Here is a 72089-nt window from a genome sequence, read left to right as displayed (position 1 = left end):
ACAAACTACCTGGGATGGAAGACACATATAGAAGCCCTCATATATGGCCTTGCTCTTTATTGATTTATTGATGGAACTTTTCCAACACCAGCACCAATCATTGCAGCAGATGGTTCTCTCGCCCACACACAGACTAACACAAATGGTTTCGGATAGATCGAATTATATTTGTAGCCCTCGTTGGAAGCCTATCTCCACAAATTGTTGCACTTGTAACAAAGCTTCCTTATCTCAAGAAGCTTGGAAAACCTTAGTCGTGACATATGCATCCCCTTCACGAGGCCACATGAAACAACTCCAACACAGACTTAAACAACTCACCAAGACATCCGGTCAAACTATCACTGACTACATGTAGAGTATCGAAACTATAGTGGATGAACAAGCAATTATTGGCAAGACTCTTGACCAAGAAGATGTTATTAATGTTGTCCTTAATGGGTTAGAACAATCAACCTACAAAACCATACTAGATTCTATTCATGGAAGGGACTCTCCCATACCATTAAACAAGTTGCATGAAAAACTAATAAACCATGAACTAGCTCTTGCTCAACAGGTTACAACAACAGGAATTCATCAGCCTACAACAACCTTTTATGCAAACCATCAATCTGCCAGAAAACCTTGGTCATCTCTCCAATATAATACCACAACTGGTCTACTTCCCACTCCATCCAAACAAGCTCCTCAAGCTACTGGACAACGACTATTTTTGGGAAAATGCCAATGGTGTCATCAAAAAAGGTACTCACTGAGCAATTACTTAACCTTCAAGAAATTTTTCCTATTGTTTATGTCCCCTCTCCTAACCATAATTTGTAGGTTAAAAATGCACAGGCTCACATGATGACCCCACAACAAACATCTTCATCCAATACAACCAATTGGCTCTTTGATAGCGGTGCAATTTTTCATGCCACAAATGATCTCAACAACCTATCCATTCATGCACCATATGAAGGGACTGAAGAACTGGTTATCGGTGATGTTTCATGCTTAAAAATCTCTCATATTGGTCCATTGATCATTCAAACACCACATACACTACTTATTCTCAAACATGTTCTTTAATTTCCATCCCTCTCTCGAAACATTATCTCCATATCTAGATTACGTGTTGACAATAACTTTCTAATTGAGTTTTAATCGTTTGTTTTTGTCATCAAGGATTTGGTATCCAAAACTCCCCTCTTCAAGGGCACATCAACCAAGGGAATGTATGAGCTTCTTTCATTCATATCACCTTAATTCTTTTCCATACATTTCAATACTTCATCAACATGGAACCACCGATTGGGGTACCCTTGAAATAAAGTCCTCAAGCAATTGTCTTCTATTCTTTCTTTTAATTCTAGTTTTCCTGACAACTGTAATTTTTTCCAAATCAATAAAAGTCTTCATTTACCTTTTCATACATCATCTCTCACCTCTAATGCTCCACTTGATCTTATATTCTCTAATGTATGGTGCTCCCCTTTTGAATCTATTGATCATTATAAATACTATATCATTTTTGTTGATCATTTCACCAAATACATATGGCTTTATCCTATGAAAAAGAAATCTGATTCCTTTAACATCTTCATCCATTTTCAATTACTAGTTGAAAACTTCTTCAAAAATATAATCAAACAACTGTTTTCTGACAATGGTGGTGAATACTTAAAACTACAAACTCAGTTATCCTCTTATGGGATCACTCATCTTAATTCACCACCTCATACCATTGAACACAACGAATATGTTAAAATATGACACAAAAATATCGTTAAAACTGGTTTCTCTCTACTCTCACATGCTCATATCCCGGTCAATTTTTGGCCCTTTGCATTCACTACAACTACATACCTTAATAATAGACTTCCCACTTCCACATTACACAATCTATCCCCATTTTGTTGCCTCTTTAACAAGGATCCAAACTACTCCAAATTGAAAATCTTTGGGTGTTTATGTTACCCATGGCTTTGACCCTATTCCCCACATAAACTCCATCGCATATAAACCCCATGTATATTTATGGGTTACTCTCCAACTCAAAGTTCCTATTACACCTATGATCCCACTTCTTCCAAGCTATATTCCTCTCGCCATGTCGTCTTTGTTGAACATGAGTTCCCATTTCCAAAACTCACTTCCACTCCTGCATCCTCTCTGACAGTAAACTTAGACCATTGGCTCCCGTTCTCTATCTCGCTCGTAAATTCAAACACAACAGGCCCTTCATCTATAACCTCACTTTCAACTCCTTCCTATCCATACCCAGAAACTCCTTCACCCACCTCTTCTTCTGCCAAACACTCTTCCTATTCTTCCTCCTCATCATCCTCTACATCTACAACCAATACTATTAAAGACTCTCCTATCCTCCACTTATTAACACTCTTGATCTTCCACCAAAAATGACCACACGCCCGAACCCAAAATCCAAACCACGTTACTTTAATTCTGATTTCCAAATATATACATATACTCCTACATACCCTTTCTGAACAATCAACTATATCCCAAGCTCTTTAACATCCTTCATGGTGAAATTTCATTCAAGAGGAATTCAATGTACTTGGACGAAACCAAACATGGTCCCTCATTCCTTCATCTAATGCTCAAAACCTTGTCTGATGGAAATGGGTTTATAGAACTAAGTACAAGCCTGGTGGTTCCATTAACCGACTAAAATCCCGCCTTGTTGCCAAAGGGTTTCATTAACACCCATGCAATGACTACCGGAAAACCTTTAGTCACATTCTCAAGCTTTCCACTATTCTTCTTGTTCTCTCGTTAGTGATGTCTCACAATTGGTTTCTTAGAAAAATTGAAATCAACAATGATTTCTTACAAGGAAACCTTCACGAAGATTTTTACATGTTACAACCCTCTGGCTTTGTCAAATCATCACTTACAAATCATGTTTGTAAACTAAACAAATCTATCTATGGTCCATGCCAAGCATCTTGTGCTTGGTATGATGAACTAAAATCCTACCTTATCACTTTTGTTTTAAACCTACCATTTTTTATTCCTCTCTTTTTATTCTCAAAACCAACTTATTATACATTCTTGTCCTTGTCTATGTTGATGACATCATTTTTACCGGTCCATCCCCTACCCACGTCTTCAAATTCATAACTCATGTTGCAACGAAGTTTTCCTTAAAGGACCTTGGATCTTTATCCTACTTCTTAGGTGTTGAGGTTATCCCTCACTCCAATAGCATTCTTATCTCCCAACGGGAAGTATATACATAATATCCTCACCCAAGCCAACATGAGTGACTATAAACCGATCTCCACTCCGATAACCAACTATGCACCTCTCACATTAAAGGGTGGCACCCATAATCCTTCACCTAGTGATTATCGTACTTTAGTTGGGGCACTACACTATTTTTCACTTACAAGGTCAGACATCTCATTTACGGTGAAACGTTTATCCTAATTCATGCATGCCCCAACCTCACTTCACAGGACATCTTTGAAATGACTATTAAGGTATCTTCATGGTACCATATATCATGGAATTATTTTACGCTGCAGGTCTCCACTTATGCTTCATGAATTTACTGATGTCGACTGGGCTAGAGACAAAGACAATTACAAGAGCACCACTGGTTACATAGTCTACCTTGGTTCTAACCCCATTTCATGAAGCTTTAAAAGACAAAGCACTTAAGCAAGAAGCTCTACAGAGGCTGAATTTCGGGTTGTTGCCTCCACAACCACTAAGGTCCAATGGATTACCTCAATCTCATGAATGGATGTATGGGGTGTCCAAGGCCCCAACTTTATGACTTTATAAGCTCAAAATGATTAGAAATGACACTCAAAACGATTAAGAACAACCCAAGTCTCAAAAGTCCAATTTTGGGGCCAAAAACACAACATAACATGGTCCAAATCTAGATCTAGAAAAATAAGCATAATGGTGGACTTCAAGGATGATGGAATTTATGGATCTAAGAGCTTGAGCTTCTTCAAGATTTAATGGTGGACTTATTCTTCTTTGAAGAGCCCTAAAATCCCACAAAAATCACTCAAAGGTCTCAAACTTAGCTAAATGAGCTAGGGTTTCGAATATCAGCTTTGGGGTGAAAGGAGGTTGATAATGAAGGATACAAGGGGTCATAAGGTGTTTAAATTGGGTCAAAAACCCAAAATCAAGATACGTAGGAGCTACACCCTACATAGCTCTTTTATGTTTGGACGCAGACTCCGACTAGTATGTTAGGCGTATGTTGAGGTATGTCGAGCATACTCGTGAAAACTTCAAACCCTAATTTTGGGATTTTGAACCTAGTTAAACACCTTATGACACCTTGTAACCTCTTCATTCGCAGCCTCCTTTCACCCCAAAGCTGATATTCAAAACCCTAGCCCCCATTAGCAAATTTTGAGACATTTGAGTGATTTTTGTGGGTTTTTAGTGCTCTTAGAAGAAGAAGAAGAAGTCCAACATTGAAGCTTGATGAAGCTCAAGCTCTTATATTCAGAACTTTGATCATCCTTGCAAGCTTGTGGAGGTATAAAGTGTGTAACTTTATGCTTCTTTTTCTTGATCTAGATTTGGACCATGTTATGTTGTGTTTTTGGCCCCAAGATTTGGACTTTTGAGACTTGGTTTGTTATTAATCACTCATTTCTAATTATTTTGAGCTTATAAAGTCATAAAGTTGGGGGCTTGGACACCCCATTCATATATGCATGAGATCTTGGACAATAAAGTATACTTTGGACTTAGGGTTTGGATTTGTGCCTTATTGAACCATGCAAAGTCATCAAGTTGTCGACTTTATCATTTAAGACATCCCAAGAGCAAGATCTATGGTTTCGATGATTGGTCTTAAAGCATTAAGTGTTTGAAGTCATGTTTTGGACATTTGATGAGTACGCTGGGCGAACTCTCCTGGTACGCACGACGTAACGGGCTGAGGTCCTATCCCCTTTCAGATTAGATCCAATAAGTTGGGTATAGGCATCATGTACGCACAGTGTACTCACCTGAAGCCCATTTGAGACATTCTGCGCTTTGCCTTAGTTGGGCCTTGGGCTTATAGGGATTATGATTTTCACCTTTAGTTGTGGATTATTACCGTAAATAGTGATTAGGGTTGGTTTGACTGTGTTCAGTGTGAGGAGTTGTGGTAGCAGCAACCTAAGAGTTTGATTCGTGCATCCTCAGATAAAGGTGAGTTTTTGCACTGTACTTGTCGGTTGAAGGCACCGATCTCGGTCTACTACATTATGTTGTAGAATAGTAGTGATCTCTGTCACACTTATTGATATGTTTGTATGTGCTTGTTGTCTTTGTGACTCTTGCTAGTATGATTGTATGTGTAGTTATAGGGGTGAAACAGCCCTGTACAAATTGAAAGATATCGAAGGAGTCGAAAGGGGCTCAAAGAGTTAGAAGGGACTCAGTGAGTCGGAAGGGACTCAGGGGTGAAATAAACCATTTACATGTTTTAGTATGATATGTATGATTGATGTATGGTATGTGGTATTTAGGGAACTCACTAAGCTTTGTGCGTACAGTTTAATTTTATATTTCAGGTACTTCCAGTTTGAAAGGGAAGGGCTCGGCCCGAGCGCAAACATCCACCCACGTTTCTACAATTTTTATCATTTTGGGATTTGTATTATGATAACTATTTTTACATTGGCATACTTGATGGTTTGATTTGATGATTTAATGGATTTGGTTGATTTAAAAATGAAATTTTACTTACGATTTTTGGTATGTTACAAGTTGGTATCAAAGCCTTGGTTTGAGGGATTCGGACACACTCTCGGGTGTGTCTGAACTCAAACTGATGGTTTGGTAAATTTTCATGAAAGAAATGAATTCTAAATAGATTACTACTAGAAAGAAAGGGGTGTGATGCATACAACCGACCAAGCTCAAGTAAGTGTCCCCAAAATACACATACATGTTTATTGATTCAGTATATGAATATGAGAATAGAATGCTAGATTAGGGCTAAGGATCTGCTTAGAGTTTTGTAATAAGAGAGATGCCTTGTATGCTTACTGATATATATATATATATATATATATATATATATATATGTGTGTGTGTGTGTGTGTGTGTGTATATATATATATTAATATTTTAGCCTTTATTATTATTATTTGAACTAAAAGGTACTTATAGTGTTTAAATTTATAATTTATAGGTATATTGTTGCTAAAGCGAAAAAGAAACAAATGGAGCGAGAAATTGGGCTTAGAAACCAAAAAAAGAACAAGTTGGCTGAATGCAGCCCATTACGCCCAGCGTAGTGGGTCTTATGCCTTGCATAACGTAGAGATGAGGACTACGCCCAACGTAACTTGTTGGTATGCCCAACGTACTGGGTTTGTCTCCGAAATCCTAATCGTGGTGAGTTTCTTAGTAAGCCCTGCATACACCGACTTATGCCCAACGTACGTAATTCGGTTCCAAAGATTATAAAAAGTGATTTTCAGCCAACTAAAGGAGGGAAATCGAATACCTTGGATCATTAGTCGACAAGTACCTTATATTCTGCCGTTTTGAGGGTCTAGAAGGCGGCCGGAAGGCCATTAAGCTGACAGGAGCGAAGATCTAAAGGATTGGAGAGCGGATTCATGTCGGTAATCATATGGTTTGTTATTGTGACCATGTTAGCATTCCATTGTGATGCCATTATGATTTTACTGTCTGATTTAGGTGTAAAAACCTTTTACTTGTGTTTATGATTGAATGAACCTTTGAATTTATGGTTTATTTGCTATTTGCATTGATTATTCTTATTTAATTTATTCTGTCAAGTTTGATTGAAGATCCATATGTGTTAAAGATTGATATTTTGTTTCCTCTTGCTGAATTAATAAAGCTTAGATGATGTTCTAGATGTGTTAATTTGAATCATATTTTTCCAACGACCATTGGCGATTATGACTAGAGTTTTGACCAAAACCTAGGGTTAGGAGATAAAGTAATGAACTTTAATGTGTGTGCATGAGTAGAATGACTATTTTCTTCATGATTTAACTCCTATTACATTTAGGGTTAAATAAGATCAAATATTGCTTAATATGGACAGGATACTGATTTGCATGATTTTTTGTTCACCTGATAAATGAATTAATAGTTGTGTTGAAATCAAATGATTAGTTGTTGTGACCATGACACTAGTCATATTAAGAATCGGTGAATAATGAATAAATATCCATGGTATTAGTAGTTAACCATTAATTTGAGATGTAATTTATCTAGACCAAAGTACCTAAAGAAATTTGTCTTCTAGTCAGTCCATCCATATTTGATGTTAAGTGGTATTTAAAGTACTTAATAAAACATTTATTTATTAATTTAGTGTGCTTAGTGTAACTTATAATCAAAAAATCCAAATTAATTCACCACCATTCCCCTTGTATTCGACATCTGTTCTTACCACAACTATACTATTACACGATTAGGTTCACTGCCTAATGTGTGTGTTAGTCCGGCTGCGATAAATTCAGTTTTATAAATTTAAAACTTGAGCATTTAAAATATTTATACATAAAAATCACACATCACTTACTGTATGAGCCTCTAAAACTATATGCCAGTATGGATTACATATGATATGTTAGGACGGCCTGTTAGGCAGTGCTCTGGTTAGAACTTGATGCTCGAATGTTGCTTGCTTTGTGCTTTTAGGAACCACTGCTAATACTAGTTAACTATCAAGTGAATATGCTAGGTTACATGTTGCAGAAATTAGATGATTGTAGAAGGATAGGTTTAACTCTATTGTGCAGCTCTTGTTTGAGTCCAACCGTTGTAATGTGAGACCTTGTAGTCAAAGAATTATCTAGTGGTGTGTAACGTCCCAAAATTTAAGTCTAAAAATTCGATTTTATAATAATAAAACTATCATCCAAAATATTATCATAAAACCATAGTGAAATCAGAGTATGTCAAAATCATCCAAATACATCAGAGTTAATTAAAATGCGGAACAATATGGTTTGTGCGATGCGATTATCCCGAACTCTTCCCCTTCGTTCCAGAAGTACCTGAAACATAAACTGAAAACCGTAAGGAAGAAGCTTACTAAGTTCCCCAAAATACCACATACCATACATATCAAACATATAATGGGCCCTGCCCAGCATCGGGCCACGCCCGACATCGAGCCCCGCTCGGAACAGATTTGTCAATAAATAATGGGCCCCTCCCAGTATACATACAAACACATAAACGCATTCAAGAATCACATAGATAAATAACACACAATATAATCATCAAGCCCCACCCAATATACATATCAGAAATCATACATGCAGAGTCACACAGACAACTAGCATCCTAATCATAATAAACCATGGGCCGGCATTGGTGCCTTCAACCCACTGAATACAATGAGGAAACTCACCTCAGTCAGCTGTCAGTGAAACAGATGCCCGGGCTGCTGAACTGGAGAATCCCCGCGCAAACCAATCAATTAAAACTCCAATTAATAAATAGGCCATAAACCATAACCCGGAATCTAGTACATTTGTCTAATACTCAGGGTAAAAGACCATTTTACCCTTCCCTCACTTGGCCCTATAAGCAAGGCCCAACTCAAAGGCACTAAAAGCCCAATAGTGCCCTAATTCCTAAAGGACACCAACGTCCAAGTATGGCAAAAAAATCCAAAAGATATGCCGTGTAAAAAATGGGTCCAAGTCAAAAAGCCCATCACAGAAAAACTCACGGCCCATAGTCTTTAATTCCCAAAATAACCTGAAATAAGCCCCAGTCTCTGCTCTGGTGAGTACGCTCAGCGTACCCTCGGAGTATGCCCGACGTACACAAATCCCTCGCAGCATCGACACCTTCAATATGTACGCGCAACGTACATATACGTACGCCCCAGATGACCAACTTCTATTTTGAGGTCTTAATCGGTTAAGACGTAACGTCCAACTTAAGATCTAAGCTCCTTAAAATGTAGTAAGCCATAAAGTTGCTAACTTTATTCTTTTTCACGTCTTAATGGGACCTAAAACCCGATTTTATCCATCTAAACCCATAATATTAACATCAACTTAAGCATGATTCATCAAAACCCATCAAGATGTTATTTTTATGGTTCCTAATAACTCCATAATGGATAAAATTTCCAACCTTATCCATTAGAATGGTCCAACCAACCAAGACCTAGTCTTCAAGTCTCAAAGGGACCAAAAGTGCGTCTTTTCCAACTTAAGCCATTACGTCCAAGTCTCAAGCTTTTAGATACGAATTATTATGATGTTTCCAACTTTATCCATAACAAGGTCACAAACTTTCAAGATCTAAACTTTATGCACTTAAAGTGACCAAAAGCTCATAACACCCAAAACTAGCTAGATCTAACAATTTCATCATCATGATTCAAACTTTATAGTCTAGATCTACAAGCTCCAATGCAACCAACACTTCTTCAATGAGTTCCTTCTTCTCCAAGGTGCACCAAGAACAATCTAAAGAAATTAAAAACACCTTATTTTTTCTCACAAGGCTCAATCTAGGGTTAGGGTTTCAAGCGAGGGTGCTGGAGAGGTGGATGCTGAGAATGGAATGGGTTTGGGGAAGTTAAGGAGCTTAAATAAGGCTCAAACCACGAAAATAGGGTTTGGGAACTGATCGCATACACACTGCATACTCCTAGTATGCCCAACATACTAAGGATGCCCTAGTACGCCCAGCGTACTGCCCGTACGCCCTGCGCACGTGGCAAAACCCAAAAATCACCCTAACTTCAAACCGTTGTAACTTCTTCGTTCTAACTCCGTTTTCGACGTTCTTTATATCCATGGAATGGTGTTGAAGAGCTCTAAAATATTATCTAAATATCATGGATTAAAAAAATGCTCAAATAAAAATCCATATTTCATGCAAGAACCCGGCCTATGACTTTTCTCTTTATACCCTTCGACTAAAAACACAATTCAAGGGTATAATCTCTTAACTATCATTACCTCCTTCCATAAGGACTAAACTTTGCCTCCTTAAGGACCAAAGACTTACACAATCGACTTTCGGACCACGACCTAGAAATGGCATGAAACAGGATGTTACATGGTTGTGGAATGTAATTATATCCGTAAGGTAGTTAGCGAGTATTAGTGGGGGTTTCTTCTGTAGTTGGTGGAGGAGAGTGGCCGGAAGGGAATCCTAGGAGAACCTAGGAAGCATTTTAGCATTAGCAGATGCGTTGTTTAGGGAGTCACTTAGGGGAATCGGGACGAATCTTGAGGAAAGTATGGATATGTATGGATGGTAGTATTGGGCTCGTACTACTGAATGCACAAGATCCGTACTCGATTCAAGGGAGTCACGAGGATACTAAGTGATCCGCTCGGTGTGAGATTCTTCAAGTGTTTTCTAATGGTTTGTATTCTTTATTTTTAGTATGGTGGTCACTCGAGGTGGTTTGGGTCGTGGTGAGGGATCGGGTTTGGGATCTAGATCCGGGTCCTTGGATGATCAGATACAGGAGTTTATTTCATTTAAGATTGCTCGCATCATTCTAGAGTAGACTCATATGATCTTTGGTTCGGTCAAGGAGGTCATTATGGATTTGATGGATGAGCGTCTGGGCGCATTTTGTACTCAGATGTGGCATTAGTGGGTGCACGCTCTCTGACTTTCTAGGAGTTTCATGCATGTGGGGCTCCTAAGTTCTTCAAATTGAAGGACCCCATTACTATCAGGCATTGGTTGGTAAATAGAAAGAACGCCTTCCAAAGTAGATTTCTCCCTGAGGGGTCAAAGGTTACATTTGCATCCTCTCTTTTGAAAGACAGAGTTCACGATTGGTGGGAAGAGGTGGACTGTGCTTTGGGGGCGAGGCAGTTGAGACAATGTCTTGAGAATGACTTTGTTACGATATTCAAGGCTAAATTTGTCCTCGTGATTGAGGTTCAAGAGTTTGCGAGGGAGTTGCAGGACCTTCACTTGACTACCGAGACCCTGGCAGAGATCACCACCATGTTCCGTGAGAGCTCTGTTGGTTCTACAGTATATGGAAGACGAGGATGTGAAGAACGCTCAGTACCATGATATTCTAAAGGATGAGATTAGAGAGTCTGTGAGTAACAAAATTAATGTAACCGGGTTACCCGCTCCTGGAACCGGAACCGCCGGTTCCGGGACTGGTTCCAAACATTTAAGAACTTCCTAGATCGGTTCCGGTTCCGGTTCTAACTTTCTAGGAATCGCCGGTTCCGGTTTCGGTTCCGGTTCTCGCCAAATAAGGCGGGTACCCGCCTATGCTCATCCCTAGCGATGATTGATTTCGGGCACCAGTTAGTTTGGGTTCGAACACCAAGTGGGGGAGAATTAGTTATCCATGGAGACGGTGCCCAATGCAGACCATCTCTCTGTTCAACTATGAAAGCTAGGAGATATATGCCGTAGAGATGTTATGGTTTTGTGGCTTATGTGTTGAGCACAAGAGAGGAGAAGAAGAGGACGAATTATGATGTGCCTGTTTTTCAAGAGTATTTTGATGTGTTCTCGGAGGACTTGCCTGGAGTGCCTCCGGAGAGGCAGGTGGAGTTCCGTATAGAGCTGATCCGAGGTGCGACTCTGATAGCCAAGCCACCTTATCGGTTGACACCGCCGGAGATGCAGGAGTTGTCTACATAGCTGCAGGAGCTGTTAGACAAGGGATTTATTAGACTAAGTAGTTTACCCTATGGAGCATCGATATTGTTTGTGAAGAAGCAAGATGGCTCCCACAAGATGTGCATTGATTATCGGGAGCTGAACAAGCTAACAGTAAAGAACCGTTATCCGCTTCTGATGATTGATGATTTGTTCGATCAACTTCAGGGTGCATCTTGGTTCTCCAAGATTGATATACGTTTCGGCTATCATCATATGAGGGATTCGAAATGAGGATGTTTAGAAGATAGCCTTCAGGAGTGTTATGGTCATTACGAGTTTGTGGTGATGCCTTTTGGGCTCACCAATGCACCAACAACGCTCATGGATCTCATGAATTGGGTTTGCAGAACGATGCTGGATCGGTCAGCCATTGTATTCATTGATAATATCTTGCTCTATTACAAGACCAAGGAGCAGCATCAGGAGCATCTTCATAAGGTTTTGGATACTCTAAGGAGGGAGAGGTTGTATGCTAAATTCTCTAAGTATAAATTCTGGTTTCACGAGGTGCAGTTTCTGGGGCACCTTGTCAACCAGAAGGGTATATTGGTCAATCTAGCCAAGATCGAGGTCGTGATGCAGTGGGAGGTTCCGAGGTCTCCATCCGAGATTTAGATTTTCCTTGGTTTAGCTGGTTATTATTGGAGGTTTATCGATAATTTAACCAGGATTGAAGTTCTATTAACTAGGTGGATGAAGAAGTCTGCTACTTTCTGTTGTGGGCCTAAGCAGCAGTGACCTCACATCAAGACAGAGCCGTTGAGTGTTTCTGTTTGGAAATGGGGATATCATAATGGATTTTATCACAAAGCTACCACATACTGCATGAGGGGTGGATTCGATTTGGGTCATCATGGATCAATTGACCAAGAGTGTGCATTTTGTTCCTATTCAGAAGAGCATATCCACGAAGAAGTTAGCGGATGTCTATATCCAAGAGGTTGTAGCACGGAATGGGATTCCGATCTTGGTGGTTTCAGATCGTGATGTTCTATTCACTTCCATGTTTTGGAAGTGGATCCATTAGGAGTTGGGACTCGTCTGCACTTCAGCACATCTTTTCATCCATAGATTGATGGTTAGAGCAAGTGGACTATCCAGACCTTGGAGGACATGCTTCGAGCATGTGTATTGGGTTTTGGCAGTAGTTGTGATATGTATCTCCCAATTGTTGATTTTTCTTACAACAAAAACTACCATGCCAGTATTGATCGACCTCCTTTTGAGATGCTCTACGGGAGGAAGTTTCGGACCACGATTTCCTGGGGTGAGGTCGGTTACCGAGTTATGGGTAGCATGGAGGTGGTACTCCGGACTACCGAGTTGATCCAACAGGTGTGCAAGAGATTGTAGACCACACATAGCTGACAGAAGAGTTATGCTTATAGATGTCGGTCAGATTTGGAATTTAAAATTGGGGATATGGTACTCCTAAAGGTGTCACCTTGGAAAGGTGTCATCTGGTTCAGGAAGAAGGGAAAGATGGGCCCCAGTCCTTTCAAGGTTATTTCTTGGGCGGGAAGGTTTGCTTATCGTTTGGAGCTACCCGAAGAGCTTACTCAAATTTACAGCACTTTTCACGTCTCTCGGTTGTGGAAGTGTTTGGTAGATGATTCCGCAGTGGTTCCTTTAGAGGATATTTAGGTGGATGAGCGCTTCAATTACATAATGACACCAGTTGCGATCGTAGAAAAGAAGACGACGACTTTACGAAACAATGTTGTGGGTCTATTGAAGGTGAAATGGCAGCACCGGAAGGGTTCAGAATGGACATGGGAGCATGAGGAGGAGATGAGAGAGCACTACCCAGAGTTTTTTGTGGAGGCAGACTTTAAGGAAGAAAACTGATTCAAGTGAGGGAGAATTGTAACACTCGGTTCCCAGGCAAATTCCTTAAATTCTACCTATTTAATTATTTGGCATTTGTGATAATTATATTGGGCATAATCAAGGTATGTGTGGCGTACCTTGTCGATACTTGGACATAGTTTTTTCGCACTATTACTTTGGGCATACCTAGAGTACGCAAGGCGTACTCGAGTTAAGGGAAAATTCTAAATTTTAGGGTTTATACCTTATTTAAGCACCTTATAACCTCAAGGTCTCTTTTATCATCAACCTCCTTTGTCTTAAAGCAGTTCCCAAGAAACCCTAATCCCTTTTTTGAGAGTATTGAGTTTTTGGTGTGTTTTGGTGTGTTTTTGGTGTATCTTGAAGAGAAAAGAGCCCTTTGGAGAAGCACTTGTTGATTTGAAGCTTGTATATCCAGACCTTGCTCACCTTGATCATTCTTCTGGAGGTACTTGTGGGTCGTAGGCACCAATGATTTTGGGATTTGTACTTTGATAACTATTTTAACATTGGCATACTTTAATGGTTTGATTTGATGATTGGATGGATTTTGGTTGATTTAAAATAAAATTTTTACTTATGATTTTTGGGATGTTACAGTTTTTTCTGATTTTTCAATATTTCATTGATTATTATTATACGTCTGAAGATCACGACCTGGACACCCAACAACGAGTCGTGCTTCTAAAAAATGTCTATTTTTAGCGATGTACTTCATTTAAATGTGTATAGACTCGACCCGCTTCCAAACACGGGTTGTGTTTCTTACCAGAGCCCGTACTTACTAACCATGCCAACTATATAAATACCATATGTCTTCTCTGTCAAACCCTAGTGTTGCAGATGATTTTTATGGCGATTTTCTGAAGTTTTCTGGCGAATTTCAAGATCTAAAGATTGCAATTTGACCCATTCATCTAGTTTAGTAAGATTTATCATTTAGACCTTATTTTTATTGACTAGGACAAGTAATCATTAGGCTTGATTTTTTTCTAGTTTGATTAGTTTTGTGTTTAAATGAATATTTGATTTTGATTCAGTTTTCGTTCGCCACAATTGATAATAAATCATTCCTGTGTAACCGGTTGTTAGAATCTATAACCGCTTTAATTAAATGGTAATAAGTAACGAATATTACATTGGTTTTGTGCTAAGATTAAATTCTAATATGAAATTATCAAAAAAAAAATTACACTTTCGAGCATATGAGAAGTATTGAATTTTACTGGGAATTTTACGTAGTGATTAATGCTACTTTTCTTAATTAATTAAGAGTATGTTTGATTAACTTAGTAAAAAGTAAGGTTTAATTCAAAAGAATATTTTGGTTAAACAAATTTTGTAAAAGATGATTGTTAGGGCTTGTTAATGATTCTCAGAATGCACAATCGAAACAATCAAGTTTAAGGTTATTTGCATGATTAGGAAAGTCACCATGAAACTGAAATTCCTTTTAATCATCTGAATTTTCATAAGTTATTAGTTTCATTTTCATAAGTTTCTTTTAATATTAATTTTAATCATTAACCCCCTATTTAATTTACTGTCAAACTGGTGTGTGCCTTACGTAAAAGGGCATAGATTTTAGGACGTGTTCCTGTAGATTCGACATTGCTTTCTTGTACTACCCATTATTGCAATTGATCAATATTTTTATACTTATTTATTATTTTTAGGTGCTCACGACACGCTTTAACACATACATACATCATCTAGTGAGAGAATGAATAATAACTCACCTTGTTAGTTAGTGAAGACTAACTACCCTTTTTCTACCAAATCTTCAATTGATGCATCTTGATCCATCTTCTTTGCTCAATGACTATTCATATAACATATCAAGTTTCTTAAAAACTTATCTTAGCCTATTAAGAGCTTAATCCCTCTTTATGTCAAAATGACCTTTCATGGATCACAATTCTAAATTCTCAATTTATACTCCTAAATCTATTCCAACCAATGAATTAAGCATCCCATACTACCTAATTCATTACACTCTAATTTATCGCATCAATTCATTAGTTAATGTTTCAAACCTTAACTCTCAGTGGATTGATTTCACCATGGAAATCACTTCCAAAGCTTGTTAAAAGCTTCTAGAAACTCTCAATAACATCATATTAAATATATAGGTTAATCAATTCAACCATTTTAACCAAACTAACACATTCACCATTAAATCCCAAAACTTAATAAAACTAAGAAATCTTTACCTTAATGGATAAAGGATAATAATCCTTTTTAGGCTCCATCTCTAGATCATCTTGGCACCTTTTTGGCATCAAAATTGCCATATCTTAGCTTTGGTTCGAATCTAGTGAAATGGTTTCGAGAAAAGTGATTTAACAGATTAAATATATGTTCTAGTAGAGTCATCGTGCCATGGAAAACTTCTTACCATGTCGTGGTGACAGCAGTTCACAGATTCCAACTTTGGTTATTTTCCATTCTAACTTCAAACAATCATAACATCTTCGTTTCAAACCCGTTTTTAGTAATCTTTATATACAATCCAAGGTATTTACAAGAGCTATAAATTTATCTAACTACTTTTGGATTAATTCATATGGAACTTAATCCATTAATCCATGAGAAAAGCTTAAAACCACCAATATATTCCTGTAACGTCCCAAAATTTAAAACAAAAGAAAAATTTTGTTTTCATATTAATTAAAACATCAACCACACGTGTTCATCAAAGCAAAAGGGGAAATCATAATATATCCATAATCAAACAAAACACATCAGAGTCAAATAAGTGGAAATAATGGTGTGTGCAATGTAATCATCCCAAGCTCTTCCCCATCGATCCGGAAGTACCTAAAACATAAACTGAAAACTTTAAGCACGAAGCTTAGTGAGTTTCCCAAAATACCGCATACCGTACATATATGCCAACTCAAGGATGTGACGGGTCAATTTCACCCCCGGGTCTATTTCAACCCATATGCTAGCTCAAGGTTGTGTCGGGTCTATTTCACCGCCGTACCTATTTCAACTCATATGTCGGCACAAGGTTCTACCGGGTCTATTTCACCCCTGAGTCTATTTCACCCCACATACATATAGCAAACAGGCACACACGCATACAACATGAATCACAAAAACTACAAGCACATATAATCCCTAGTGTCCTACAGTATAGTGGCAAACTCATCTCAGTCTTTTGTCAATCAATAAATGCTCAGGATGATGAACCGGAGAATCCACACACTAATCAACCAAATAAAATACCAATTAATAATTGGGTCATAAACCATAACCGGGAATCTAGTTCATTTGTCCAACGCCCAGGGTAAAAGACCATGTTACCCTTTCCTCACTTAGCCTAATATCTGAGGCCCAAACTCAATGGCACTAAAAGCCTAATTGTGGCCCAATTTCCTAAAGGTTACTCAAGGCCCAATATAGGCCCAAATCCAAGAAGACACAAAGCCTAACAATGGCCCAAAGTCAGAAAGGCTAGTGACCCAACATGGCCTAAAACCCTAATAGTCCAAATATGGCCCAAATAGCAAAGCCCAAGACCAGGTCTAGTACGCTGCACATAACAGACGTACACCCGGCGTACTAGGACGTGTACCTGATCGGGGACTCGAACACATACGCCCAACGTACGCGCCCATTAAGCACCTTGTCCCTTAAGCACTTAACGCTTACAACCAGATGTCTAAACTTCAGATCCAAGCCTTAGGGAATGTCTTAATCCATAAAGGCATTGACTTAGAACCTCTACGTGACTCAAATGAACTCAAACACTAGATTTAGCACCCTACTTTCACCAAATGGACATAAAAACTTGCATGGTTGATCCTCAACCATCAAGATGCCAACTTTATGGACTAGGGACCTCAGAAACATCAAGAAAAACAACCCCTAACTTCTGGAGTGGAAGAATTCCCACTAGCTCTCGTTCATGGGACTAAAAGTGACCAAAACTCCATAAAGACTAGATCTAAGCATACAATGAGCAAGTTCCTAGCTTTACACCTCAGTGAAGCTGGAAATGATGAGTAGAATTTGGATCTATAAGCTCTCCCTTTGTCAAATCTCCTTCTTCAAAACTCTTCTTCCTCAAAGCTCACCAACACACACTAAAACACACACAAAGAGGGTCAAATCTTCTCTAGAGGGGTTATGGTTTCGAAATGAAGCTCAAAGGTAATGGAGGCTGAGAAATGATGGGACCATGGGTCATAATGTTGCTTAAATAGGGTTCGAATTTGTCCCCTGGATGTGTACGCCCAACGTATGGTGAGTACGTCCAGCGTACTCCCATTTTTTCAAAAATGGAAAAAATGCCCCCTAGGGACCAAATTTGAAAACTATTTACACACCAAGGGTCAAAAATGAAAATTACCTTGAATCGGATGTTACATTTCCATTTTCTAATGCATCTTCAAATATACATATCTTCTTCATCTTATTTTATCTTCGTTTTCCACAAATATTATATCCACACGAAGGGGGGGGGACGAGTTCTACAACTCCATTAAGTCACTCCAGACTGAATACTTATGGGTCTTAACCCATTAAGTCACAATATTGGCCAAAGAAGCATAAAACTCTCATTTTACCCTTTATGACCTAAATACACCATCTCTTACATTTCTTGGCTTGAGTTCACTTATCTCATCTTATAAAAGTGAATTAGACTCATCTTGTCCTTTTTGGTTAATATTTGACTAAAAGTCAAATCTCTCAAAATTTCAGGTTCTTACGTAGAGTTTGTACATATGTTTAGTCTATAATTTTTTAGTTTTTTGTTTTATATTCATTGATTAGAATACCCTAAATTCAGGATATCAAAGCTGAAAATTTTTAGTTCTTCAGCTTTTTCTGTATTCTGTGAAAATTTTAAAACATGCATATATAATTTGTGATGAGTTGGAAAACTCTTTGATCATTTAGATCTCAAACAGGTTAATCAGAATAATGCAAACAGAATAACAAACAAGATAATGAATCAAAATAAGCTAAATGATTCAATAGATTCACACCTCAGCAGAGCTCGATAAAGAACTTCCGTTGTAGAGGCTTTTAGGGTTACAATCGATTAAAAAGTATTCGCTATGAATGATCGACTCTGATGTGCACAAAAGTACTCACTAATTTTAATATTTATAACCTAACAAACTTAACTATCTATGCACTTATAGGTAGTGTACCTAGTCAGATTACAATATAGCTTGGGTAAGTCGGGTGTCGATCACAGGGAACGGTGTTCTAATTAATTTACTTACTATTAAATTAACCTAATTTATTAACAACTTTAATAAGGGTTTTTATCTGGTTTTACAAGATCAGATGAACTTAATTCAAATTCAATAAATAAACACACTCTTGTTTAGTTTTGAATCCACTTCTCCCTTATGGCTAGCTAATGATTACGGATTATTAAGTTGGTTTTTAGTTGTATTAGTAATTTAGTTCTATCTTACCAATAATTGACTAATTCATGTCAAATCATGTATGTTCACACATAATTAAACACATAACTAATTATGAATGTAAATATGCTATGTAAGATTTGTATAAACGCAATTATGGTCACAATACACGTTCTCTAGCACAGCTAAGCTTTATTTATTCTAATTGCTAACTAAGATTGGTCAATCCTAGCTCTAACAATTCAATGTTCACTAAATTATTAGGTAAACAAGTTCATGCAGTTTAATGGTCACTAAGCTACACAGAACATGCAATCAAGCAATTGGATAAATGAATAATAGCATGCTAGGTTATATGAATCAAACACAAGCAATTTTTACCAACTAAAATTAATCCATAAGCATATAGCTATTCATAAGTTCAAAGCTTCATCTAGCTAAACAAGAGTAGCTAGATTTAGCTGCTCATCATAGCAGATAAATCAACATAGCTAAAACTAATGAAAGACATGTTCTTATTTAACTACAAAATAAACCTTTACTTCTTTTGGTGTTGAAAACCCTCTTCCAGAACCTTTCTTTCGTTCTTATTCGTCTCCTGGAACTCTCTTTCTTCTGCCAAAATCTTCTCTTTTCGTAATAATCAGGAGGACTTATATAATCCTCAAAAACCCGCGCCACGTCGTGGCCAGATGTGCCACGTCGTGGGATTCAAGCAATCCGTATCCTTCAAGGAAATCCTCCGCGTCGCGATGTTTATCTTCTGGAACACCCGTGCCACGTCGTGGGCTTGATTGCCACGTCGTGAACTGAGTGTTTATCGTGAATTTATTCTTTCTTGCCTTCCAAGCCTCCCATGTTCCACATTTTGGCACTTTTGGTCCCTTTCTTCGAAAATCCTTTATATTGACTGAAAATAACAATTTAAAGTCATAAGTATCATTATTCTAAACAAAAATGTACTTAAATATTGCCTAAAAATAAGTATAAATATGGCAATATCAAAATACCCCACACTTAGGCTTTGCTTGCCCTCAAGCAAATTTAAACTTAATTCTTAATTACTAACACCACTCAGAACAATCCGACTCTAGTTCAGCCATTATGCCAAGACCTCAATGCATGCTTTTGTGTCTAAAATTTTCCTAAAGTACCCCCCATACTTTAAATACTCACAATCTTCATAAACACTCGCCCACTTTTTCCTAACAATGCTCATTTTATGCAACCCTCCGAATCCATCCGCAGAAAACCTCCTAACCTCAAGGTATTTTTATTTGAGCAACCTAAGCATACATAATCTAGAATTACAATTTTTTTCGATACCACTATGGAGCTTCTTTTGGAATTCTTCAATTCTTTGACATTTGATCTTTGATCTCCTTGAATTCACCACCTTTGTTGATTTGATTTCTGGTATCTTCAACTTTTTGAAATTTCTTGGAATTTTGATCTTCACTTTATTTGCTCCAAAATTCTTCAAACTTTTTTTTTCGTAATTCTTTTTTTAACATGTAACTCACTCTTTATTTTATTTTTTTCACTCAAAACCTACATGCTTAAGCAGAGGCGCTCAACCTCAACCTTTATTGGTTAATGATAATAATGTTCCTGGATACATTTCAGGTTTAGGCTGCTAAACATATTGCATCCCTCAAACCAAGCGGGGTTGTGTTTTTGTTCCATGATTTCACTAAAATAAGGGAAGCCACAAATGCACTATAACGTGTATTGGCTCAACTAAACATTTGAACTTTCATCGGATCATCCCACATAATACTAGCAATTATAGCTCAAATTATTATTACTAGATTCAATTATTGAAAATTTTCTAGCAATTTACTTTTTCTACCCCTACCCCACACTTATTTGATACAATGCCCTCATTGTATTCATAAAAAAAATAAAAATTAAAGAAAATGGAGAAAAAGGAACAGACTCCCCTGGGATAGTGGCGTGAGCATCTCCAAAAGTGTGGAAAACGTGCATCTTGAATATGGACTCCAAAAATAGAAACTTGGTGTAGAACTGGTTGAACATGTAAATAAACCTTGAACATGACTCGAAACTTCCATTCTTCAAAGTGGGTATTTGTAAGGAAAATTGTGACAATGATAAATTGGGTCACGTCGTGGCAGGTAACTGGCCACGTCGTGAGATGGGTTGAAAACGCGAACACCCAAATGCTGAATTTATTCCAACTGCAAGAGCGCCACGACGTGGCATAAGGATTCCCGGTCGTGGAAACTGGGCATCAGCAGAAAATGGCTTATTTTTTTTAGTGACTCTAGCAACTTTGACCAATGGCTAACTGGTTTCAGACGCTTCTATGCAAATATATTTCCCAACGATAACCTCTCTCCTAATATACCCCACACTTATCTTGAATTGTGGGTTCCGACTCACGACTGTAAGCTTCCTTGACTAGACAAACACGACTCGAAAGTTAACCTTTTATGCTCCTTAGAATTCCAATGCTAATCTGAAAAATAATTGACAACTCAAAAGAAATAAAAAGTAACATCATAGTTTAATAATGTTTTACATCACACACCAAATTCAACATAAAAAAAAACTACTCAAAAACAAAACAAAAAATAAAATCAATCATCATCTTGATCTTGTGCTCCACTTGGCCCGGCCCCATCATTTTGCAGACGCCATAGCTCCTCCCATGTCGGAAAATAAGGATACTGTGGTGGTATAGAAAGTGGTCAGGTCACACCCAAATGCAAATAAATACCCTCAGTAAGCTGGGTATGGTAAATGACATGCCCCTGTAGATTATCCAAATATGTTCCTACCCGACTCTGAAAAGGGTCGGTGGGCACTCCCTGCACATACTGTGAAGCAGCACGCTCTCGCTCGACTTCACCTCTAGCCCGTACATTCCGACGCCGCGGTCTGGCTGGTGGTTGCTGTCCCGGCTGCACCTCCTCCTGCTCGTCATCTATCGGCAGTATAACAAAACGACCCCCGATATTCACCACCGCTCGCATCACACCCAAGACTTGAATGGTCAAGTCTGTGTCCGGGAATCGAGTAAGATTCCTCACAAAGTCATGGGTCAAAATATGATATGACCTAGCCAGGCGAGTAACCAAATGCCCCCCAGTAATCGGGCTCCCAGGCCTAGAATTGGCCGCTTTCTTTCCCATAAACCTCGCCAACATATAAGGTAAATCACAGCAAACTCCCAGGGTAATAAGATTCCATAAATAAAACAGATTCTGAATGGGGACCTTATCACCATGATGCTTGTGATTTATTGAAAAAGTGATAAGACGGTGCAAAAATCGGAAAACAAGATTCCGAATTTGTGACTCACTTGAGTCACGAGTGTTGTACTCATGGTTAGAAATGCCCTGCCAGAACTATACATCCAAAGTACCCACAGAAAAATCCCACACGCATCCAAGCAAGAACGGAATGAAAAATGGAGATTGCGTCTCGACTTCCGTATAGAGCCCCATACGCCAAGCAAATTCCCGAAGACTACACTCTCGATATACACCACCCAAACGAAACACAAGTGCCCGGTTGTAGGTGAAATCAAGGGTACGTTCCTCGAAGCATACGGTTGAGAAAAACTCAACCGACAATTCCCGGTACACGGGTTCTTGAATGGCGAATAAATTCCTCCACCCATGACAAGTGAAAGAAAATTGGTCCCCTTCATAAGTCTTCGACCAATAGTGTGTCAACTCTGCAACCATTCCTACTCCACCAAGCCATCCCCAATCGATAATTGGAGCTATTGCAAACTCCCTATTATATAACCATCCAAGCCGATTCTCGTAGGTAGTTAGCAACGGCCGGGGAATGTTTTGAGGAAACTGGTACAAGGGATGTATGCTTGCTACGTCTATCAGGTTTTCCTCCTGTTGAACAGCTCGTCGTGGTCCCATTTCTGCAAACAAAAGCAAACCAAAGCAGCAAACAACTAACACATTAAACAATTTAAACCTGTTCACAGAAGTCACGACGTGGCCAGGCTGCGCCACGTCGTGGGTCGCGTCGGTCACAGATTCAAGATCGGACTATATGCATGCTGTTTCTACCAAAATCAATAGTTGGGGTTTGTTCCTATGACCATTTAAGGGATATTTTAATCTAAAATTAACCACTATATTCCACCAATTTTGTAAATCATATCAACCCTAATCATGAAAACTTGAAATTGGAAGAAATAACTACAAAATAATGAGTAAAACACATACCAATAGATTAATTGGCAAGATCTTGCAAGGAAATTGGAAGTAGAATAAAAAATTGGCTGTGGGGTGTCGATGTTCCCGTTCGTGCGGCAGTCTCCAAATGGGGAGTGACAATTATCGGTCAAAGGGTTTTAAGGAATTGGTTCCCCCCCCCCCCCCCCCCCTGATTTTTAAAGGCCACAACGTGGGGGTCTATGCCCACGTCGTGGACCTTAAGTCTGCTTCAGATTCACGTGTTTTTTATTTCGACCCACGACGTGGCTGGCTATGCCCACGTCGTGGAAACTGCCAAATGCACAATTTTAATAAACTCTAACATATTAACTAATTACTTTGCATATCATTCATTATTTAAAGGTCCCCACAACTTATTCTTTACTAATTACTAGTTATTAGATGATGAATTGATATTTTTCCTAAATAAAAGTTAAGAAAGAAAGAAAGAAAAGAGAAAAAAAATTTAAAAGGATAATGCAAACCAAACTCGGGTTGCCTCCCGAGAAGCGCTTCTTTTTCTTGGAGTCTTGAGCTGGACTCCGTGCCTCCTACGTTGAATCTTCGGAAGAGTCTACCACCCGGATCTTTTGTTCCTTGAATCGCCGCTTGTAAGCTTAAACTCTCCTTTTATACACCTTTTTTGAATTTTCCTTTTTAGCTTTTCCATCTTCTTCAAGCTTGCGATTTGTGCCCTTTGTTTGTTCCTTGCATTCCATAGCATTCTCCTCCTCTTTCCCCATCGGCTCTGTTACTCTTGAAGTGACTTCCTCTTCATCACTCGTCATTACCTCGTCCTCTTCACTCACCCAAGAAGGCGGGCTCTTGTAAGCTATGACTTCAATCACATACGAAACAGATGCCCTTGGTCTGGTCCTCTTGACTTGATGAACTGTCTTTATCTCTTCTTCCATAAGCTTTTCCAGTTCTTCTAGTTCATTCTCTTCATTAATTGTGAACACCTCTTCTTTATCTTCTTGAAAGTCACCTTTTATCCCAAAGACTTGTTGTTCATCTCCAACCCTCAAAGTGAGCTTGGACTCGCGGATATCAACTAGGGCTCCAGCGGTATTAAGCAATGGCCTGCCAAGGATTATTAGAATATCCGGATCTTCTTTCATGTCCAAGACTACAAAGTCTATTGGAAAAACAAATTTTCCAATTTTTACCAAAATATCCTCCACGATGCCGCAGGGTTGTGTCACCGAACGATTTGCCATGTGAATCTTCATTTTTGTAGCCTTTATCTTATGAATCTCCAATTTTTGATAAAACGAGAAAGGCATTAGATTAATGCTAGCCCCAGAATCGGCTAAAGCATTAACCTTCTTTTTGTTCCTAAACTCACATGGAAGAGTGAGGCGTCCAGGATCCCCCATCTTTTCTGGTGTTTCTCCCAACACGACTTTTGAAGTTTGTTCACTTAGAATCACTGTAGACTGCTTCTTTAATTGCCTTCGCGTATCTATCAAGTCTTGTAGTAATTTCTGGTTCTCGGGGGGCTTTGGATAAAGACTCGACAAAGGGGGTATTAATTGGGATCCCCTTCACATGCTTAACGAACTCCAAATGCTCCTTCTCCAGTTGACTGAGGGCAGCTCGGGTGGGAAATGGCAGAGGCGGATGATAAGTTGGACTGGGCTCAAAGGATTTTTGATCAGACTTGCGCCATGTCGTGGCCAGAGGAGTGCCACGTCGTAGCAAGCATGGTTCAGCACTTTCTCTATTTTCGATCCTTGATTTCTTAGGCTGCTGCGGTTCTTCTTCCAATGCCTCCAGGAACTCAGATATTACATCTTCTTCAGTATCGATAGCCATTACGTGAGATTGGGTCTTTACTTCAGGATTCTTTGGGGACAATTTTTCATGGACTAGAGTGGCTAGTTGACCAAATTATACTTCAAGGTTATGAATGGAGGCTTGTTGGTTCTTTATCAAAGTTTGTTGTTCCATGATGGCGGAATCAGTGGCTTCGTGTCTCTTTTCTGAAGCCTCCATAAACTTCATCAAAATGGTTTCTAGGTCGGGTTTCTTCTCGGCCGGTGACTACTCCTTTTGATAAAGACCTCGACTTGTCTGCCTATATTTCTCTTCTTTTTGCCTCTTATATTCTTCATACGGCAGCCATTCCTTCTTCCGTTTCCTCCAGTCCTCATCAAATTTATCCCCACTAGAGTAGCACACTTGAGCTCTTCTGTTCCCAAACTCATCTGTATTGCAGTCCTTGGTCAAGTGTGGACCACTGCATCTCTCTCACCCCACTCTTATCGCATGTATCGACTGGTCCATTTGTGTTATCCTGCGATCCATGTTATTCAGCATGGCCATGACAGCTGCAATTTCTTCAGTTTGGGCCCCTCCACCACCTTTGATTCCATCTTGCCTTGGGTTGTGGTATTCGCGAGAGCGTTTCGCGAATTCTTCAATTAGCTCCTTAACCTCCCTTGGATTTTTCTTTGTCAACGGTCCTTGAGAATCAAGGAGTTGTCTTGTCATCACATTGACCCCATCATAAAAGATTGACATCTCTTGCTGCACATTTAGGTCATGTTGAGGGCAATTTCTGAGCAAGCCCTTGTACCGCTCCCATGCTTCGTATAGTGACTCCCCTGGATGTTGCTCAAAGTTGGCTATTGCCTTCTTGAGTTTCGCTATCTTGGATGGCAGGCAAAACTGGTCCAGGAATTTCTCACGCATTTGAGCCCAAGTGGTGATTGTACCCGGTGGTAGTGCTTTCAACCACTCCTTAGCGGCTCCCTTGAAAGTGATGGGAAGCATCCTAAGCAAGAATGTGTTTCTGTTGACATTTGGGACATTGAAGTAATCCGCAATGTCATTGACTTCATCTAGATGCTTAAAAGCATCCTCATGATCTTTCCCGAAAAATGGGATGTCCTTCAGTGCGGTCAATATGTGTCCCTTCAGCTCGAATGTGGCAGTGGCAGGTATTGCGGGTTGGACTAAACTGGGACCCATATCTTCTCGGATCCGCTTCTTGTAAGCTCCCATGGACATCTCTTCAATCGCTGCCATCTCGTACCTTGGCTCGTTCTCGGGTTTGCTTGTGTGTTCTTCAAATTCTGGTTCGGTATCGCTTTCGGACTCGGTCTGGATGGGTGTATGATCCAAATGTTCAAGATTGCTCTTGTGCTTCGCTGATGAACTTGACTCTCCTGTCTTTTTTCCTGACTTCCTAGAAAAAGCTGACTTCAGTTCTTGTAAGGGCGTCTTTTTCTTGTGAAGTGCAGACTCGGGGTCTTCCAGTGGTGGCACCAAGTGTGTGTTTGAGCTTCCGGTCATGAACTCCTGCAACTTGCTAAACTAAAAACGTAAAACTGAACTAAAATAAGAAAACTAACTTCAAACTAAAAAAAATCTAATTTTTTAACTGTCCACGTCGTGGCCAGAGTGATGCCACGTCGTGGACTCTGAGAATAACAGAAAAAATTATTTTGCTGAAAAATTAACTTTTTGTGGGTTTTTTACTCCACAAGGATCGATCAATTTAATGCAAATAAATAAGCTAACAACTAAGCCGTTCCCCGGCAACGGTGCCAAAAACTTGATGTGCACAAAAGTACTCACTAATTTTAATATTTATAACCTAACAAACTTAACTATCTATGCACTTATAGGCAGTGTACCTAGTCAGATTACAGTATAGCTTGGGTAAGTCGGGTGTCGATCACAGGGAACGGTGTTCTAATTAATTTACTTACTATTAAATTAACCTAATTTATTAACAAATTAAATAAGGGTTTTTATCTGGTTTTACAAGATCAGATGAACTTAATTCAAATTCAATAAATAAAAACACTCTTGTTTAGTTTTGAATCCACTTCTCCCTTATGGCTAGCTAATGATTACGGATTATTAAGTTGGTTTTTAGTTGTATTAGTAATTTAGTTCTATCTTACCAATAATTGACTAATTCATGTCAAATCATGTATGTTCACACATAATTAAACACAGAACTAATTATGAATGTAAATATGCTATGTAAGATTTGTATAAACGCAATTATGGTCACAATACACGTTCTCTAGCACAGCTCAGCTTTATTTATTCTAATTGCTAACTAAGATTGGTCAATCCTAGCTCTAACAATTCAATGTTCACTAAATTATTAGGTAAACAAGTTCATGCAGTTTAATGGTCACTAAGCTACACAGAACATGCAATCAAGCAATTGGATAAACGAATAATAGCATGCTAGGTTATACGAATCAAACACAAGCAATTTTTACCAACTAAACTTAATCCATAAGCATATAGCTATTCATAAGTTCAAAGCTTCATCTAGCTAAACAAGAGTAGCTAGATTTAGCTGCTCATCATAGCAGATAAATCAACATAGCTAAAACTAATGAAATACATGTTCTTATTTAACTACAAAATAAACCTTTACTTCTTTTGGTGTTGAAAACCCTCTTCCAGAACCTTTCTTTCGTTCTTATTCGTCTCCTGGAACTCTTTTTCTTCTGCCAAAAGCTTCTCTTTTCGTAATAATCAGGAGGACTTATATAATCCTCAAAAACCCGCGCCACGTCGTGGCCAGATGTGCCACGTCGTGGGCTTCAAGCAATCCGTATCCTTCAAGGAAATCCTCCGTGTCGTGATGTTTATCTTCTGGAACACCCGTGCCACGTCGTGGGCTTGATTGCCACGCCATGAACTGAGTGTTTATCGTGAATTTATTCTTTTCTTGCCTTCCAAGCCTCCCATGTTCCACATTTTGGCACTTTTGGTCCCTTTCTTCAAAAATCCTTTATATTGACTGAAAATAACAATTTAAAGTCATAAGTATCATTATTCTAAACAAAAATGTACTTAAATATTGCCTAAAAATAAGTATAAATATGGCAATATCAGACTCAAAAGCTACGTACAAAGATGCATGCAAGCATCTATAAATACTAAACTCTAATAAATAAATCACGGATGGACAGGCCCAATCCGGATACAAAATTGGACTAAGGACCAAGCCCATGATGGAACACATAATGGACCCTACAATCTCCCCCTTTGCGTCAATTGGAGCGAGACTCTACTTTGGCTTGTTGGATCCTGCTGCAGTAACTTTCTTCGTGGTATCGAACAGACAAGGAATGATGGCAAGAATAGTTTGTCTGAAGCGAATATACCAGTGGATCATGTCATTAAAGTACTTCTTATCATCTTCAGAATTTTGCTTACACCGGTTGATGATCCCCAGAACATGCTCCAAACACGATGTGGTATAAAGATGCTTGTCAGCCAGGGCGAACAAACATTTTTTTCCTTCATTCCTGGTGAACATGACTGAGTTTCGCTTTGGATCGATCCTCCCCATCTGCATTTTATTCAAATCACTTGCAGAATCGACTGGGGTGATGGTGGGCTTCTTCCTGAATACGTTAGCGATTTCCTGATCCATCTTAACAACCTCCATGATGTAGCAAATCAACATCCTCTTGAAGTGATCTATGATCGGCCCATATTCAGCTTCATTGGTGAGGAGGATGTTATGTAGGATGATCCAATCGTGAGGATTCAGGTTAGGAAGATCAGCAAGAGAAATGGCATGTTCGGCTTTATCTGACCCCCTTAATATTTTGAACCTGACATTCGTGAAGTTACCCTCCCAAAAGGGTTTGAGGACCCGAACGTTGATGATCTTTTGTGCACTCCACGTCTGATACTGAGGCTGAGCGAACCTCAGATAGAAGTCAATAAGTTCCCTATCGACCTTCGGATGAGGATGAGGGACTTCAGCAATGTGCAGAAATACATGGAATATAAAAGCCTTTCGGGTCAGGAGCATGTCGAACTGAGAGTCAACAAAATTAACCCTGTACAAGGAGATCACTGGTTCAAGCCAGAGGATGCTGGGGGACTCGATAGCTTCTTTGATAAGCTTCTCAAGAGTCCATGGAGGGAATAGGGTTTTTCGACTTTCAAGGAGATCATGAGCCTCCTTCATCCTCCTTTCGTTTGCTTCGGCCTCTCTAGCGATCCGAGCACTCATGTCTGGATCTTATCCCTGGCCTGTTTCTTCAAGATATCAGCAATAGTTTCTTTGTCATCGTCGCCATCACTATCATCAAGAGCCTTTTTCCCTTTGTCTTGAGCACCCGAACCTGAAGCATGACCAGCCGTTGGTGGTTCGGTTGCTTTAGTTGAAGCTGATGTAGAAGTAGGAGGCGGTTGAGATTGATTATCGCCCTTTGAAGCTCCTTCTCCCCCTTGTTTTGGATGGACCACGTACTCAGGAAGCCCCTCAATTTTGCTGAGCAAAGCAAGGGCGGGAGCAACTTTCTCAGCAAGAGTTCGCCTCACTGAGTAGTTTAGGATTGGGTCGTGCGCTTCAATAATGTTTGAGAGGGCTCCGTGGACATACGAAACACAACTTGAAATAACAGCTCGCTCAGATCGAAGAGAATTAAGCTCCTTTTCAGATTGGGAAAGCTGAAGACTCTTGATCTTTAGGGCAGTTGTTTTGCGTGCAAGCGCATCCATCACCGATTTTTCTGTGGCAAGGTCTTCTTGGAGCTTGGTCAAGCGCTCCTCAACAGCTGCCTGGAAAGATTTGTTGTCAGCTTCAAGGGACTGACGAAGACTGGCAAAGTGATGCTTTTCTGTTTCAAAAGAAGTAGCCAGCTTCTCAACAATTGAATCAAACTTCGCTGCATTAGATTCAGTTGCCCCCTGTAAAGACTCCAAAAAGATGTTAGCATCATGAAATAGTTTTTCGACTTTTTCGGTCGCAGCAGCACAGGCCTTTGTGGATGCATCTATAGCAACAGTGGCAGAGTTGATAGAGGCTTCGTGTGCCTTGGTGAAAGTATCAGCCATCCCCTGAATGGCAGCTTCTGTGATATGGGACCGAGAGGAGGAGGAAGAAGCGACAAGACTATTAATTTTCTCGTGAAGTTCTTTGATGTTCTTTTTGGTAACAGGATCATCATTGTCATCATCGCTTTGAACCTGATAGGGACTGCAGTAAACAGAATCGAAGGTCATGTTTTCCCCTCCTAGAAAAGTCTCGGTTTTGGCTGAGTGATTGGGAGATGAAGGCGAAGGTGGAGATTCGGTTGTGGGAGTAGGTTCGGGTGTGGAAGTATGTTCGGTTGCAGGTGTGTGTTCGGGTGCTGAAGTAAGAGCCCCCTTATCAGATACGTTGGTTCGAACTCCAGTGGTTGTTGTTGTTGTAGCATCTGAGAAAATAGGAGGTGGTACAGGAATAGAGGTGGGTGGAATATGAGTGGTGGAAGTTATGGGGGAATGGAAATAGAGATAGTTATTGGGGGAGAAGAGACAAGTTTGGTTGTAACTGGTACCTCATGTGAAGGCGAACGAAGAGGAGTGTCGCCTCGAAACGACTCCTCTGAGTCTGAATTTTCATCCTCTGATTCACTGGAGGAAGAGGCAAGAATGAGTTTTCGTTTAGGCTGGGTTTTCCTCTTCTTCGGTGGAGGTGATTGGGTTGCCTTCGTTGGTTTTCTCTTTTTAGGAGAAGGGCCTTTTGCCCCTTTGACCACTTTCTTGTCTTTCCCTTTTCTGGTTTCTTGCCCTTGGGAGCAGGTTTCTCAGCATCATTGATGGACTGAAGCATCTCTGGAGTCAGCTCTCTGGGACCCGAAGGAAGAATCTCCTTGTAGGTCTTGATGATGCGGCTCTCCCCTGATACACAAGCATACACTGACTCGGGAATTGAGCCAACAAATAGAAACTTGGAAGGATCACTAACGATCATCTTTGTGGTGTGGAAGACGCCAATGGAGGAGAATAGAGAAGTGGCCACAATGGGAACATGATACTTGTCCATTGCCCATTTGGTTATGAGCGTCCAGGATCTGGCATAGGAGATTTCAGTGTGTCGAGAAGTAGAGGCGAGGCTTTGGATTAACTGCTGCCATAGAACTGAGCCATAGTCGAGGTTGATCCCATTGTACAACCCACAAAGAATCGTCAAGAACAGACGACTGGTGCACTCCTCTCTGATAAGCCTTTGAATAGTATCGTGAAAAAGCCATTCCACTGAGGAGGAAGACACGACTTCTTGAACTTCGTGACAGTGGTAAGGATTTCAGTGTAACCCATGTTGTAAAACATGGAGAATAATTGTCCCATAGAAATCGAATCAGGGTTAACCCTCGACTCATCAGGTTCAAACCCTAGAAGCGAGCAAAAGCGTTGTTTTGAGATGGAGGTTTTGGTATCAAGGATGTCGAAGTAGATACGATTCACAGACTTATCGTTGTGAGCTGTGGAGAAAATCTGGGATAGACACTTCATAGGCACAGTTTCGACCTTGGTCAGTGCGAGAACCAGTGGAGAGTATTTGAGACACTCCACTATGGGGTACATGAAGGCATCATAGGAAACTAGGGTGAGATCAATGACCAAGCTTTGCTGGGTTCTGATTGGTAGAATGTGGGAGGTTTCATGAACAGAGGAGGAATACGCCATTGTTGAGTGCTTCGAAGAAGAAGATGAACATTGGGAGAAAATCGTCGTTGTTTGCTCTCAGAAATTTGGGTGCAGTAAAGAGGTAAAACAACTAGGGTTTTACCCTTTATACCGTGTATATAGGTGAGAGAAAAATTCGCCTCCAAATCCTCTTGAAAAGCGAATCGGTTCCTGAGTTGATTGATGCGTGACAGTTGGCAACCCCGATGATTACGCATGAGAGAGAAAAACGTTTCCATTTCGCAAGCCTTCCCAACAAATACCTTTTTGAATTCTTGAAACCTTTAGTCTCCCGGCTGAGTCATCATCTTTTCTTTAAAATGAGCTGTCGTCGTTAAATAAAAACAAACACGTAGATAAACCACAGCATCCCCTTAGGAATATAGCATTAAAAACCGGAGCTAAAAAAATAGCTTGTAGTGAACCAAACCAGACTTTTGGAAAATCAAAAAGATTTTCGTGCATAGAGTGTCAAAGATGAGGAAATAAAGCAACATCTATGTGGGAATTTGTGATGTCAATATAGACATGAAACAGTGGATCCCGGGCACGAATCTCTTCCTTCAAAGTCAAGAGAGACTTTAAAGTGTCTGTGTGGATTCCCGTTGAATTACGATCAAGCACTTGTTAAGAAGTGTTAAAAGGCATCTTTTGATGAGGCTTAGAAGGTGGCTTTGCTTCAGTTCAGAATTCCAGATCTTGACATAAGATAGAAACCGAATGAAGTACTTGTGAGACCAATGTGGTCTGTTGAACAAGTAGGTTTGGACAATATTTAGTGACTTGTTGGAAATGTTTGGTGTGAAATCTCAAAAATAATTTAAAACTGGATTCGATGGGAAGAAATGTTATGGTGTTTAACAATTTCATAAGAATCACAAAAAATAGAGATTTCATGGTACAACCACTTGGGTGGTTTCGTTAATTTATGGGTGAAAGCTATAGCAAATTTAATTGTTCACCGTCAATGCATAGTGGGTATTGAATTTTGGGTTTCACTTAGCACGTAGTAACACGAGGCTAAGATCATAAATGCAGAGATTGTGTAACCATAAACATCAGTGGTTATATCTGAGGGTCTCAAGGGTTACATTTATGAGTTGAAATATGATGGAGAATAATGTATGAGGTGTTGTAAAGAAATCAAAGTACCTCTGCTATAAAAGGAATGACCAAGCAGAAAACTCTTAACTCATATGAGAAAGGAGTAAGGTAGCTCATGATTAGAATAAATTTAGCAGCCTACTTGGGAAGACAGGGTTTGTATATACCCAGTCAATAATGCTTTATTCAAAATCAGTTGAGGCTTTGGATAGCATGCAGCAACATGCTTCTAGGGACACTTAGCTAGTATAAAGTGAGAGAAAGATACCTGCCCCATCGATATTCCAGAGACTGTTAACATAAATAGAAGTAGAGACAAAAGAAAGACAATATTTTTGGAATTTTGATATTTTTGTAAAGAGAAAAACAAAATAATCCACAAAAATTTTTTTGAACCGAACCAAAAATGGACCGAACGCTCGGTTCATTTCGGTTTCTTAAAAAAAATTATTTTTGGATTTTTGGAAAACAATTGTAGAAAAGTATACAACCAAAGATAACACCTTTTTGAGATAAGCGAAAACAAGTGCAGTGGGACCGAACCCGAAATAGACTGAGAGTTCGGTTCATTTTGGTTCCCGTGTGAACCGAGCCCGAAATAGACCGAGCGTTCGGTTCATTTCGCTTCCAACTTTTAGTTTTGAGAAGGTGTTTTTGGATCTGACTCCGATTCCATCATACCTAGGCCTTGTAGGATTTTGTTGAAACTTGCTTCAGGAAGAGCTTTGGTGAAGATGTCGGTCAGTTGATCAGTGGTTCGAACAAAGTGAATTTCGACATTTCCATCTTCCACGTGATCCTTAATAAAGTGATACCTCAGTGCTATATGCTTGGTCTTGGAATGTTGCACTAGGTTATGACATATCCTAATTGCACTTTCTGAATCGCAATATAGTGGGATCTTTTTCATATTGAGTCCATAATCCCGGAGTTGGCTTTGGATCCAAATCACTTGTGATGTGCAGGAGGCGGCTGGAATGTACTCTACTTCGGCTGTAGACAGAGAAACACATGTTTGTTTCTTAGATTGCCAGCTAACCAACTTCCCGTCGAGGATTTGGTAGCCTCCTGTGGTGCTTTTTCGGTCTAGACCACATCCTCCTAAGTCTGCATCTGAGTAGGCTTGAACAAAGAAACCTGAGTTTGAGGGATGCCAGAGACCGAGAGAGGTGGTTCGCTTCAAATACCGGAATATATTCTTCACTGCCAGCATGTGTGGTTCACGAGGATTTGCTTGAAACCTGGCACAATAGCATACTGAAAACATTATATCGGGCCTGCTAGCTGTGAGGTACATCAGGGAACCAATCATTTGGCGATATAGCGTTATGTCGACTGCTGGTTTTTACAAAGATGGTGTGAGCTTGGTGCCGAACGCGATAGGGACTTTTACCTTTGAGTCTCCCATCAGGCCGAATTTTGCAAGGAGAGTCTTAGTGTATGCTTCCTGGTTGATAAAGATGCCTTCGGGTCCCTGTCTTATATTTAAACCAAGGAAAAAGTTAATCGGACCCATTGAGCTCATTTCAAATTTAGTCTCCATCAACTTCCTGAATTCAGCTGTTAGGCTAGGATTCGTGGAGCCGAAGATGATATCATCGACAAAGATTTAAACGATCATAAGGTGGTTACCTTCCTTTTTATGAAAGAAGGTTGGGTCAACCGAACCTTGTTTCAATTTAGACATCTTTAAAAACTTGGTTACTGTTTCATACAATGCCCTTGGTGCTTGTTTTAGACCATAAACTGCTTTATCCAAGATGTAGCAGTGATTTGGATGCTTTTCATTTACAAAACCAGGAGGTTGTTCCACGTACACGGTTTCATCAAGTTCCCCATTCAGAAACGCACACTTCACATCCATCTGGTAGACCTCGAAATTCTTGTGAGCAGCATAGGCAAGAAATATTCGAACAGATTCTAGCCTTGCAACCGGAGCGAATGTCTCTTCATAATCGATTCCTTCTTCTTGGCAATATCCTTTCACCACTAGTCGAGCCTTATTTCGGATCACATTTCCCTCCTTGTCCATTTTGTTTCTGAACACCCATTTGAGACCGACAACCGAGGCATCTTTTGGTGTTGGAATGAGTCTCCTGACCTTATTTCTTTCTAACTCATTGAGTTCGTGTTGCATTGTCTGAACCTAATCAGAATGATCGAGAGCAATATTAACGGTCTTCGGCTCTATTTTGGAGATGAATGAATTAAACTTGCAGAATTCTACTTTGGAGAATAGAGCAGTTTGCTTCGCCTTCAGTTGTAATCGAGTTAGAACCTTTTCTGATGCATCACCCACTATTTGAGATACAGGATGATCTCTGGTCCATTTGGTGAGAGGAGGATAATTTGGATCATAGGATGGATTCAATTCAGCATTTACCATTTCTTCCAATTCTGACTGAATATCATCATCATAGTGCATATCGGAATTCTCCCCCTCGACAGATGATGAATCATTTGGATGTGAACCAAAAAATCTTTCTTCGACTGGGCTTTCGGGCTGATCTGGACTTTTGGGGTTGTTCCGGACTTTCGGGTCTGGATGGGCTTTCGGTTCTGACAAAGATTGGATTCTTCCCCTTGCCATTAGTATTATCGTCAATTGAAACGGATGGACCCTCCCCCTAGAAATGTGAGTCTTGTCGATCAGAAGAGAATTGATTCTCCCCCTCGACCAAAGTATTGCTCTAAGGAGGTTCGTTTCGAACTGGTTCTTCTTCTCCCATTTGTTTGGCTGCGTCTTCGATAATCTTCTTAAGGTGATCCATCTTGTTGTCTGCTGCTGTGGCCTTAGAGTGAGTAGCCTTCTCAGGTTCATCAAATAAATCCATGAACAGGTCAAAGAAATTGACAATTGAGGCTGTGACTTGACCTGTCTGAGAGAAAATCTCTCCAATTGCTTCTTCGGTAGACTTCAACTTCTTGATGTAATTGTCATCGAACGTTACGTAATAGTTTTCTTCAATTCGTTTAGAACGCTTATTCAAAACCCGGTACGCCTTCGAAGTAAGAGAATATCCCAGAAAGATGCCTTCATCGGCTTTGACATCAAATTTGTTACGATGCTCTTTGGAGTTGAAAATGAAGCACCTTGAACCGAACACATGAAAGAACTTGACATTCGGCTTTCTGTTGTTGATAATCTCATAGGGGGTGAGGGAGAAACGCTTGTTGAGATAAGATTTGTTTTGAGTGAAACAGGCTGTAGCAATGGCGTCTGCCCAGAAATATAGAGGAAGGGAGGCAAAACTCAACATGGTTCGGGCCGCCTCACACAAGGATCGGTTTCACCTTTCGACAATTCCGTTCTGTTGAGGTGTATAAGGGGCTGAGAAATTGTGACTGGTGCCTTTTTCTGCTAAGAAATCTTCGAATTCTTTGTTCTTGAATTCCAATCCATTGTCGCTCCTGATGTTTCGAACGACTTTTCTCAGTTGCACTTCGATCTGCTTGATAAAGATCTTCAGCTTGGGAGTTGCCTTAGATTTGTGCTTTAGAAAGAATACCCAAGTAAATTGTGAGAAGTCATCAACAATAACAAGGATGTACTTGTTACCGCCAATGCTCTCGATTGATGATGGACCACATAAGTCGATGGGCTTTGGACAACAGACATATGGCTGGATTCCCTTTGATCGGTTTGAGATTCAGAGGGAACATTTCACCTTTTCGATCTGACTTGAGAATGACTTTGTTGGATTTCTTCTCTATTATCTCTGAACCTTCGTCATCGAACGATACTTTGAGACCTATACCTCCCACCAGTTGAGACAGACCGATGAGGTTATGCTGCAACCCCTCTACATAAGCTACCTTCCTGATTGTAAAGTCTCCATTGGTTATCATCCCATAACCCTTTATTGTTCCATAGGAATTGTTACCAAACTTGACGTTACCACCGTTTTGAAGGGACCGAAACTCCCTTAACTCTTCCTTCCTTCCTGTCATATGACGTGAGTAGCCACTGTCTATGTACCATCCTTCGTCGAACTGCTCGTCACTTATAACCTGCAAAAATTAAGCAGATTTAGTAACCCAAAGTTTCTTGGGTCCACGTGAGCCTTTTACAGAAACAGGAATAGTAAGAGAAACATCAACAAGATAAGTTCGTTTTATTAAGGTTGTTTCATCTTTCCTCTTAATAGTAAAAACTTTGATTTTATTGGAGTTAGATGCAGGTATTTTGGATTCAGGTTCGGGAGTTTGGATTTTAGCTTGCTTTCGGTTTTCATCTGCTGAGGAAATCTTACTTTTTCCTTTCAAATCCTTCTTCGAGTGTGAGCTTGGTGTAGGACGAGAATTAGGCTTAGAAGTAGGATGAGAGCGAGAAGAATTAAAGGAATAGAAATTAGAATGAGAATCTTTCCTGACTCGAGGTTTGAAATGAACCTTTCGGTTGTGATCATTTGAGGGACCAAACCTGGACCTTCGGTTGCTATTTGTTGATGGACCGAAACTGGCTTTTCGGTTGTTGTTTGCTAGACCGAAACTGTGTCTTCTGCTGTAAAAGCTTGATGGATTGAACTCTGGTCTTTGTCTATTGTTGTTTGGTGGACCGAAACCAGGCTTTCGGTTGTTGTTACTTTCGGGACCGAACTTATCTTTCTGGTTTTGTTCTTTCCGTGGCCCGAAAGTCTTCCTCTGATTCTTTTGATCCAATGGACCGAAGCTCCTTTTACTCTTGTTTTCTTCTCCTTTTGGCTTGGAGTTTCTATCAAAGTGAGTATAGTGAGGATTTTAGGAGCGCCAAAATCGCTTTCGCTCTGAGAGATTTTTCTTATATCTCAGATTTCTCTGCTGCTTTTGATTTTTCACCTGTTTCGGTTGCCTGTGAATATTTGCCTTTTGTTTCGGCTTCTGAACAACTGGTTCACTTTCCATGGAAGAGGTTTCGCTTGTTGAGGAGACGCATTCCATTGGAACCTCTTTTGTGCCACTAAAACTGGGCACGTCAAAATTGGTAGGTTTATTAAGTGGTTCTGCCACATATCTACCTTTGACTTTCCATGATGTTCGCTCCGATAAACCAACTGTTTCGTCTGCATTGTCTATCGGTGCAGACCAGAAAAACTCATCACAAACATCTGCATTATCTTCATTCACCAATGCAGAGAGTTCGGCTATCTGATGTTCGGTTACTCATGTGACCTTATAAACCTGATTGGGAGTGGTTCTTACCTTTTGGTAAACAACGGCCTTCTCTTTAAGGATTGGGGACTTATTTTTGGATAGACGAGCGAATTCCACAGAATTTTCAGAAATCAGGTTTTTGTGGTTTTCAGGTTCGCTCCTAATAAACTCGGAACAGTCAACCTCATCCTTTACATAGATTTCACTCATGTCATCGTCCTCATTAAGTTCAGATATTTTTCAACATCAATTTTATTTTCTGAACTTAATTTGGTACTCAATGAGTCAAATTTTTGTATAGTTTCGGCTCTGAGTTTCAACCTATCATTTTCATCCAAAAGATTCTTAAGCATGTCCTTATGGTCTTTGGACTTTATAAATGATTCAATTTTGTCCAGACCAAACATATAAGTGGGATTTACATCATCTGAAGATACAACACTTTCACAGTTGTATGCTTCAGCATCGATTTCATCCTCCTTTAGCTCAAGGAAGGGCAAAATCATGCGATGTATCTTCTGGCCTATTTCACAGTCTAAATGCAGTTGAGTAATGTTAGTATAAAGTCTTTTTGCAATCAAACAAAAAACATTTCTCTGTTTTAACAATTTAAGATTGTCTCTTTGCAAATAGATATTTTCATCCCTGGATTTAATCAGCTCCAACTCCTTCTGCTCAATCCACATTCTTCGCTCCTCACTCTTGGATGATACCCTGCTTATTTGGTCAGCTAGATTAGAATTCGTGACCCATGTTTGAGTTAAACAACTATCTAGATTTGAAATTCTTGAATTCAATTTATTTAATTCTTTTTCATATGATGTTTGTGGAATTTTAAAAGAAACAAAAATGGATTGTACCTTCTTGATCAGTTCATTTAGTTCACTGATCTGCACACTGAGAGGCTTCGCTGTGAAGCACACGTCCTCTCGCTCCTTAGCCACTTCGTTTCCACCATCAATGTTGTATCTCCTCATCTAGGATACATCTGTAACCATCAAACATCTTCCACCAGCATCGCCACTCTTCGCCACATAAGCCTTTCCATGAGTAGGCTTTCTCACTTCATCATCTTCTGAGTCGGTCGACCACACTTGTACACCACCGAACTCATCATCATCAACCGAATCCTGCACATCAAGAGCATTCATAGAGGGATTAGTAGTAGCTTTTTTCCTTTTAATCTCCTCCAGTCTTTTCATGAGATTTGCTTCTTCATCCTTCTCCTCATCTTTCTCTACCATTTTCTTCAACACGCAATCTTTTGCGTAGTGATTTTTCCCTCCACAGTAAAAACAACTGACACCAGAATCAGCATCACCCTTCGCTTATTTCTTTGGTTCTTCAACCTTCGGCTCCTCTTTCACTTTTTCAGAGCTATAGCTTCCCTGCCAATTTCGGTTCTTATTGGTAGGAAACTTCTTCTTGATGAACCTCCTGGGATTTGACACCATCATTGCATAATCTTCAGATGTCAGATCATAGTCTCCTAGATTCAGATCTTCTTCATCTTCTGCTGCACTCTTACCTTTCGACAGAAGGGCCAAAGATCCCAAGTTTGAAACCATGCTCTTTTCTTGTAGCACAATCTTTTCCTGGGATTTCAGAATCCCTACCAGTTTCGCCAAAGAATATGATTTGAACTGCTCAATCGCTTTAACCGTCGACACAATCGCCCTCCATTCGGGTCTTAGGCCATTTAAGAAAGTGACCTTCTGTTCGATGAGCTTTCTTTCTATGTCATGTTTGATCATCTTACTGAGAAGATGATTGAACCGATCAAATGTTTGTGTAACAACCTCCTCTGGCTTCTGCTTCAACTCTCCAAACTCATAGAGAAGTAGGGTTTGAATCGAGTGCTCCAGATCTTCATCTGTGGAATACAGCTCTCACAGTCGATCCCATATTTCTTTTGATGTACCACAAGAACTTACTAACCGATATGTGTCGGATTGAAGGGCGAATCGAATTAGTCTCAATGCCTTAATGTTGCATTGGAACTTCTCCTTTTCGTCCTGAGCGACGTCCTTCACATCTTTTAATAGATCATTATACTCCTTCTGAGTTTTAATGAATCTTGAAGTGCTTGAATGAGCGAAGGGGCCAGCTATGATAGCTTCCCATATCAGATTCCCGTTATCTTCCGATCCAATAACGTAATCTTCAAAATGGGGCATCCACACTTCATAGTCTTGAATCTTGGTTGTTGATCCGATGTTGTTAGAGATGTTGATGGGATTGGTTTGAGAATCGTCCATGCTTGATCGTTTAACCTGTTATAAGATCAGACTTTGTAATACGTAATATTAGGGCAAGATGAATAATTAATGAGATACGTAAATAATGGAGTGACGCCTCAATAAATATCCATGAATGCGGAATAAACCCTAATCACGTCTTTCACAGAAGAGATGTGTATGAATTACACAGTCTCCTGCTCTGATACCAATTGATGAGTTGGAAAACTCTTTGATCGTTCAGATCTCACACAGGTTAATCAGAATAATGCAAACAGAATAACAAACAAGAGAATGAATCAAAATAAGCTGAATGATTCAATAGATTCACGCCTCAGCAGAGCTCGATAAAGAACTTCCGATGTAGAGGCTTTTAGGGTTACAATCGATTAAAAAGTATCCGCTATGAATGATCGACTCAAAAGCTATGTACAAAGATGCATGCAACCATCTATAAATACTAAACCCTAATAAATAAATCATGGATGGACAGGCCCAATCTGGATAAAAAATTGGACTAAGGACCGAGCCCAAGACGCAACACATAATGGACCCTACAATTTGTTTTAGGTAGAATTGAAATGGGGTTTTTTTCTAACATGTAGTTTAGAGTTTGTACATCATTTTAGACTATAATTCTGTCATTTTTTGTGTAACATCCCAAGTTCGGAAACAAGAAGTTGGAGGGTGCTAAGTGTAAATTAAGGAAGCTACTCGAAGAGTAGGTATGCTACTCGTCGAGTCGGAGCGGGATTGATCGCGGGCTTAAGTGGCCAACTCGCCGAGTCAGCGGTGGACTCGACGAGTTGGTGCTAAAGAGAGAAAACTCTAATCTCTAGGGTTGCACCCTATTTAAAGGACTTTATGTCCTTCCCCCAGCCTCCTAATCCCCCTGAGAGTTCCAGAAAAACCCTAATTTCGTGTGAGGCTTCATTGTTGAGGAGATTGGGACTTGGAAGAGGAAATTGTTGGAAGGAGCTTGAGAAATTGGAAGCTAGCATCAATGGGTTTGTATAGATCTGGGATCTACATCATATTTGGGCACACCTCTGAGGTAAGGAGCCATTATCTTAAGTTATTTCCTTTGTGGTCCATCCTTGGTGGTTGTTTTGGGAGCTATTTAACTTGTTTTGAGACCTATCTCGGATTTAGAGTTAGATATGGGGTTGCTACTCCAGATCTAGACTCATGATGGCCTAGAATGTCATAAAGCTTCAGTATTTGAGTTGTTGGTGAATCCCCTTTGTCTAAAACCCAAGCCCTAGTATGTTTTGGGCATATATCTCCTTGGTTTCACATAAAGTTTGCAACTTTATGTAAGGGTTAGATTGTAGAAGGGTGGATCTATGGATTGGAGCCCCTGCATGGCTCGAAAAGCTTCTGAATGGATTGAGAACTGGAGAGACTCGACGAGTCACATGGGTGTACTCGACGAGTTGTATGAACATGTGCTTGGACTCGATGAGTTGGAAGAACAACTCGGCGAGTCTGTTGAAGATTGTCTTGGACTCGGCGAGTCTGGTCGCAGACCCCAACCTCTTTTGGTTAAAGCCTTGGATTAATTGAGTCGATCGGCGACTCAGTGAGTCGGTCAGGATGGGATTCAGAGATCGTTGGACTCGACAAGTCTTGGGGCGACTCGGCGAGTTGAGTCGTATTATGGGAGTTTCTGAGTATAGGAACTCGACGATTTGTCGGGGTGACTCGGCGAGTAGAATCAACCAGGAAGGTTGACTTTGACTGAGGACTTTGACTTTGACCAAGAGTTGACCAGTTTGACTTCCAAGGGCATTTTGGTAATTTTGGGGTATTTATGGAATTGGTTGTTTGGTAGTGTTCTGTGGTGAAGATCGTATCGGTGGTCGGAGCAGCTTGGTCTTATATTTCCAGTCGGCAATTGCAGGTGAGTTCTCCTCACTATATCGATAGGGTCTACAGCACCAAGTTTGACCCTTTATCGGATGGAAATTCGGGTATTGTTTGTTATGTTATTGCTTTGCTAGATATGCATCCTGGTATTTAGGATGGTGTTATGTTAGTGACCTGGTTAAGGTTGGTACCCGGTATATAGGGTAATGTTATGCTAGTGACTGGTTAGGTCGGAATCCTGGTTAGGATGTTGCAATGTTATTGATATGTTAGATTTCATCTTAGTTTAGCATGGTTGCTATGTTATTGATATGCTAGATACATCCTGGTTTAGGGTGGTTGTTATGTTACTGATATGCTAGATACATCCTGGTTTAGGATGGTTGTTATGTTACTGATATGCTATGTGATCTGTTAGATTGTTTGTCTGGTTAAGGATTTTTATGCGATTAACTGTTTATTGTGCATATGATTTTTTGACGGGGGTTGGGTTGAGGCGGGTCCTGCTTTGTGTTGTAGGCCAACATACCTAGGACATACCGAATATTCTGAAGGCCCAGCGAGCAGTCCGGATAGGCTAAAGGCCCCAAGAGGGCGGACCAAACGTGTCGAGGCTCAGAGAGTGGACCAGGCCGACTGAAGGTCCGGTATGGGCGGACCAGACATACTGTAGACTCAGAGAGTGGACCAGGTGGATTAAAGGCCCAGTACGGGCGGACCAATCACACTGTAGACCCGATGTGCATGGTTGTTCTATTTGCGATATGTTATGAGTATGTTTGTGTGTGGTTGGTATTTTGGGGGTAACTCATTAAGCTTTCAGGCTTACAGTTCAGTGTTTTGTTTCAGGTACTTCAGGAGAACATGGCAAGGCGAAGGCGTGATCATACCACTCCTCATGTTTTATGATTTATGTGATATGGTTCTGGGGAATACTCTGATGTTTAAACTATTTTGAAAACAAATATCTGAACTTAATGTTTTAGAACGAAATAAAATGTTTTAATTTGGCTCGAATTTTATGGATGTTACATTTTGTTTAATTTTCAATAACTTACAGTCCCTGAAGTCGGGATATCAAAGCTTTAAATTTCTAGTTTTTTATGTATTTGTTTTTGTACTCCGTATTCGACAAAAAAATTAAAACATGCGTATTTCATTCGTTTGAAGTCAGATTCACATAAGGTTTTTTCCAACATGTATTTTAGAGTTTGTACATGATTTTAGACTATAATTTTGTCATTTTTAGTTTCATATTCAACCCAAAAAATTCTGGTTTTCTTGGGTTTTCCAGTTCTAGATTCACTCTATCTGATTCCACCCTACCCACTTTGATTTTTCCGTGTTTTCTAGTTCTAAACTCACTTTACCCGGTATCGTGCCCGGAACTAGTTCTTATATCGGCCTGGTTTCTGATCCTATAAAATCCCATAAACCAGTTTTCTGGTTTTCTGGGTCTGGGTTTAAACCCACTTTCATCCCTAGTTCAGACAACATACTCTTCATTGATTCGGCCATGCTTACCGAATCTACATAGGTTTTTTGGTTTTATTTTTGACTTGTTGACGACGCATGATCACAAAACAAAGAGACAATATGAGAGATGGGAGAGAACATAATATAGATACAAGATAAGAGAGAAGAGGGACAAGATAAATGAAGTACATATGGAGGAGATGGCAATGAAAGTGTGGTGAGGCTTCGTTAACAAAAGTATAACAAAGGGGTATGGGTGAAAATAATGGATGCATGAAATTTGTATTAGGTTAAAAGATGTTTGCAATAACTAAAAGCTTCTTTTTTCAAAAAATGTGGTCAAGTAGACAATTTTATGTATGCAGTCTTCTAAAGAGCAAATGCTCTTTTTCAAAAATGTTTGCCCGACTACAAACGAAGTGGTCAAAAAGATCTTTAAAAAAACACCTATTTGTATGGTGCAACAAGTAGTATTCTATCATATCTACTCCTTTTATGTTTAAAACCTTAATTTCAAAAATAATTTTTCATTCTTAATATTTATTATTCCTATGAAAAGTTCATCATCATCTTCTTCAAGAAGAGTTTTATATTTTGACGTAAATCATTGCTTCATTATAGAAACATGTTTATGATTCATCTTTAATGTGTTGATCCTCACATGCTAAAGATCATTCATTTTTATCCCAATGAATCTAAGGTCTTTTCATCTTTATACATGATTCAAAATCCCATATATATAAATGTAATGATCATGATAAATACCTTGTAAAAATGCCAAATATATGTTTGAAGTCTTTACATATGTCTATGGTATGGATAAAAAATGCAACTAATCTAAGTAATGCAAGAATGAAAACATATCCAGGGAGAATGATGTGAGACACAAACGGCAGAATAGTTTGAGGATCTACTAGTTCTATAGTAATATAAATGTCTGTCAAAGGAAAGTTCAAAGGATAAAACCTATCTATCCTTTACATGGTTCAATTATTGGGTTTTATCCGGGTAGCTTGAAAATGTTTTGGTCAATTTGCATTCATGTGAGGAGTTGTTAGAAAAATGGGTAAGCGAAAATGAGGTTTTTCCATTTTTTTTAACACAAATTCATAACCCTATATATTATTAAAATGGATAATGATTGTACATTTGTGTTCTCCTCCACGACACTTTCGTTGTAGTATATTAAACATCCAAATCGAAATCCAGATGAATGAGAATTAAACATGAAATTAAAGTAGTTGAAAGAGTTTGATGAGAGGTTTAATGGGTTTTAAACCGTCCGACAGGTGGGAGAGTGGAAAGGAAACAAGTTTATTAGGCTTGTTTCTATCAAGGTAAATTTTGGGCTTACCTAGGTTTGGCGGTTTAGAATAATCGTTTCTAGCTATTCTATCATGTTAAACAAACTTCTAGTTATAGACTAATATGTTTAGAAATGTTGTGTTAAACACACATGTCTTATCAATGTGTTGTTTTGTTGTTCATTTGTGCAAATTATCTTCCTATACAACCAACATAGAAATATTGGTAAATGAAGAAATTTTGGAAAAACCAATGAAAAAAGACCACTCATTGTATTATCCTAAACTAAAATCAGGACAAAGTCAAAAGTGACTTTGACTATCCATTGTCTATATTTTTAATCCATAGACTAAAATCAGGACAAAGTCAAAAGTGACTTTGACTATCCATTGTCTATATTTTTAATCCATAGACTTATTTGTTAGCAAACAAACTCTATAGAGGTCATAGATAAAGGTTGACCCGTGTTTTTATTTTTTTGTATACAAATTAAAAAATTCAAGATTTCTCATGATGATGAATGAATCTTGAAATATCTTTCTAGAGTCTTATGTAAAACTTTCTTTATAAGTATAGGAGTAAATTATACAGCCCCAATCGTTTCAGGGTGTCTGTGTATTTGGCCTTTAATTTTTTTTTTTAACTCGAACGTTTCCTCATAACTTAATTTATTGCATATTTCATCCCTAATAATTTAACTCAACTCTCAGATACCAAGAAAAAAGTGGTTGACAAAAATACTTGAAAGGACAAAAATACCCCCACATGCAAGGCATGTGGGGCTTTCTAGCATGTGGGGCATGTGTAGCTTTCTAGCATAAAAATGACAGAATGTTAACACAAAGACCAAGCATGTAATGAAATTAGACCTTAAGGATCATACAAGTTAAAAATATGAGTTAGGTACTAGACATGCATATAGCACCAAACCACAAGGACTATTTGTGTCATTTACTCAAATATATAAAACAAACTTTTCTACTGAAATGTCCATTCATTCATCATTTGTATATATCTCATAAAAATGTCATTTAAAAATCTTGAGATGATAAACAAAACTTCACACTTTTAGCAAACTACAACAATATAAAAAAAATAGTAATAAGAATAATGTGTTCATAGTATCACAAACTCTCATTAGATTTCATGCACAAGGTAGCAAAAATCAATTCTTTTTGCTATGTAACCTGTAAACCAAAAACACTAATACAAACACACATATATCCAACATCTAAATGTTACAAATCAACTAGAGACTAATATCACATGGATCCTAGCATGCATCAAAATGCAAACTATAATTAGACTAAAATCAATACAAATGACTATTGAACATCAAGAAATGATCAAAAACATGGTAAATTTTCCATTGATTTCAAAAAATTAGATGTCGAATAGATGGCAGCTGCAGCTGCTTTTACAGCTAAATCCTTGTATGGGGTTGTCTCTGTTTTTCCAACTCTGTATTTCAACAAAAAAAAAAACAATATGAGATTCAATTCATTTTTCCAAAATTATAACATTTTCTTTTTCCAAAATTTCAACTTGAAGAATAAGCAATCACCTGCAGTCCTTTTCTGGATGAAATTGAAGAAGACCATGCTCACAATGCATCAACATTTCATTTACTTGGTTCAATGAACTCTCCTACAAATTATAATGTTCAAATACCGATTAAAATAATCAAGAAATTAGAAAAATAACATAAATTAAACTCAAGGAATCAGAAATAATAGTATACCAGATGTTTCTCTTCTTCACAAAGGGCATTATCCATCTGATCAAAAAGAGTACCCCATTTTGCTCTATGTAAATCAGCATTTCCCTTGTTGAAGTGAATATTTTCAGAATTTTTTACATCATAGCATTCATTTTCTTGATTATAACCCAACTCTCGTGATACCAAGAAAGGGAATTCTGTTTGAATTACAGCTCGAACTCTTTTCTTACTTCGCCTTAATGCTGTAAAAAAAACATTAATAAAGATTATTTGTGTGTATATATAATTATATATAGATTAACCAAAAATATGTTTTCAAGAACAAGAATGTTAGTTACCTGCAAGACGACCTTTAATGTCCTGAAGAAGAAGTTCTAACCATTGAGAAGCTACATTTGCAGCTGCAAAAAAGACAATGATACCCTTTATATGTCATGATAAGAATTGAACTGGGATCCCATTATCTTGAAAAGAAATTGCTTGAAATTAGGCAAAAATTATTTCTTTATGTGAGTAAATTAACTAGTGAATTACTAACATGGTTAACAAGATTCACTAAATTATAAGAAAGGAGACTAAGAACTTACCTTTAAAGGAAAGGGAATCAACTGTTGACATATTTCCAGACTCTTCATTGGACAAATGGCTCATATTCACTGATTCCATGTTTGCTGATGATGAGAGTTTCAAGGCAAGAGTATCATCTTCACAATTTACATTAGCATGGTGTCCTCTAAGTTCATCTGATTGACACCCATAAGAATCCTTCCATGTCTCATTTTCCAAACCCTTTTGCTTGCTTTCACCATGTTTGTTTTCAGTTCTTGCAGATCTCACAAGATTCTCAATTATAGAATGAACCTGTTTTCGGTTTCTTACATGGTTTATAATCCCAGGATTCAGTTCATTCAAAAGCCCACTTGGAGCAGCGACTTTAGCAAATCTGTCGACTTGTTCTTTCTTTGCGATTTCTATCTTTTTCTTGATCAATGACTCGTTCCCTTTTTTCCTCCCGCGTGATTTGGGGACAGGTGGCACAGGTACCCCCCCATGAGAAGATGATAGAAACCCGTTTTGTTTCATTTCTTTCCATACTCTCATGGAGTCTTGTTGTCCTCCCAGATTACAAGTGCTTCCACATTCAGATAAAGAATCTCGGGGTTTTACGTGTTTGTAATCGTTGTCGGGGTGAAAAAGATCGTTACTGATAGAACTAGAAACATCTTCGGTGTTGAGATCGAAACCAAAACCTTTTGGTTTTACACAATTAATCCCGGATTCAAATTGGGTTGTGTCTTCGATACATGATGGAGCTTCGTATTTGGTGCTGAAATCAGATGCTGAAGCGGTGTTGACTTTTGCTTTCCCTAATTGAGAAGAAATTTGGATTCAGATCAAGATTTGGACCGTAATTTTACCAAATTCTAGTTCAGATGTCATCAAATCTAGTCAAATTCTATCCAAAACCCACAAAAACCAACTCCTAGATTTGGAATTTTAAACTTTCAAGAACCATTTAATCGAATCAAACTCTTCGAATTGAAAATATCCAAATGATTTACCTTCGGAACGAAGAACAGACTCTAGGTCTCTAATTTTTGCTCTTTTAGGTCCGAGTTCTGGCAATGCTACAAATTCTTCACAACGCCTCTTCTGCACCCACCATCAGCAAACAAAATCAATCCCACAAATCGGATAAGATCAACAAGATTTATACCAAAATGGATTCAGTTAAGAACAAGTTCAGAAAGAATGTACAAAAACAAACCTTGGATTCAGATCCGGCTACAACACAACCATCCATCGCTAAGCAAATTGAATGAGGTGCTTAAAAAGATTTCATTTTTCATATAGATCTCTACCAGTTTCTGCAAAACTCAAATTCAAGATCGAAAAAATCAAGCTTTCATATGTAAAGAGGAGAGATTGATGGCGTCTAGGATTAGGGTTCAACGTTGAGAGGAAAGAGGCGCTAACTGGTAATTAATGTGGGTTTTGGAAGTAAAGAATTTGATTTGAATTTGCAGAAAAGCGCGCTGACAAGTGTTTCTCCCGTTTGCAGATTACTATACGATTTAAACGAGTAATTCCATTCACACGTGTTGCCTTTCATTTAGGGTCCTCTTAAAAATATTCAAATCACATCTATCCATAGTTACAACCACTTGAAATCTTCAATTTTAGACGTGTTTGGCAAAAGTAGTTGTTAGCCGGAAGTTGGTAGCGTGTTTTGTTACCTGATAGCGGGAAGCTGTAGTTTTTATTTGTCATATAAATGTTTGACAAAAATAGCTGAAAGCTTTTGAAATATATAAAATTACATAAAAGGACAATTGACTAAAAATAAAAAAATATATAAATATATTTTTAAGGGTAGTTATGGAAATTGATTTCAAAAACTCCGGAGCGTTTTGTTAAAAGCTACATGAAGTAGCTTTTAGAATCGGAGCGTTTTGTTAAAACTAAAAGTTAAACGCTCGTACTGTCAAACGAAGCTTTTTGCTTAAACTAGAGGAAAATATCTTATAAAGTTTTAATATTATCTAATTTTATACGATAATATATCATTTTTGTTGAAAAAAATAAGGATTTTTTCGCTAAATTTGGCAAGTATAAAATAATCAAAAAATTTTCTATTCAAAAAATAAAAGTTTGAATTAAATCGTAAATTGATCCAAAATATTGAGATTTTATCAAAGATGTCCCCAAAATATATATATATATATATATATATATATATATATATATATATATATATATATATATATATATATATATATATATATATATATATAACATTATGTATAAACAAAATATAAGCAAAATATTTAAACACATTTACTAATATGTTACAAATTCATTGGTTATGGGTCATATACATCATAAAGTATCAAAAAATAACTAGTGATTTAGTAACAAAGAATTGGACTTCACGAATCCAAAAATCACATTTGGAAAACTTCGCATACAGCTCCTCCTTCTTCAAGACTTCCAATACTTCTCGCAAGTGTCTGTCATGCTCTTCTTGGCTTTTTGAATAAATCAGAATGTCATCTATGAACACTATCACAGATTTATCAAGGAACGGGTTACAAACTCTGTTCATTAAATCCATGAATGCTGCTGGAGCATTGGTTAGTCCAAACGACATAACCAAAAACTCGTAGTGTCCATATCGTGTTCTGAATGCAGTCTTCTCGATATCTTGCTCTCTTATTTTTAGCTGATGATATCCTGACCTTAGATCGATCTTCGAGAAATAGCTCGAACCTTGCAATTGATCAAACAGGTCATCAATCCTTGGCAACGGATATCTATTCTTTATTGTTGCCTTATTCAGCTCTCGGTAATCAAGGCACATCCTCATGCTTCCATCTTTCTTCTTTACGAATAACACTGGAGCTCCTCATGGCGATGAACTAGGTCTAATGAAACCTTTGTCCAATAACTCCTGAAGTTGCATCATTAGCTCCTTCATCTCCGTCGGTGCTAGTCGGTAAGGTGCTTTTGCTATTGGCGTGGTTCCTGGTAACAAGTCAATACGGAATTCCACTTGTCGATCAGGCGGTAATCCAGGAAGATCTTCGGGAAATACTTCCGGATAATCACACACCACTGGAATACTCTGCATCACCTTCTTTTCCTTCTTAGCATCGATCACGAATGCTAAATATGATGTACATCCCTTGGTCAAACACTTCCTGGCTTTCATTAGAGAAATGATTCCAGAATTCACTCTACGTTTGTCCCCATACACCATAAACGAATCTTTCCCAGGCGGGTTTACTTTAACTAACTTCTTCTTGCATAAAATTTCGGCATCATTGGCGCTAAGCCAATCCATTCCCAGAACGATGTCGAAACCATTAAGTTCGATAGGCAATAATTCCTCGTGAAACTTATTCCCATTTAGGTCGATTAAAATGTTTTTCATACGATGGCTAACAGGTACAAACTTGCCACTAGCTACTTCGACTAATAAAGCATTATCTAGTCTATCAACAGGCAAAGCTAGCTTTCTACCAAACTCATGTGAAATAAAGGAGTAGTTGGCTCCAGAATCAAACAAAATTTGAGCAGGTAATTCGTTTACGAGAAAGGTACCTGAAGCGACATTAGCTTCATCTTTCGCAGCCTTGAGTGTCATCTGGAAAGCTCTCACCTTCGGCTTTGGTGGAATGTTGGGCTTAGCTGCCTCCTTCTTTTTCGGACAGTCTTTCAAAATGTGCCCCTCTTCATTGCAACCAAAACACATCTTTTTGTTGTTCGGACACTCATTGGCAAAATGCCCAATTTTTCCACACTTGTAGCAGGTTACATCCTCGCTACATTTCCCAAAGTGCTTTTTCTTACACTTATCACACCACTTTGTTTCGCCTCCTTTTCCTCCACCAAACTTTTTTCGAATCAGATTTCGAAAATTTGTTTTTCTTACCGGAACCAGATGTTCCCTCAAACTTTCTCTTCTCACCAACCTCAACCTTGTTGGTGGTTCTCCCCTTAATCATGTTCTCAACAGACTTGGTAGCCCAGATAGCTGCCTCTAGAGTATGTGCCTGACGTACTGGCACCTCGTACTCCCGTGGGAGTCCCTTCGCATACCGGTCCACCTTTGTCAACTCGTCTGGGACGATACGCAAGGCAAACTCCATCTTATCTGTAAAGTTATTGGTGTATTCATCAACTGACATGCTGCCTTTCGTCAATGCCAAAAACTTATTCTCCAACTCCAACAGATTTTGAGTCGAGCAGAACTTGCGCTTGAACTGCACCAAGAACTCTGCCCATGTCAATTGCAATGGCTCATTAGGGCTTAACGTCTTCCCTAGAGTGTTCCACCAACGAACGGCTCCACCTCGGAATTGATGCACTACATAGATAGTCTGCAACTTGCCTCTGCAGCCACAAGTCATGAAGGCTAACTCCATTTCGGAGATCCAATCCATAACTCCAATCGGATCCTCCTTTCCATTGAAGGTTGATGGTTTGTAAGTTAGAAAGTCCTTGTACTTGCATCCCATCCCATCATTCCTTCAATCATGGTTGTCTTGCCTAACTATCGGTGGGTTGGCTTGACCAATAGACCCACTGAAGTTTCCACCTTCCGAGTGCCCTTCATTTAATTCAGGCTCTTCCACACGAATTGACAGTTCTTCACGATTCTGTTGAAGCAACCGTCTAGTTTCATCAATCTGACGATCCAACATCGTCTAAATCATCATTTGCACACCAGCCATGGTTATTGGCTCAGGTGCTGCTGCTACAACAGGTATTTGTTCAATCACTGGTGGTTGATTCCTGTTTTCATCAGCATTTACAACTCCACTTCTTGTTCTCACCATTTTTGATCTATACACCGAATAAGGTGAAATTAGATCCTCATTCACGATAGATATTCAAATCATCCTTATCACTCCGAAACGTTTACATGCTAGTTCTAAATTCGTAGACGTACGTTTAGAATCCTACACACATAAGGCTTCTAGATCCGGTCGGCAACAGACCATAGATCCGAACAAATAATATCATATATGGCAACATATAACATTTAGCACATAAAAGCATTTTAGGCAACTTTCCTAAAATAAACTAGTGCTCGTGTCTAAAACATAACAGACACACATCTCAAAATTCCACTTAGCATTCTAAGTTTAAGTCTAGAAATCCTACAAATTCCTAGTTCGCTTAAACTAATGCTCTGATACCAACTGTGACATCCCCAAAATCTCGGCTAGAAAAGACCGATTTTCATTTATGCTTTTAAAATAATTTCAGAGTAAATCCTTTTGATTTGAAAGAGTTGCGGAATTTGTTCCCAAAAAACAAAACATGATAAAACAATATTTACCAAAGCATTTCATAAAAGAAATGTATTTTCATTATATAATCAAAACTCGGGGTGTCATGTTCCGATACAGACCAATAAGCATAAACGATAACATTACAAGTCATTCAACAAATATATACATATACAGACTTGTAAACAAAACAACTTGATGGTTCATCCATCTTATGCCCTTGCGCCACTTCCTGTAATACAAATAAAACTGAGTGGGTCAGGCTTGGGAGCCTGGTGAGCATATAGGGTTTTCAACCCACAATAAATAATTATATTTAATTTCCACCAAGCAACAATAACCCAATTACTCATTCTCGTTATTCTCACTTTATGTCCCTAAAATAACTAACACAAGGGACCTAGTCTAAGAATATTTCATCGGGGCGACAACACATGCTTCGGGGGTTCCTCAGCAATATAAGTCAAATAAGGCAACCATGAGGGGGATGGAATACAGCGAATGAACACCCAAGTTCATTAACACCTACAGGTTATGAGCCTGCTAGCGTTCCACTGGACTATCTAGAAAAGTCCGTGGTCGTCATCTAAATTACGCTAGATGACTGGATCAAAACAACATCGAGGCCTCTCATCTGTTTATTACACACCAACTATCTACCCATGTTCTACCCAACATATTAGTAGATAAACTATACATTTTTATACATAGTTTTAAAACATGTATGGCATGCTCAATCAATAACTTTTCCACATAACAGATGAGGCACACACACATAACACGTACTTCATAGAAAAATAATCAAATCTATAAGATAGAAGAAAGTGAATATACATTCACACATATAACAACAAAATATACACATAACACGTATTTTATATATAATACTTCATAATTATGCATTAGAAGAAAGTAACTACACACTCACACGTATAAACCACAATAGACTTAATACACTCAAACCATACTTGTATTATTATCGTGTTTATGAAAGGTAGTATACACTCACTTGATCAGAAGATGATCGGACAACACTACGACTTGCAGAAGTAGTAATCCTCAGCAGATCTGGAAGATCTCTACAAAAAATCGAACTTCTCGCGGGCAGAGCTTCGGCTCGGGAATTGCACTTCTCGGGATCTTCGAGATCTCGGGACTTGCTTCGGGGCTCGAGAATATTACCGGGGCTTTGGGGTACTTCTGGCACGCAAATCGAGGTAAAACGGGAGAGAGAAGAGAGAAAAGGAGCAATTGAGTCGGCTGCCTTCGCATCCTATTTATAGGAGGCGGGAGCCTCGGAGTACGCGGGGCGTACGACCTTACGCGGGGCGTACTGGTCCGAAATCGTCATTGCGTTCGTCATCCGAAGTCACTTGAGTGCGAGGCGGTGCATGCATCGGGGTACACTGGGCGTACGCGAGTACGCGGGGTGTACCTCGGATCAGATTGGTGACTCCTCTTCAGATAATGCCGACTTTTATAATTAAATTTAAATACAAATTATTTAATAAACTTCGGAAATTCATATCTTCTTCATACAAACTCCGTTTTCGACATTCTTTATATCCACGCGAAGGTGAGACTACGCTCTACAACTTTCGTTTAGACTCTGTTGGCTAATTTTAACTTTATTTTTATTATTTATTTTTAATAGGCCGGGACAGAAAAACTTCGTTATAAATTCATAACTTCTTCGTTTGACGTCCGTTCTCGCCTAACTTTTCATCGCTTCGATACCAACAACGAGACCTTCGATCCTCGTTTAGATTTCTTCGGCTAAAAACCGTTCGATCTCAAATCGAGTATTTCGGGCTGCATACCGCTAAGTCGAAACTTCGATAAATCATAACTTCCTCATACGAAGTCAGATTTGGGCGTTCTTTATATATTCGGAAACCTCGTTTCAACTACTACAACATTATCCAAAGATATCAAGTTTATTTTACACTTTAATTTTGACGCTTATTTTTATTCTTAATTAATCAAACCACATAATTAAGAAATTAAGCACAAAACACATAATACTCAAATAATACACTCTTATTATTTCAAAACGGGTTACAAAGGTTAACCTAGACTATTACATTGCTAAAAATGGCAAGCCCGGAAACACAGGCGTTACATCTTGTGTAACGGTCTATTTTTTTTTTAAATATAACATTAAAAAGCCAGTTGTTACCCTTTTAAAAATAAAATCAATGTTTTGAAAAAAACATTCAACCACATTGAAAAAAATATTTCTAAAAAGATTGTTGAAGCAAAAAATATCATAAGTTAACAAATTGTCATAATAATAACTTAAAATCTTCAAGAGAATGTTGCCTACAGTCACATCGGTCTCTTTCACTTATCAATACTTGACGATCCTGAAAAATGTTAAATAACAATGGGTAAGCATAACGCTTGAAGAGCATACATATTATTCTACAATTATATAAATCACTTACTTACACATAGCATAACATTTCACATAAAACATAAACATAAACATTCCTAGCACATAATGTTACTACCAACTCTACATCAATAGGCTAATTCCCCTGAAGGGTCTATCTCATACACTACCATATTGGGACTAATCACTTCCCCCGAAGGGTCTGTCATGATCATCCATACCTTAACCACTTCCCCCGAAGGGTCTATCATGGTCAAGAACATGTCCATGTCCACTCTACCATATTAGGGTATCCGTGGACAACATACACATACATCAAGTAATGCCTACATAATAAGAGAGTTAGTGCAACTCCCCTCTTTTGATAAATTGAACACTCTAATTGCAATAGTTAAATGAACTTTCTCCTTTTTGAACACCTACACAACAATTATAACAATTACTTAACTTGTAATTCATAACTATAGTTTAAAATACTTATCTTTGTATTACTTTAACTTTTCTTTGATTATAGTGTTCTGTTCGGGATTTGATTTCTTAACTTTAAAGTCATGATTAGGTTATAATAAAATTATATTCATATAGTTCCCTCTCTTACCTTTCTGGGAATATAAAGATTTCATTCTCGTGATTTTTGGTTGATTTTATATTAATTTTACAAGTTAGTCATTTTGAGTTGTTACTTTATGGACACACATGCAAAGGTGTTAAATTTACTCTAGGAGGTTTAAGACTTGAATCTTATGAAAAAATCATGGTATACTAGACATTATACCCTAACCAGGTTTCATGAATTGAAGTTTTGTATAATTAATTATGCACATCAAAGTTTGATGTAAAAACAAACTCGTGCCTTATTCCTGTCAGCTTTTATGAAAGAAAATGGAATTTTACATTTCCAACCCTTTACTTTCCCAAAATGACACTTCCTACCCCAAAAACAATTTTCTTGACAAATGACAGCTTTTATCATTGACACTTTAAGCCCCTTTTCTAGAAATGATTACGGATCCCTTCGTTATAGATTTATTAATTAATTAATTAATTATTATTATTATTGTTGTTGTTGTTATTATTATTATTATTATTATTATTATTTATTTTCTTTAATTATTATTTAATCACTTTAAAATTTACATAATGCCTACTATTTATATAATTCACTTATAAAACCTTAAAATTTATTTTCCATTTCCACAATAATCATAATATTTATTAATTAATATTTCTAGATAATTAATCGAAAAACGAGATGCTACATTTTCATCTTCCATCTTCAACCACCATTATCTTATGGCAACCAGTATCATCTTCTTCATCCTCATCCTCGTCGTCTAGATCACTTTGTTCAGGTTGAACCTCGGTCCTAATAATAAGTAAAATTTGTATTTATTAAACTTGATACTTATTAATATTATAATATATAATCACCCTTTTGTATAATTTACCTCTCTTCCTTTTATTAGTATTGGTTTCTTCATCCTCTTTAAAATATTTATGAACATCCATCCATGAAATATCTTCGTGGACACATACATCCTCCTTTTTCGGTAATCCATTCATCATCTTACTCCATGTCCAAAAAACATATTAGATCATAGGTCTCCCCTCTTTCTTTTCTCTTTTGAAGTCATGTATCAAGGTTGATGTTGTATTTCATAAACACCAATGTATTCAACCTTTGTTGCTCCAAAAGGTTCCTCTTCTTGGAGTGTATATGGTCAAAAATGCTCAAATTTTTCTCACATCTTGTTACACTACATGTGAGGCTCAATACGCGAATAACAAGATGTTCATAACTTGACCACCATTTAGCTACAATTTTATAGAACAAATAAGTAATAAGTAATAATGTAATAATTATATATTTTACCAGGTTATATTTTCCCCAAAATTTACCAGGTTGCATTCTCTTCCTTAGTAGCACGGATTCGAATATCTCAAACATCCTATTGAACTTTACAATTTGTTCATGAATTGTCACCATTGTTGGCCTATCATACATCCTTTAATGACGCCATACAATGCACATTTGACTTCTTTATCGGCATTAAAGTTCTCCTCGAAATGAAGACTAGTTTATAAAATAAAAAAAAAAGTAAGCGTTTAGTCGTAAATAATTAATGTTAATGAAATAATAAAAATATATACATAGGATTAAGATAATATCTCACGGAATGAAGTGGCATATGAAGTTGTATATTCCACTTAAGATTAATCTTCCCCTAATAGGTATATATATACCCCATTGTCGGTTTGACATCACTATCCATAAGTCTCAATACATTAAAAATAGGAACTACACAGCTCAAATAATATTTTATAGCCTTCCAAAAACTGACATCAACCAAAATAATACTTTCAATTAAATTCCTTTTATTTATAGAAGCGAAGGTGGATGCGGCCCAATCATTAGAAGCAATAATCGTTGAATATGATATTTTAACTATTGAAATCATTTTCAATTTAAGAAAAGAAGTAACAAATCATGTTAATCCGGCTCGTGTTAATTCTTGATCACCGGTGAACCTTCTAAACAAGGTTAAAAAACACAATGTCTATAATTATAAACGGTTACTTTTCGTGCTTTATCTAAGGTGTATTGTATTGCAACATCGATTGATGACAAAGTAATGCTCACATCGTGAAAACTGGATAGTTATAGATTTTTTTGATCATCGATTGATGATCTCATGCTGCTTTGGGTCCGATCAAAACCTCTATTAGGATGTTCTTAACCCCTCAATAGCCTTTTTAGGTGACCACAATGATAAGGACATGGGTGGGACAATTAAACACACCAAGACCAAGAATTTTACATTATTCATGGCCTCTCCTTGTGTGTGACTTGTAGGATAACAAAATGAGTTATAGGTAGATGTTCTTACCTTCTGGAAATCCAGATATGAACCACCAAGAATATGCTAAGGGAGAAGCTTTATGAATTCCCACCATCAGTCCACCAATTGCACCAAAGAGTTCACCTTTCTTCTTCACTTCAACACACCACCAAGGGCAAGAACCCTAAAACTCTTTCTCAAGAAAACGGAGGCTTATGATAGGGTTGTTGGTGGCAAATGAGAGGTTAATTATGGATTAGGGTTAAGTGTGGTATAAGAATGAGTCCATCTTTCATGTAGGCCCCTCAAAGTGTGTAAAAATGACCATATGACACATATACATAATCAAAGAATCATTTTCTACACTTTACCCCCCCCCCCCCCCCCCCCCCCCCCTTAAGTTAACTTTAATTAATAGAAAAGTAACTTAACATGAGAATGTAACGGAATTAACCTTAACAGCAAAGTGGGAGAAATTAGGGTTGTTACAATTGTTGTTATTGTTGTTATTCTTCTTCTTCTTATTATTAGAATATAATAATCTCTAAATATTATTAAAAGAGAACCTTTAATTCTAAACTGAAGAAATCACGACCATTGATTATATTTAAATCTTATATTTTTCACCATTGGATTATTTGATGACATCATTTTTGTCATCCCTTTTATTTTTGTTCACCATTTTTATAGAAAGTATATTAACTTTTAAATTAGTAATTGTATTAATGTGAATTAAATCTTGAGCTTCTTACAGATTGCGTATTTCCTACTATATGCCTATAAATGAGGAATTTACTAATTAAAACTTCTTCAATTAATAATCCGAAGATTAAGGTTTCCATGAATCTCCTTAATATACACACATTTATGCATAATGAATCAATTTCAAATGTCAGGTTGATATTTTAAATTTCAATTTGAGGTCGTTTACCGTTTGAGGAGAATGGCAACACACCAGATTTGAGAGGTCAAAAACATCCATCAATAGATGATTTCAGCAGCATATAAGAGATACTTGATACTGATGTTATTGATTTCTTCAATGATGTTTGAATTTTTTTTTTCAGTCATACTCGAGAATTTTATCTTATTATTACGACTTTCTGCTTCTTCTGCTTCTTCTATTTCTTTTTTCTTCTTCCTGCTGTCACATGTATTTCATCCATATGTATTACTTGAATGTATTCCAAAATATCACTTGCAATTTTGATGAATTGTTGTGCGACTTTAGTGTTGGAGAAGTGCTTGGATATAACGTTTCATCTCTTGCCCGCCAAGTGTTTGCTGAAAGGCTTGAATGAAATATTAAATATATACGGTGGGTATTAGTCATTTTGTTATTATTTATATTAGATATTAGTTAAAATAATTTATTGTTATGCCTATTTTATTTTTATTTCATTGAAGATATGGTTCAAACCTCTGTTGAGAAGGTAATATGACTATATCTTTTGTTATTTTTAATCAAATTTACCAAAGCATGTGTATTGATTAAAACCTGTTGCGAATGTAACATCACTCACATCAAATGGGTCATCTATAATTTTGCAATCAGGATCTTTCTGAATTTTTTAAATATGTGGATCATGCTTAGGAAACAATGGCATATGGATTTCTTCTTATAGGTCTTACATTTAAGTTTATATTTTTCCATCATTTGTATCAAATCAGTAAATATACTATTTACTGAGATCCTCTTAACTGTGTTCTTGGCAAGCTTAGGCAAGCTTGAATAATTACTCGAGCACGCTGATATTAAAGAACGTAATAACAAAAGAAGAAAAATAGTAGGTATACATGGATCTCCATAATATCAAATTCTTTTGCTTTGTATTTTCTTTGGTTGTTGATTTTTGTTTGATTGTATGTTGTTTAGATATTCCCTCTTTTTTCATCATTTCCTCTTTAAAATTTGTACCACCTTCCCTCAAATTGATATGCTTTGTTTCCAACTCAGTCTTCTGTGTTTCCTGTTGATCTTAATTCCAAATCCATATCGGTTTTGATGCTTAACAATAATATAATTGGGAATCATTGTATGTTGCTTTATATTTAAGGAATCAGAAGAATTGATGAAGTAGGTTTAAAAAGTCATACTGATAAAAATTCAGCATCATCCAAACAAGGTGCTTACATGCTACTTATTATCTTAAAAGCATCATATTCGTGAGTCACTTTATAAATAAATTTTAGGAGAGTTTTATTTCTCTTAATATACTTGATTTGCATGTTTTTTTACACTATCTGTGTGATTATTTGAAGCAGTTTTGAGATATGGGTCTTGTATTTTTTTTTTACATAAGAACATGTCATTGAGGTTCATGACCAATTTTGGGCAATTAGAACGCCCCCTTTAACTCTCCTTTTGCATGTTTATACCTTATTCAGGTTCTCTTATGGGTTCTTGTACTTTTCATAATCAATTCTATTTGCTTAATCATCCCAATGGGTGAAAATCTTTTAAATTATGAGGTAAGCTTCAAACTAACTAACACTTGAGAATTGGCTTATGTTTGATGACATTTACTTGTGTACTCTAGAAATAAAGTCAAATCGTCTTGCTAAATGAAAAAGAACATTATTACAATTATAATCTTGAGCTTTTAGTTCCTGAAACTTCCCTCTTTGAGCAACGGGTGATGATGCTCTCAAACCAAAATTATTTTAATTTTATTTTATAGACTTTGCTACAATTATTTCTATTTATATTGTTTTAGAATATTAACTTTTATACTTTTTTTTATGGTTTATCTTTTGAATTTTATAGCAAATATTCAAGTTATTTAATAACTAACATACAAACTTCTCAAAAAATTATAAATTCATGAATTTCTTGATGTTTATTTGGTGTTTTTTGATTGATTTACAAATATATTAAGTGGATTGGTTATGTTGTTTCTCCCATATGCTTGGAATCTCTCCATTGTGGTGTATTACTTGCTTGTAATTCTAGATGTATCTTTTCTTAACGTAAAATTTAAAGAATCTCATATCGCATAGTCGTCATTGTTTTGGGTTTGAACAAGGTGTTTGGTGATGCAAAATCTTCTATTTTTTTGTTGGACGATGAAGTAATGCTGGTTTTTTCTTATACAGGTTTTTTCTTATTTAAGCATTGTACTTTGAAAATATAATGTTATAATGCAAGAAATTATGTATGCTATGTCATAGGTGGTTGTGCATGTGTGGCAAAAGAACACTAAAACATTGGTTTTTTATTGTAAACTTTTTTTTGATTGTCTAATCATTATGTAATTAAGGATAAATTTAAATATAATAATGTACTTTAATAAATTTATTTTTTGTTATGGCAGTTTACTTGGGGGATCAATAAAAAAATAAGGCACTTTCCATTGGGTGTGCTACATCTATATGTGTGTAGTCAACAAGGACGATGAAGATATTTGCTATAGTTCAAATGAGGACGATGCTAATGAAATCTTTTAACTATGGAGCATCTAATATGTAGTCAAAAAGGTACTAGGAAGGGAAGTTTTTTCATTTCCTAACATATCATCTGATATATGGCAAGTATGAGCTTGGTTACGGATTTGCCTTTCTATTGATAATCGATATAAGAAACCACCACCTTTCGATATTTGCTCTGCCACCTATTACAATAATTGTTTACCAGGTTATGTTACCATTTTTTTTGTATACACACATTGCTATATTTAGTAAACCTTCATTAGATTCTAATCTATAAGGAAATCCAATACTTTTTTAGAGTTAAGAAACAAGGGACAAGAATTTTTTTTATATCTGCATATTATATTGAGTAAACTCTCATTGATTTTTTTTCTCATGTAGATGAAAGTTGATTGCTATTTCTTACACTTAAAATTGTTTGGATTTTTCAAACTAAAATACTGTAACATGAAGTGAAAGTACATTGTTATTTGTATTTCTTGTTATTGTGCATGGTTATTGACTGAAATAGCAACAAACGTTTCCAAAAGTCTTGATCATGGAAACATACTTCAAATGAAAATTATAATAAGATCTTAAAATTGCTTATGATAGCATTGTAAGTTAATTAAATACACCTAAAAAAACAACTTTTTATGAAAATTTTAATATTTCTTCATGTGTTGCAGATAGTGTTGGTTGTTGCTGTCTATCTTCTGTTAATGAGAGTATATAAAGTTATGACATGTCAATATCATCATAACAAGTTGTTACCCTAAGTAACTTTCTTGAAAGATATGAGAATTTAGCATGAAATTGTTTTCACCTATGTATTTTATCTTTTTTAATTATATAGTTTTTTTTTCTTTTCAAAATACAAGCAAATTAATTATTTAGCTTTGTATACATAGGAATGATTGTTGTTATTGAATTTCAAAGTTTGAATTATGTATCTACATAAGTAATTTGTCAATTTTTTAAAATTTTCTGTCCAAATAAAATCAGTTGGCATATGGGCTTATTTATGTCAAACTGTTTTCTGATCATTTTTTCCCAAAATTTTAACTTGTCCTAAAAAAATAAACCAATTTGTGAAGATGGAGCAGGGCTCACAGATGGTATCTTTTTGTCTTGACACTCTTTAGAAAAATGATACTTTTTTTTTGTCTTTTTTTTCCTTCTAGATTTCTTCCCCTACTACTTTTCCTATATTTCCTTTAATAAACACACATCTTACTGATTATATAAAAATTTTATTTAGTATATTCAAAGTTAGACAAAAATAATTGTAAGTCTTTTGTAATTTTCTCAAAGTGTGATGCTATATGTAATGTCATAATGAAATAAATGAGAGTGTGATGATATAATAACCAATAAATGAAAATATGTTCATATTCTTTGTGCTAAATGCAAGAAATCATAAGATATTTTTTTAATATGTGTCTTATAACATCGTACTTTCCTCCCTTCGTGTTACAACATAATACATAGCAGAGTCTATAAAAAGAAACATACTTTTATTATTTTTTTTATTAAAAATAGCAACATACTTTTATTAATTTTTTTAATGTGCATCTTATAACATCCTACTTTCATTTGGTTAATGATCACATATATATATTTTTTATTATCCATGTTCGAAATTTTGTTTTGACAACAAACAACCTCAATAGTTGAATCTAATATCTCTGTTCATCCATGTATTTATCTTAAATTTCAATTTGATGGAGTATGAAATTTGTAGAGAAATTGAGTCATTTTAGAATCTGAGATTCATTTTAATTTATATGAAGACAAGATACTTGATTAGCTTTACTATCTTCAGCAAATATAAATTGCAATAGAATTGTTTGATAATCATGTCTGGAACAAGTCATCACCAATTTATAAGAAGAATAAAAGGAGGAACTTCAATATGAGCAGTTCATGAATTATAAATCATTTAATTTCTCTTATTCTAGACATTTTTGGTTGTTTTTTAAGGTTATTTCAGGAAATATCACTTCAGGGAGGTAGTGAGTTCTTGGGTAATTTTTCTAGTCAGGTCATGTAAATTTGACGTTTAAATTATGGTCTATTTGACCCAATATCTGATTATTTTTGTGTTTTTTTTTATGCAAAGAAAGCCAGGTTGAATGTAATAGAGCATACAATGAATATATTTTTGGAGCTGGAAATTTAAAATCTATGTTGATCAATTTAGGAAAAGCACAATCTTGGAAATGTTTAAACTTTCTAATATAAAATTTAACATGCTATTTGAATTATATGGGAAAATGTAAACTTTTAGATTAAAGTGGTGACTATGTAAGATTAAACTGAAATAAATGGATAAGACTAAACTCAACACTAATATGCATTGCTGTTGGTTGATTAATATATAACGGATTATACATTTTTGATATCAAGCATTTTAGGTTCCATTTCAACCAAATGCTTAGATTAATACACTCAAGTAGGTCAATTAATATTGGATTTCCTTGTCCATATTTTCATTTATGGGCTGTTTAGATGGTTTTTTAATTTTTGATCTTTATATAGTGTCTTGCAGGTAAAAGAAGACAGAGTTAAAGCTTTCATTAGCCTGCTTAAAATCTCTTGATAAATTCACCTTTGGTATGGGTTTAACTCAGGTACGAATTTCAAAATTGGACATTTCACAACATTTAGATTGTTACCAAATCTTAACTTTTTAAGCAAATAAAGCTTGTGTATTACCTAACTTAAGTTGTGTTGACATTAATTCATAATTAAAGATTTATATGATTGCTGGTGAATATGATCTGAAGCTAAATGAGAAACAAGTGAAAAAACTTTGTTAGGGCTACATGCCAACACCCACTTGAACGGGGAAAAACATCATGAAGGTATGCATTTTATAACCTAAATTTTTAAGGATGCAATAATAAGTTGTATCTACTTTTAAGTATGCAATAAAAATATGTATCTACCTGGCTTAAAACAAGTGCGAACAGGTCATGAGATTAGTTTCACGGGAATCTGATGCTACAAACTTGCCTGTATCAAGGACTTCATTATACCAAGGACTTCATTTGACTGTTTGCCTTTTCTTTTCATCTAAGTGAGTCTTAATGATTCCATTTAGAAATTTTTTATAGTTGGTGTAATTAAGAATCAGAGATTTTTTTTATAGTTGATGTAATTAAGAATCTGAAGCGTTGATATACAAATAATAAACATTTGGTTCATTATTTATAAAAGTAAAAACCAAAGAATAAAGGGTCCCGATCAAACATGATCATTTGATAAGTTCAAAAATGTCAATCGTAAACACAAATTAATATAAATATCTTACTCAATTCATTTGACAAACTCAATATTTTATCTTTATTGACATTTTTCTAATGAAGAATTAATTAAAACTCATAAACATGGAAACCGACATCATTTTTCAACCAAATGTTTGCTAAAAGTACTTTTATTAATGGTATTAACATTGTCCACTGAACCATAATGTTAGAGTTATTTATTAAAATGATCATATTTTCAATTCATTTATACATGCGTAAACCCGTTTTACTAATAGTGAGTTATATGTCAATGTTTCTCACGTCACAAATAAAAAAGACTTGAATGTATTTATATATGACGAGAAAGATTGTCCAACTAATAAAACAAAAATATTGTCGACAAAGAAGTCATTCAACGATTATAGATATTCATGTATTTCATTGTTTTTTTTCCAGACATTTAATATTACCAGTAATGCTAATTTTGTTTCTGTTACTTCATTTTTCTATTATTATGCCATTTTTTATAACTCTATATGTTTTTTATATATATTTTTTCCGCGTTTTACGAGGGTTATAATCTAGTTATTATTATATTAAAATTTGGTCGGATTTATACAACGAGTTATTACCACACACCGAACAATAGTACAATACCCGTTGATTTATGAAGACTATTTCAACAACAAAAGTCATTCATTAAATACTTAAATATATTGTCGTTCAAATTTATATAGTCGTTCGGAGATTGTTATCGTATGATTAATTTTTTTTCTATAATATTTTTTGTTTTGTTCAAATTTATACAGTCGTTCCTTATAATTTATGTTATAAAATCATATAAGTTATATAAGTTCACAAACCATTTATGTAAATTATTTGAAAAACACTTTTGCTTTTGTAATTGAAAGACCCTTTTGCTTTTGTAGTTTATCCACATGCAGGTCAATTGATACCACTAGGGTCTATTGACAAACTTTGACGAAAGATTGAGTTAAACAACATTTTTGTGACTAGTAAGGATGACACATTTGATTGTGAAGATGCTGTTTAAGTGTTTAAAAAAGCTACGCTAAACAGTGTAAGGAAAGGAAACAAAGTTATGTGATAAAAGTATAGGAGATTTTTTTTGTTAGGTGTTTACTGTTTAGCAATTTTAATACTCGATCAGTTAGTATATCTAATGGTTAATAAAAAACAAAATTTGCTTTTTATTATTATTATTATTATTATTATTATTATTATTATTATTATTATTATTATTATTATTATATAAAGTTCTTAAGGTTTTGGCAAAAATGGTCCTCTATTTATGTTACTATGTTCAATTTCATCTATTTTTTGTTTTGTCTTTGCAGTGGGTCTTTTATGTCAATATCAATATTGTTGGCGGGCACGTGTTGCTCCAGCTGGCGGCGAAGCGCCATTCAGGTATTTGAAGTTTGAACATCCGAGTTCGTAACATAAAACATACATCCAATTCAAATAGGTTGTCATATTTACGTATTAAGTCGTCACATCCTTTGGGTGCCTCTCATTTATTGGTATATTCTTTGAATCATCCTTTCGGGTTTGGGACGATGGATTTTAAATGATAAAACCAATCATCATTTTCTAATTATTGTTTAAGTAATTATATAATAAATCGGGTATACCTTTCAATAAAAAAATAACTTTTTAACATAGATAGTAATCGTATGATAATATTTCAGAAAGTCCTCTTTAACAATCCACTCCATATCAATTATTATCTTTATTTATTCTCTACTAGTATAGTTTGGTACTAACCAATGTTTATAAATTCGGCTTTTTAGTTGATCCAGTGTGACAAGTGGGTTACATGTCAACTGTTCAACCTTCAAGGTGAACCCAATCTTAGAAAAAGAAAAATACATTTTAAAAATCAAAAATCATGTACTGAATGTGTTCATCTCTCAATCTCTATATTTATACTATGCATTTCATCCATGCCTTTCAAAAATCAAAAATCAACATCCACAAATTGACCCATTCCGATTTTGAAAAGGCTTCAATTTTCTTTTGTGTCTTCTTCTTCATGTAGTAAATGTGTTAATCTTTATTGAGATTGGTTCTATTTACAAAATTATGCAGGATTATCAAAAAATTATTCAATTTTACATGAAGAATTTCTAGGAGTATGAAGTGATGTTAGTGGTTTTAGAGGCTTCCATACTCTTCAAGAAGAAGATCAAGGGTTTCATACTTGATATATAAATTTCCCTTTGAGAAATTTAGGTTTCAATGTTTTATTGTTAGCTTAATATATAAATTTTCCAACAACATGGGTCAATTTGGAGGCAGACAAGTACTATATTCTTTTTTCTTCTTTGTAGGTTAGGCCTACCTGCATTGCATGTCCATATGGGTATGATACCTCAAGGGTAAGAAAGATTACAAAAACCAGTTATTTTGGGCTCTTTATTATTATTGAAGAGTATTTTAGACATTTAACCATGGAATAAATGAGAATGTGATGCTATAATAAAAAAATAAACGGAAAAACATTGCTAATTTTTTTTTTTGTGCTAAATGCAAAAAATAACAACATACTTTTATTTATGTGTGATGTGTGTTGTATGTTTGTGTGTTTAAGAGTAACATAGTATCATCAGAAGGTGTATAAAAAATAAAATAAGTGAAGGTAGAATGTTATAATAATCTAATTAATTGAATGCATAAAAACAGAAATCTACTTTCGTTTGTTTATTTATTTGCAACATTGTTGGGAGAAGGAAACCATATGAGATTGAGTGGTCAAGATGTTCAAAATAGTAATGTTAGTCATAAGCATTAGGTTATCATGACAAGAAAACATAGTATTGATATTGTACTTTGGATAATGTTATGATTAATCAAAATGAGAAAATATTTTACTGTTAGCAACAACAGGCACATGAGTTTTTTTTAAAATTTTTTAATTTTTATTTATTTATTTATAGCTCAATGAATTTTTCTGAGTTATGATGTTAATAAAATTTTTATTATTTTAATGCATATCTCTTTTGGAGTTTGGTGTTTTGGGATTTGAATTCGCACAATTTTTTCATAGGATTTATATCTTAAACCTCATCTTTTTCATTTGTTTTTAGCATTTTATATGCCAACTTTTATTTCTTCCAAGGATTCAAGTTTTTTTTTCTGTAAATTTCTACAGTTGGAAATAAAATCAACTACATATATTACATCTAATTATATATTTACTCTAATTTTGTTTTACATATAGATTATTTTCTATTTTGGCAGACATGTTCTTATACTTTCTTAGTTGCCATCGGGCAGCAATGTTTCAGCAAGGATTCTATTGTAGTTTAGCATGTATGAGAACATGATAGGTTTATGAATACTTATTTGTTTTTTAATCTAATTATATATTTACTTTAATCTGTTAGTGTATGTGAACATGATAGGTTTAAGAATACATATTTTTTTTAATCTAATTATATATCTACTTTAATTTGATTGTGTATGTGAACATGATAGGTTTAGGAATACATATTTGTTTTTTAATCTAATTATATATTTACTTTAATTTGGTTGTGTATGTGAACATGATAGGTTTAGGAATACATATTTGTTTTTCAATCTAATTATATATTTACTTTAATTTGGTTTTATAGGGAACAAATACATATATATCATGGATGTCTAAATTTTAACAAAATCTAAGTGCTTTAATCATTTTTTCTAATCCACAATAAATATGTAACATTGTTCATTTATCAAGTAAATACAACTGATATTCGATTAGGTTTTATAAACATCAAAAATATTGTAGTTTTGTAGTTTGTATATTAATTTTTTTATTTTAGTATGGTGCAAAAAAAATGGGATATTCGATTTGGTAACTGAATTTTCGGATAACCTGTTTTGAACGCCCCTAATTTTAAGGCGCTTCTCTATTAATACATATCTGCTATAGCAATGTACTTAATTTTTTTTTTCTTATTAAGGCATTGCGCTTTGAAAAATCTACTCATTTATAACATTGTATTGCCAATTTTTTCTATATAGCATTGTACTTCCATTATTTTATTTAGGCATTGTATTTTGAAAAATCCACCCAGTAGGACATTTTGTTTATTACATTTTTACATTTATTTGAATAATTAAAAGTTTCTTTCTTTAGTATTTTTTTACAAGGGACCTTAAAATAAATGTTACTTTATGGGATGATTTTACTCAACAGATATTTGAATATGTTAAAAACAAGTTTGAAGAATATCGTTATATAAATCCTTAATTTTCATTACTAAATATTTAACTTTCTACTTTAAATGCAAGAAATAACAATGTATTTTCATTTATTTGTTTATTGTAGCATTCTATTTTCATTTCTTCTCAATATAGCAAGAAATAACATTTTAGAGCATTTTACTTTCTATTTCGTCCTATAATAGAAAGAAATGGCATTTTACTTCATATTTCATGTCATATAGAATTTAATGCAAGAAATAGCAATGTACTTTCATTCGTATGTTTATTACAACATTCTACTTTCAGTTCTTATTAACTCAAGAAATAGCATTCTACTTATTGCATGTCAAATAGGGTTAAAGTTAAATGCAAGATAGAACAAGGTACTTTTGTTCAAACAATGTCTTTATCTATATGTATGTTTCCCCGTGCTTGTCTATGTGTGACTATTTTTATGTAAAATAAAGAAAAGTCATCAAGGTTATACCAATGTACTTTCAAAGTATAATACTTATGTAAATTATATCATATGTTGTCCGGTTGTTGCATTTAAAAAAATGTGTTATTATCTCAAACAGAGTCATGGATCCAAAAAAATATTACTAGAGGTGTGTGCATATGATTAATGACTATGTTTTTATTATTATCTACGTAATTTTAATTTGTTAATTGTGTAGTACACGGGTTATAACCTAATGATATTCATACAAAGAGACCGGTTTTTTGATTTTTCCTTCACGATCTCTAATTATATTTTTAGGTTAATTAGTTGACACATGTACCGTATGTGCTTCCTCAACATATAAGAAAAAGAAATCCTAAATGAGTTGATAACAAATATTGAATTGAGAATTAAAATAAGTTAAATCCATGTTGAAAACCTTTTTTTTTGTAAAACCCGACATGTTAATCTGTGTTAATGGTCAATGGTCATCGGTTCAATCCGTTTTTTGGTAAAAACCTGGCGGGTGAACCCAAGTCATAAATATGCAAAAACTCGTTCTTAGTTGGCCTGGTCTCTTCACCAAGTCATGATCCAACCGATTCGACCCAGGGTGTAAAACAATGGTACTAATTGTCTAACTTTAAACCAATTAAACAACACAACCATACCCACACATAGATACACATATTATTCTTCATTTAGCACCAAAATCCTGCCTTTACAAATATAGTATCAATTGAAAACCCCAATTATAGAATTATTCAGTTAATGGACTATGGGTCATTATAGACTACACAATATGTTGAAGGTATCTTCCAATTTTGTAAATAACCTACAAATGGAAGCATAGTGATAACATGGATGCATTATTTTTCAAACACTAATTTCAAAAATAATCCGCAATGAGAATTGTAATAGAAAAATAAAAATATGACATTAACTATATTTTGATCTCATATCAATAAGGTACAAAAATATGAAACTTTCCATGATGTCTTATTAAACGCAAGGTGGGATATGTTTGGAATCCTTTGCAAATACAAGTGAAGTATGGTCTTACATTACTATACCCCTATCATTAATAAGATAGAGGAATATCTTTGTTCAAAACAAAATACATACTAGAAAAAACAATAACTAAAAAAGAAGCACAAATACACAACTACATATGTAGTAAAAATGAAGTAAAAGAAATACACAACTACATATGGCAACAGAACTAAGCACCACCAACTTCACATAAACTTGTCTTTAAAGATTGAAGACAATGGGATTCTCTAAAGAAGTTATTCTTGTATAAATACAACACCTTGAGTCTGATCAAAGATTCAACCGAAACCAGAAGTCTTCCAAAATGATTTTGTGTCTTAGATTAAGTAATTTTGGTTTTTTGAAATGCCACAAACAGTCTTCCAAAGTGATTTTTGTGTCTTAGATTAAGTCATTTTGGTTTTTTGAAATGCCACAAACAGTCTTCCAAAATGATTTTTGTGTCTTAAATTAAGTCATTTTGGTTTTTTGAAATGCCACAAACAGTCTAAAAAATGATAGATTAGAAAGTTATGGGAGAGGTCAATAATTTTTAAAAACCCCTTAATATAGTGGCATAAAAAGGAGATTCCTCCATAAAATTTGTTTGTGGAGATATTTAATAATGCCAAAGTGAAAGAAACATTCAGTATTGGACCATAAAAGTTGTTGGAACTCAAATTTGGATAGTCCAACAATTTTTGATGATCTCGTTAAAGTAGATCTGATCAAGTTTTTCAAACTAAAACATCAGATCTACCCAATGATTTGCTTTGGCTAGGGAAATCTCATCAAGTTGTTGAAAATGAGATAGATGAGACAACCACTTTAGGTTTTCAACTCTACTAAGACCTTGAGGTTAAGATGAGTCAAGCAGCTTAAGTTGAGCAATGAATGACTAATCTCACCTCCGACACCACCAAAAAGAAGTTTAAACGCTGTAAAACGTTTGGTTGCTGCACGTGAGTCCAATCCATTTACAGCAGTCATCTTCTTTCTCAGCTCTCCATACGAAGAGAAGACCATGTGGTTATGAAGTCGGAATTTGAAATCAAGTAGAGTATGTGTTTTCTTACTAAAACACTTGTTGATAACACCCTTCGCATCTTCTAATCCTCCTCTCACTGCTACCAATTGGTTGGCAGTTGAAAGGTCAAGATGTATAGCAATCGAACTGAAAAAATTATATAAACACAACGATGCATAATATAGATGCAAATGTTGGTGGTCATGTTTCATCAAAGATTTTACTGAATTTTTGTTTCAAGTGATGCAGAAATGAAGATGCACCTAGGGAAGGTTTATATAATGTCCACTGTCAACTTGCAAATTATAATAATATATAATTTGTGTGGAGCACATAGTTTTTATCGACTAGAAACCAGACTAAAAGACAAACAAAAGGTGAATAATTGAATAACCCCACATTGACTTTTCTGATAGCATTAAATCGAAATGAATAATTGAGTGGTCCCGCATAATATTTGTGGAGCAAAAAAGAAAAAAAAAAATACTTAATTGGCAATTTATATTTATTTTATCCTGGTTTATTACATTGGTTGGTACAGAATATATACACTCCAAATAAAAGAATGAAATGATATAACAAGCAAATTAATTAATTAATTTCATATATACTGACATTAATAAAGAAAAATAATGATATGATAATAGACAACTTAAATATCATTATTAGTAGTGATCTATATTACTTCTATGATAAATTTTTATGAATGTTGCAATTGCTATAGGAATATATATGATTTCGAATTTAGTTATTCGATCATTTTAATTGGTTTAATTAATTAGTTTTTAGTAGTTTGCCAATTCTGGTTTAATCGGTTTTTTCAAATACATAAATATATATGATTTCAAATAAAGATTTGTATGTTTTAGACCAAATATATTTTTAATTCACAAACTAGAAAACAAAGATAGTTTTTTGTTTATCCTAAAACGTTAATATGTAATAATGTTGAAGATTATAAGAATCTTGCATTTAAGAAAGAATACGTAAGATATCCTACCTTTTAACTTTTAATATGTAAAATAATGTAGAAGATTATAAGAATCTTTCATTTAAGAATAGGTAAAGATATCCTACGTTTCTATATGTAAAATAATGTGGAAGATTATAATAACCTCCCACATAAGAATATATAAGATTTTAAGAATCTTCAATTCATTTTATAAGACTTACGAGTTACGTCCAATATACTTAACTAATTTTTAATATTTTAACCCTTGAACGTATTGCCAACTGAATGTATTCCAAACATACCAAGTTTTATTATAATTTTGTTCTAAAC

At 36.4% G+C, this 72089-nt stretch overlaps 1 protein-coding gene, 1 long non-coding RNA gene and 1 other non-coding gene across 3 annotated transcripts; 2 read left to right on the top strand and 1 right to left on the bottom strand.

The window, feature by feature from the left end:
* The first annotated feature begins 25646 nt into the window (after positions 1–25646).
* On the top strand, positions 25647–25753 carry LOC111885424 (small nucleolar RNA R71). The gene has a single exon (XR_002848096.2). It is a non-coding gene; the product is annotated as a small nucleolar RNA R71 (small nucleolar RNA).
* A 20025-nt stretch (positions 25754–45778) lies between these two features.
* On the bottom strand, positions 45779–48485 carry LOC111885342 (uncharacterized). The gene is made up of 7 exons (XM_023881598.3): positions 48168–48485; positions 47962–48052; positions 46987–47766; positions 46738–46800; positions 46421–46641; positions 46244–46326; positions 45779–46140 (listed from the first exon to the last, which is right to left on the bottom strand). The coding sequence occupies exons 1-7, from the start codon at positions 48201–48203 to the stop codon at positions 46026–46028; spliced, it is 1389 nt and encodes a 462-aa protein (XP_023737366.1). The 5' UTR covers positions 48204–48485; the 3' UTR covers positions 45779–46025.
* A 9700-nt stretch (positions 48486–58185) lies between these two features.
* On the top strand, positions 58186–64743 carry LOC111885343 (uncharacterized). Its single transcript, XR_008226828.1, has 3 exons — positions 58186–58585; positions 58664–58750; positions 60747–64743. It is a non-coding gene; the product is annotated as an uncharacterized LOC111885343 (long non-coding RNA).
* Positions 64744–72089: the final 7346 nt, after the last annotated feature.

This window comes from Lactuca sativa, chromosome 9 (genome assembly GCF_002870075.4).
Source record: "Lactuca sativa cultivar Salinas chromosome 9, Lsat_Salinas_v11, whole genome shotgun sequence".
In the NCBI taxonomy this organism is placed as follows: Eukaryota; Viridiplantae; Streptophyta; class Magnoliopsida; order Asterales; family Asteraceae; genus Lactuca; species Lactuca sativa.
This window is presented reverse-complemented; position numbering and strand designations above follow the sequence as displayed.

Excerpts from the sequence above, each read along its gene's own strand:
- LOC111885342 (XM_023881598.3), bottom strand. The coding sequence starts at position 48,203 with ATGGATGGTTGTGTTGTAGCCGGATCTGAATCCAAG. Across the intron at positions 48,053-48,167 it reads TAGCCGGATCTGAATCCAAG|AAGAGGCGTTGTGAAGAATT; the intron begins GTTTGTTTTTGT and ends TGGTGGGTGCAG. Across the intron at positions 47,767-47,961 it reads GTCTGTTCTTCGTTCCGAAG|GGAAAGCAAAAGTCAACACC; the intron begins GTAAATCATTTG and ends CTTCTCAATTAG.